Raw genomic sequence first — 53,036 nt, 5'->3', positions numbered from 1 at the left:
AAACATTTTCTTTCTATATATAACTTCATAATAATTTGAATTCGATTCCCCATTGTTTCCGTCCCTACCCTAAAGGGCCATGATTTGAATAAATTTAAATCATCAATACATGAGGATGCTTAAATGTCAATATGACTAAACATAGCTTTTCTGTTCTTGGGGTTTTTTCCTTTATTTTTCTATGTAAAACTTTGTTCCACCATTGTGGCCCCACTCTACCCTTGGGGGTTATGATTTGAGCAAATTTAATTCTACACTACCCGAAAATGCTTCCATATAAGTACTAGTATTACTCATCATGGCTTTGCTATTCTTGGGAAGATTTTTTTTTATATATATTTTAATGTAAAACTTGGATCCCCCATTGTGGCCCACCCTATCCCTGGGGGTTATGATTTGAACAAACTAAAATCTACACTACCTGAGGATGATTCCACATAGATATCACTACTCATGGCTTTGAAGTCCTTGAGAAGACGATTTTAAAAGATTTCCCTATCTAGTCCTATGTAGAACTTTGATCAGCCATTTGACCCCCTCCCCAACCCTCAGGGGTCATGATTTGAACAAACTTGAATCTATACTACCTGAGGATGATTTCATTTAAGTTTCATCTTTCCTGGCCAAGTGGTTCTTGAGAAGAAGATTTTTAAAGATTTTCCCAATATATTCCTATGTAAAACTTTGATTGGCAATTGTGGCCCCAACCTACACCCAGGGATCATGATTTGAAAAAACTTGAATCCACATGAGGAAGCTTCCGCATGAGTTTCATCTTTCCTGGCCCACTGGTTCTTGAGAAGATTTTTAAAGATTTTCCCTACATACTCCTATGTAAACTCTGATCGGCCATTGTGGCCCCACCCTACCCCCGGGGTCATGATTTGAACAAACTTGAATCTACACTACATGAGGATGCTTCCACATGAGTTTATCTTTCCTGGCCCACTGGTTCGCGAGAAGTATATAAAACTTTGATTGGCCATTGTGGCCCCACCCTACCCAGGGGGTCATGATTTGAACAAACTTGAATCTACACTGCATGAGGATGCTTCTACATGAGTTTCATCTCTCCTGGCCCAGTGGTTCTTGAGAAAAAGATTTTTAAAGACTTTCTGTATATACTCCTATGTAAAACTTGGATCGGCCATTGTGGCCCCACCCTACCCCGGGGGTCATGATTTGTACAAATTTGAATGTACACTACATGAGGATGCTTCCACATGAGTTTCATCTCTCCTGGCCCAGTGGTTCTTGAGAAAAAGATTTTTAAAGATTTTCCCTGTATACTCCTATGTAAAACTTTGATTGGCCATTGTGGCCCCACCCTACCCCCGGGGTCATGATTTGAACAAACTTGAATGTACACTACATGAGGATGCTTCCACATGAGTTTCATCTCTCCTGGCCCAGTGGTTCTTGAGAAAAAGATTTTTAAAGATTTTCCCTGTATACTCCTATGTAAAACTTTGATTGGCCATTGTGGCCCCACCCTACCCCCGGGGTCATGATTTGAACAAACTTGAATCTACACTACATGAGGATGCTTCCACATGAGTTTCATCTCTCCTGGCCCAGTGGTTCTTGAGAAAAAGATTTTTAAAGACTTTCTATATATACTCCTATGTAAAACTTTGATCGGCCATTGTGGCCCCACCCTACCCCCGGGGGTCATGATTTGTACAAATTTGAATCTACACTGCATGAGGATGCTTCCACATGAGTTTCATTTTTCCTGGCCCAGTGGTTCTTGAGAAGAAGATTTTTGAAAAATACAATTAATTTTTCACTAATTCATAATTATCTCCCCTTGGAGAAGGGCTTGGCCCTTCATTTGAACAAACTGAAATACCCTTCACCGAAGGATACTTTGTGGCAAGTTTGGTTGAAATTGGCCCAGTGGTTCTTGAGAAGAAGATGAAAATGTGAAAAGTTTACGACGACGCCGACGACGACGACAGACGACGGACAAATTTTGATCAGAAAAGCTCACTTGAGCCTTCGGCTCAGGTGAGCTAAAACTTTCTTTGGCCATATATCTGCAAACCATTTTGAACCCAAAACTGCTGCAAAACTGTAGCCCTGAGGCATCATTTTGCAGATTTAGATGTTCTGAGGACATCAATTCTTTATTTAGGAAGACAGATTTTTCATGAAAATGAAAGCGTGTATGTATGCTATAAAGCAAAACAATTAAAGCAATATGAGCTGCATTTTTGAAAATTTCATTGATGGATACCTGAATAACTTCACCTCCTTATTAAAGACAAGACATGACATTCAGTAGAGGAATAGAAGAGGTCATTTATTTACTAAAATAAATGACAGAATAATCAAATCAAACAAGACATATCTATATGTACATACAAATAACTTTGTAGACAAAGCAAAACATAATATGACAAAATAACCAAACAAGTCATACGTTTAAGTTAACAACAAATACTGTAAAACGACAAAATTTGGCGCACACGTATTTTAGCGCAAACGCAAGTGGGAATGCATTGGCGCAAATAAATTTTAGCGCTTGCACTTGTCAGTAAAATATATATATACATGAGATACGCTTTTTTCAATTCACAACCGTATTTTACTTTATGGTTAGTCAAGCACGGAAAGACATTAATTATTATAATACTCCTGCATATCAGTAAACATTCGTTACCTTTACCGCGGTACGTGTTGCTATCACTGGACGTGGAACAATGTTAAAATTTATTCTATTTCAATTTTCAATTAAAAGAAATGGAGTATTTACTTATTTAAATCACATTAAAACAATGCAAGCATCAACAGAAAATTACTTAGATAAAACGGTATAATCCTAATCAGGTATTGTCTGCAAGCTCAATCGCCATGCTTGATTGCATTGTTTACCTCGAGGTGATAGATGATTGGCACGCCTAGAAACCAAACTTTGAAGGTGCTAATGATAATAATCGGGTAACAACTACCGGGGTGACAATAGTTTAATTAAAATATAATTTGATAGAATTTTCTGTCTTCCAGACATGTGCAGTGCTAGTGTGTATATGTAATAGGGTGATATTTTCTATATATTTATGATTAATAAATGATATCATAGGAATATTGTGTTTCTTGATTTTATTATTATTTCACTTGATCATCATCTACATTATTTACAACATCATCATCATTTTGTATATACAGCAAAACTCGGTTATAACGAAGTCACTGGGACCTGTGAAATATTACTTCGCTATATCCGTAATTCGTTATAACCGTATAAGAAATCTATTAAATCTCTATAGTTGGGGATCCAAGATGACTTCGCTATATCCGTAAATTCGCAATATCCGTGTTCGTACTAACCGAGTTTTGCTGTATTTCAATTGAAACACAATTGGATACACATTCCTGTATTGCCCTATTCTCCCTTGGTTCTTTTATTGTGCTATACATTGATCATTAGTTGACTTATTCAATTAATGCCTATGGCTATTTTACCTATGTGGTCATTTTCAGACATGTGATTCATTTCATGTGGTTTTAGGAGCCAATAGATTTACATTATGTAGGTTCCCGCTTTTGGTGAACTGCCTTTGTTCATTGCAAAGTTAGATTTCTTAGAGGGAAGTCCAATTAATTTGTCAGAGACTGTATCTATATGGAGTTTGCCATATTTAGTAATCTTGAATGACCAGATATACTGACTACTGACAGATAGTAAGTGCACTCTATATTTTATTATCTTAATTAATATCTTATTTAATATTTCTGTAAATTATTTAATTTATGCATTTTCTATCATTTATGAGTAAATTCAGTTGATTTGATTATAAAGTATCTTTCTCTTACTTTTATCATTTGATCTTGGTAATTTATAAATATCAGTTATCAATTTCATTGATGTGACCTGATTATTTATTTTGAAGTTATATAGTTGAATTATCATTTACAGTTGATATGTAATACACCAGACATATTCAGAGAACTATGTTGAGTTAGCCTTGTTCCATAAACAGGTGATTAATTAATAATCATATGTTTTTACTATAGATAAATGTGACATAAAATAGTTGCATTGGAATGTATATATTTATTCAGTAATATTGTACATGCATAATGTTCATTATCAGAATTAATGTTTTTATATTTTATGCAGTCAAGGGGATTAACTTGTAAAGTGATTTGAACTTTATGAAGATAGTGCAAGAGTTATCTTTCTTGTAATGAGCATATATTCCCTTGCAAGTTGATTATTGACTTTTATTTATTATTATTATTTATATTCGAGATGACCAAGGGCAGATTACTTATTTCCTTGGAGGTCGATAAAATTCGATCATTTATTTTTTTGCAAGTCGATGACAGACTCTTTATTTTCAATATTTTCGAGGACAGAATTTCAAAAATCTCCCAGCTCAAACTCTGAATCAAATGGACGTCCCCTAACAAACCTATCTAAATTAATGATGTTATAAATGGAAAACTCATCTTCAACTCTGTATGAGTATCCGGCATTGAATGGGAATCTGTCCCACATTCTTTCCTGATTTAAAAAAAATGAATCCTTTTTAGTGAGTCGCCCATGTGGCGCAGTGGTTAAAGCGTCTGCTCTAGAGTCGCGAAGTAGGAAGTTGATCCTTACTTCGCGGGTTCGAATCCCAAATGTGGAACGTGGAGACCGATCCTTCAGATGAGACCGTATAAACCGAGATTCCTTATCGCAGTAGGTGCTGACACGAAAAATATCCCTCCCTGCTTAATGGCCATGGGTGCCGAGTATAGGACAAAATTTGCAGCTCTCCACCGTCAAGTGGTGGCGTCTCCATATGAGTGACAAATTCCGAGAGAGACGTTAAACAATAAATCAATCGTGGGTACGTGATTGGATTTATTCATCTAATTATTTTTTTTGGCAGAAAGGCAGAAATAAAATGATTTCTAGGTTATTTTCAAGACACTGACTGAATAAATGCTGCATTCAAAAAAAAAAAAAAAAAAAAAAAAAAAAAAACAAAAAAAAAACAATTGCTACATTGAGTTGCTGGCCCTTTTTGCAAATGCATATAACACCGCTTCAAACTAAAAAAAAGTTGTCTGTTCATTCTTTTTCAATAATATTCTTTGTTACTGTATCACGTGGTATAAATTCTTAAAAGTCTTTGCAACATTTTTGTGACCTCTCTCTCTCTCTCTCTCTCTGGTGATTCTCCTTCTCTAGAAATAGATACATAATCAGTAAGAAAATATTTATCATCGATTTTTTAAATTCTATTAATATCTTTTAAGTACACGTTATCATAAAACATTAATATGTAAAGGTAAGAGTACTAGTTGCATACCTTTTTTCACATAGTGGTAATGCGTAATATTTACCTAGGTGACAGGTCTGTTGTGTGAATTTCTCACCAGTTATCCACACAAAAGTGAAAAATTCTGAAATGAAAAGAAAAAAATGGCAAGGAATCCTTTTGTTTGCAAGCACGAATTTTTATATTAAACATGTTTAAGGCACGATTCTTTCATTGCGCGGTCATGAGTTTTAAATTTGTGGCCACGATTTTTAATTTATGGTAACGTTTATACCAATTTGGTCGAACTAATTTTAACATGTATTTTTCGGCTTCGAATTTCTTTTTCTTTCCTCTTGTTTTTACTTCTTAGACAGGAATTTAATGGTTTCGATTATTACCTGTTTTTTCAAACTCTTGCACAAGAATTAGTTTAAAGAATACCTTAAACTGATTTCTGTACCCGCCACGGTACATATTCTGTATGAAGTGAAGAAATATAATCTCAACCACCTCTGAAGATTTTTGGAATTATAGGTCGGATTTACTGGGTTACAGTTCATGCAACATAGCCTCTTGTCTCTTATTGGTCAAGCGTTGCAACAGCAAGTGGATTCAGACGTTTCATAGCAATATAAAATAAATGTTTGCCCGAAGAATCAGAGCGCTGAGGTAGACTTAGGCCGCGATTGTTAGTGATTCCTACATTTGATTGAGTACAAACTAAGAAGAAAAGAGGGGCAGAGAAGACAAAGACGGTGGTTTTTGGTAATTTGAAATCGAAGGTAAGAATAAATCAATAGATAATTAATAATATATATAAATGTAGAGGACGAGGAAATATTAATTAACATTTATGGTTTTTTTCATAATTTTCTTTAAAGAGTTATGACATTTTTATTATAGGAAATTTTTAGATCACTTGAGAAAACTCATTGTGACCTATTGCTATCCGTTTTCGTCCGTCGTCGTTCGTTGTGTGTTAACATTTGAGCATTTTCAGCGTCTTCTTCGCAACCTTTCAACCACTTTAGGCATAAAGCATCTAGGTTGAAGGGGGAAAATTGTGAATTTCATGCTCCCAACCCCCTGGGGCCTGAGGGGTATGACCAAAACCACCAAAATCAATGCAATTTCATAAAATCTTCTTTACTCCTGGACATCAAGCAGTCAAACTGTATGATCGTCATAATCATTGAGTCCTCTACCAAAATTATGAAATTCATAGCCCCAGGGAAAGTTATGTTGAGGGGTGAGGGTTCTGGTGTTGGGGTGGGGCTTTCTATTGATTATACATTGAAGATACATAAATTCCTTGAAAATTTTCTTTGCTCCTAAGTATTATAGACAAACTAACTATGCACAAAGTTATGATGAGCAAGAGTGCCTTTTCCAAAATTGTGAAATTCATGGCCCCTGCGTCAATAGCTCTAGTGTTTGGTCGGGGCTCTATTGATTATATAGTGAAGATACATAAATTTTTTTAAAACCTTCTTTGCTCATGGACATTAAATAAACAAACTAAGAACATAGTTATGATGAGCAAGAATGTATCCTCCAAAATTGTGAATTTTATGGACCCTTGATCATGAGTTCTGGTGTTAAGGTGGGGTTCCATTGATAATACATTGAAAATGTATAAATTCTTTACAACTTTCTCTGCTCCTGGGTATTAAACAAATTACATGTAACTATGTACAATAACATAGTTATGATAAGCAACAGTGCCTCTTCCAAAATTATGAAATCCTTGGCCCCTTCATTAGTGGCTCTGGTGTTAGGGTGGGCTCTATTAAATATATGGAAAAAATACATAAAATTCTTTTAAAATCTTCTCTGCTCCTGGGTGTTAAATGAACAAACTAAGTACATTGTTATGATGAGCAAGAATGCCTCTTCCAAAATTTTAATTTTTGATTTTATAGCCCCTGTGTCAGGAGTTGTGGTATTAGGGTGGGTTCTATTGAATATACATTGAAAATGCATAAGTTCTTTGAAACTTTCTCTGCTCTCGGGTATGAAAAAAACTATGTACAAGTTATGATGATCAAGAGTGCCCCTTCCAAAATTGTGAAATTTTTGACTTCTGCATCAGTGGCTCTGGTATTAAGGTGGAGCTCTATTGACTATATACTGAAAATGCATTATTTCTTTGAAAATTGTCTTCTACGCTTCAGGTAATCGATGAATTGAAGTGCATGGTTATGATAAGCAAGATTGCCTTGATCTTTTTAAATTTTTGACGTAAGGGTCAGTGGTTCTGAAAGGGAGTTGTCGATTAAGAATGGTGAAAATGCATAATTTCTTTTAAAATTTATCTTTTCTACTCCTGCTTATAGAGTAAAGGAATAATTATTTTGAGTACTAAGGTGCTTATACAAAATTTTAAAACTTGTGGTCCCAGGGGTGTTTCTCATATTTTTATTAAAATTTCTGAATTCTTTGAAAATCTTAACCTTATTGCATAGTTATGATGATGAGGTTACCTCTTTCAAAGTAAATTTCATGACTCTGGGACATGGATTCTGGTGTTAGGATAGGACTGTGTTAAATCTGTAGTAAAAATGCATTATTTCTTTTTAAAAATCTTCTATGCTCCTGAATATATTGGGGGCAAACAGAGTAATTGTTTTAATAAGCAAGGGTATTTGCCAGAATTTTGAACATCTTATCAAGTGTTCATGTCCTGGCCAGGGCTCAGATAATTTGTATTCTACTGAGTGAAGTTATTCCCTTTTCCATTCACCTTTGATAATTGATCACTTTAAATAATGTATATGAAAGTTTTATAGAATAAGAAAATTATGCAACAACATTTTTATAACACAAAAAGTACTTTGATAGTTTTTAATATAGATAGACAGACTTGTAATAATAAATGAATTAAAATGAGACAAAAATAAACTTATCTTTTTGAATATTCTTGAAAGAAATTTAGGGTATTTTGTTTTTATCCTGATCAGTCATTTTTCCTTCATGAATTTCTCTTAAGTTTCAATCAGTTGCTGAAGCATGTGTTACATGTAAAATGTGTTTGTTGGTGTATTGAACAACAACAAGAATTCGACATTTTCATTTTTCACCATAGAGGTCATATTATAGGTAAAAGAGGTTTTATTTTTTGCTAAAAATAAATTTCTGGTTTCATGAACTCCTCTTACTCCCAGAGTTGAATCTCCCAGTGATTGTGTTCATTTTCTTGATTTGATTTCATATTATCATTTTTTTTTTATTTCTGAACTACTACTCTGCAATCACATAGATAAGAAAAGATAATTTTATTTTCCAATTTTGGGCCTAGAAGGTATAAAGGGTTTTTATAATGATAAGACTTAATGTTCTGAAAGAAAGGTTACATACACAAACATAACAGACTAACTACACACATGTAAACATGCATATGTCTGATATAATCCATACAAGTAATTGTAGAGGTATATATATCTAAATGTATTCAATACGCACGAGTATGTTCTGAGTATACGATCAATATTTATAAACCGAAGCAGGCCAATGACAGATAAGTTGATATTACAGGATTTTCAACTACATCGTTGATAGACAGCATTTCGTAAATTCTATGGTCGCTATAATGGCCTGCATGTAATAAGCAAAAACAACCTATCATTGGAAAGTATTTTGGCTGATTGTTTCATACCAATTATAGGCAAGCCTTTCTTATTTATTGATACGGAATACGGAATGTTAAATTTACTTGATAGCCATCACATGTAAACTCGATTAAGCACCCTATCCCACCAGTGGAATTTCCGGAAGTCCATGCTTTATAACTTGTTTACTGATTTATATCCTTTATACATGTTTTGATCATTTTTTGTTATTATCTTCTTTTCCACTGCAATTGTTTCATCGCCTCAATAGCATTAATTAAGGTTAGAATTATGGTGCTGATAAATAATTTCCTCCGTCCTCCAAGCATATTATATTAATATATATATATATATATATATATATATATATATATATATATATATATATATATATATATATATATATATATATATATATATTAGTTTTTGAACAAACAAATTGATTATACACAGAGTGTATTATATCCTTAATTGATCCATGCGTATAGAACAATAACTGTTTTCAACAATTGTTTGCAAATGAACAATTTTGATACAGATCCAGTTTGATACACATGATAAATGAAATATAATTGTTTTTCACTTGTGAATACATTGATTGGTACAAAAAGCTGCTCAGTCTTCTAATGAAATTTCTCACTGTTTTTATTGAATTAAGCACCTTATGTTTACACCTGTCCTCGTTTGTAGCAACAGCATTAATTAAGGTTAGAATTATGTGCCATAACTGCACCTGGGAACATTACCAATAATCATGGTACTGAAAATACTGAACCGAGGAGACATGTTATGTGGAAATAAATTAAAATTTGATTTCCTAAATTTGGGTCTAATTAATCATGTTAATTAAATTTTTTCTTTCAACAGATTGGATATCAATTAATAAATAAATAAATAAATAAATATATATATATATATATATATATATATATATATATATATATATATATATATATATATATATATATATATATATATATATATGAAGCATTTATTATATACAAAAAAGAGTGTGGCATGAAATAGAAAATTTTCGTCAAATAGACAATTTGTTCTAGGTGCTTAATTTCTAAAATAGAAATAAAAGTCCATTATTTTCTTAAACAGTCTCAGAACTTTTCAAATGTACCTTCATTCTCTCATATTGAAACGATTTTTATTAAGTTCTTCAAAGGTTGATAAAGTATTCTAATGTATGATATTTTACATAGAGCAAAAATTAAATTTTTTAATTTTCCACTTCAGACTTAATGCGTTCATTAATAATTTACCTTCAATATGGATACTATTTTAGATCTATATGGAGTCTCAAGGAGAGAGGGGGTTTAATAGATTCGATAAAACCATCCAAAAAGTTCTCAGTTATTATTTAATTTGGCGTGTCTTATTTGTTTTCTTATATAGTTTTTCATTAATTGGCAACTACTGATCCCAAAACTTCCATGTTAAAATCTTCAACTATAACATTCATTTCATTTTTAAGTCTATTTCGAGAATTGTCAGTCACATTGAGATGCCAATTAATACCAGTGGTTTGTCTGCAATTCAGCATTTAGGGTTATCGAGCTAGGGGGGTCTTTTTTCATGCAAGCACCTATTGCGCCAAAGGAGATCTGTAAGGGAGAAAAAAGAGAGTTTAAATTTATTTATATTTTTTCCTTTAAGTAATCTTTGATTTGTTTTCGTCTTCCAGAATTTTTAGCACCAAAGAAGAAAAAAATGATTTGCAGCAACGTCACGCAACTAAATTTCACGGATGCGCACGGCTGTATTGACTCAACAAATGAGACACTTCATGGAATTTCTCTCACCAACGCCCTGCTTCTGACAATTGTAATATTGGATCTGTTTATCAACATTGTTTTTCTTATTGTACAAAGTAATCATAACATTACTTCGTCATACACAGCACTGATACGGTATCTAACAGTATCGAGTATTTTCCAGTGCATCTTTGATCTTTCCTATTATGGTTTGCATTATTTTGGCCTTGTTCCAACTATCAAGCAGTCCATGGATACCACAATGCTGCAATATGATAATTTACAAAAAACGGTTTACTGTTTTGAAATATACATTAGGGCAGTTATATGGAGCAATATATTACTGATGGCCATTGAACGGTTTTGTGCTATATTTTTTCCTTTGAAGGTAAAGTTATGGTTTTCAATGTGGCGACTGAAGGTATATTGTTTCATTCTTTACGCACTCGGCTTGTATCCATTTTGCATATTTTTCTCAAACTATCCCGTATTAACACTTCAAATGAACATAATTACCAAGTGTTTACGAAGTTTGTTCTTCATAGTAATTTTAGCATTTGATATTGCTATGATAGTAAAGTTAACTAAGGTGAGCAGGAAACGAGAAAATTTTGCCAACTCCATTTCGACACCCACCGTCAAAATTACCAGAATCGTCATATTTACAACCTTTTTACATATCTTTTGTGTGGTAATCATACATACTGGACAATTCTTTTCGATGAGTCTTGACAAAGTAGATTTTCGTATGTTAGGAAATACAATATTTACATTTTATTGTGCTTGCTTTTTCATAGTTTTGGAAAAACGATATAGGGAAAGCTTTGCTGCATTATTGTGTGCCTCATGCAGTGAACAGAGAGGGACTGGTTTCAAGGACAGAAGTCGAAGCGAGTCCTCGCGAAGAACCTTTACAGGAGCTATTTCAAATTTGTAGAGTAATTTCAACTTCACTGCTCATGGTTTCAAGCAAAAAGAATTCTATGACATTTTTCGAATTTGATTTATTGATTTATTACTAGTTTACCGTCACGTTTGAGAATGTTTCACTTACAAAGAGACGTCATCAAAATCTGGTATAAAGATAACATACTCATGGCTAATATATTGGGCAATAATGGTTCATTTTCACACCGAAACCGATCGTGAAATAATTTTGTAGGTCTTATGCAAAAGATCCGTGACTTTCATTTCTAGTTTGGGTGCTTTGCAAAGGAACGGTCACTACGTAGGCTTACGGGTTAAGATTTTACGCGGTGCGGCATTTACTATGTAACAGTACCAAACACTCAGCTAGATCAGTTCTGAAATCTAGCGTAAATTATTTCTTTCAAGACTGATTTTCTCATTACATGTTGTATTTTGGTATTAAATAGTTTAATTTTTGTTATACTTTTTATGTCGTATTTTAAATTGATAAGTTATTTTCATTTTCTAAAAAATAATTTCTTTTTTTTAAGGTTATTTATTAAATACATGTAAATTGCCTTTGAACATTTTTATTATTAATGTCATATATACTATCATTTGTACATACTGCACTTTATTAGCAGTACCTTTAAATGCGGAATTACGCATCCCTGGATATTTTGCAGAAAAGCAGAGTCAAATCGCCGAAAATGAAACTGCGAAATGAAATATTTACCCGATTTGTATCACTCTACTTTGTTAATGAGAGATAATTTCCTAAAATCACAGCTGGATATTCTTATTAAACTAACGACCCTCAAACAATTATATTCACGTCCGTTTTGTTGGTTAATTTATTATTCATCCTAAGAGTTTATATTCAGCAGTGTTGTTTTCGTCATTACACTCAACATTATTATCTGTGTATATGTACTTATATATAACTGTTGTTGTTTGTCGTATGTAATAAAATTGTATACATTATTTGGTGTTTCTTGTTTGTCATTTAATGAAATATAAAGTAAATCAAATACAGTTGAGCCTCGTTTATCCGGACGCTTTGGTTCCTAGTCAATTTGTCCGGATATGTGAATCGTCCTGATACCTGAATTACCAGTTAAACAAGACAAAATAACGTTAAAAAATTCTGTTCCGATGAAAACTCGTCCGGATACTGAAGCATCCGAATATCTGGCGTCCGGATATCTGAAGGTCCCCGGTAAACTAGTCTACTAATTATGTACCAGGGAGATGATCCTTAATTTTGAAACAGATTTCTAAATTTTACCACAGAAAGGGACATGGAAACAGTTTTAACTGATTTTTAAAATGTTTACAATTCCTTTCTAATGTATCATCTAATGATCAGCAAAAATTTGAACATCATTTGTTGATTAACAAACGAGATACAGAACTTAAATATCTTCATAATGAATGAATGAAAGAAAGGCCATCTTTTTGTATACATAATGTCTCGTAAAATCTTATAAAGTATGTTACCGGCCCCTGTGATGTAAACAAGGCTCATGCCATGCATTTGTTTACATATAGAGAATAGCATATTTATAACAAAATGAAATTCACCAAATCACTAGAAACTGTCTAATCGTATTTAGAATTAACTTCTTTATTGAAAATATCGTCTACGAACGAATATATTTTGGTATATCAACTATATATTATATAAACAAAAACATATGACAGGAACCTTGTTTACATGACAAAGGTTTGGAGCTCTAAATCTGTCTTGTATCTTGACAACTTACATTCAAATTTTTGATGATTATTAGAAATACCTTACTTAAATATTTATAAAAATGGAAAAATAAATGTGAAAATTTTAAGCAGAAATTGTGTTCATGTCCCTTTAAATATATATACATTCATACATCCGTATTACTTCGTAAGTTGACTTGATATATCACATTTTAACTTGAAATGAAAGAAACAACATACGTAGTTTGTCTCATTTGTTTCATTTTAAGATGTATTGTAACTATGAACTAAATTGCATGTTAAATTAAAACAGATGACGTAAGCTTTTGCATTGTTAATCTTCCGTATTTATGCATGTACAGTATTGTTCCACTATCGTCTTCTTTACGACTTCAATTTTAATGGAACATACTTTCATTGAGATCACCTTTTTAAACACTGAGGCTGCTAATAGTATAACTTTAAAAACCCTTTCTGAGGTCAGAATTATGTAGTCTTCATACTGATCTGGGGCCCGTTTTACTAAAGGACTTACGACTTAAGACCAAATATAATTCTTCATATAACTTTTTAATGAACATTATATCGAAAATTATTATTTATCTTTTTAAAAGGAATGTAGTAATATATTTTACACAAACAATTTCAAAGAGAAACAAATAATTTTGCAAAATTTTAAAATAATCTAAGTTTTTGGTCTTAGTTGTAAGTTCTTTTGTAAAACGGGCCCCTGAGTTATGTGGCAATTTATATGACATAAACGTTATTTCTAGTAAAAGACACGAATAAACCTTGAAGGCGGAATGTGCGCTTGTGTGTGAATTATTCTAGTAAACGAGCAAACAAATCCACCGATTTTATGCTATTAATCAAGTTTTATACACTCTAGAGAATTAGAACAAGAAAACATTGATGTAACCATCAATTGTCGCCCAGGAAATAAATAAAGTAAACAATGTAAATGAGTCTTGATCATCAAACCGCTTCGATATGTGTGAAAAAAGCATGCGTCTAAATGATGGAGCCGATAGTCGAGAATATTTTGAAAACTTATATCGAATAAATGTTGGCTGCATAAAATATAAATTGACACCAGGTACATGCTTCATCTATTTTCAAAAAATGTATTTCACTTTAAGAATATAAACACGAACTGTGAAGAGTACGTTTTAAGGCGAAAAGTAAAATTCGATGTTCTAAAAAAGGGACCTGTCGTTTTTTGGATAGTAAATGATAAGCAACTTTATATATCAAATATGAAAAACATATACGGTATATTTTTACAGATTCATTTTATTGAAGTAAATATATTGTGTATCTCGTAATTCATAAAGGGAAAAAACTTTCTGATTAACAATATTTTTAATGTTTAGAAAACATTTAATTCTGAATAACTTCTCCCACCTCAATCCCCACATACCAACACTTTAACTTCGTATCACAATAACAGTGACTTAAAATTGCCGACTAGGCATTAAGCAATTAAAATAAATCAATCATGAACAACAGGGATTTACTTGTAGAAGCACTGGCAGTTTTGGTACGTAACCATTTTTGCAATTTCAGATCATTCATACTATAAATAATACTTTTTGCTCTAAATGTCACAGCCTGGAGGTTTAAGGTTTTATTTTCTGAAATATTTAAACCATATCAGATAATTTAGATTATTGGTGGTTGGTGACTGAATCCTTGAAGTGTTTAAAAACTAGTTTTAAAGAAGAACCTCCAGTGAGACAGAGATGATTTTAACATTCTTCAATTCCATCCAGTTCCTGTCATATTAAAGACATGAGTACTGGATAAATACCACATCTTTGTGTTAATCCATGTTATTTGCAGTAAATAAGTATTGATTTGGGGAGAAATTAGCTCGTAAACCTTTACTTATATTATAACTGCATAAACTTAATGGTTTGATAAAAAGTAAAGAAAACTATTTCAAAACGACAACACATAGCATATAATCCCTAAAGAAAAGATGTAAATGAATTGTCTTTCTTTGTCTTTCTAAAAAAAAATATAGGAAACCCTACTTTTCACTTTCAGGTTCCAGTCATTTATTAACACATCCTCCCCTAGAAAACTGTTCGGAGTCAACAAACTATATTGATGACCAAAAAAAAACAAAACAATTTTGCTTTATTACAAGGGGAAATACACCCAGATTACTTTATTCATTTTTGTCCAATAAAGAAAAGTAAAAAAAAAACACCTTCGCTTCTCAGTTTATAAAAAAGCGTAAACTGCCCCGCTTCATCAGTACAAAATATCGTATAACATAAGTTGAAATAAGCTTCATTCCTTATAATTCAGTATAGACACTGAGACAATTTTTTCTCCAGAAAAAGGCTTCAAATTAAGCATATTTTAAAAGTAACACAAGCGGAGTAATTTACGTTTTTGACGTAACTCATTGTGACGTAGGCAAGTTATGTTATACTAAAAGGATTAAATCTTTTACCCAATCAAATGACGCGTTACAGCCAAAAAATGAATTATTACAAATTGAATATAATTTTTGTTTCATTTCTAAGGAGGTGCAGTGATTATAGTGTCTGCTATAGAGTCGCAAATTAAGGAGTAAGCATAAATCTTACGTCGTGGGTTTGATCCCACTGTGGGACACGGAGACTGGTCCTTCGGATGGGATCGTATGACCCCTCCCTGCTTAATGGCCCCGAGTGCAAAATATAAGACAAAATTTGCAGCTCTCTACCGGCACATTGTGGCGTCTCCATAAGAGTGAAATTTTTTCGAGAGGAACGTTAAACAACATAAAAACAAACTAACATATCTACGGGCCCATCATTTTCTCTGCACAACATTAATTGGAGCTCATTAGTGAGTTTTGGATATATGAAGACCCTGAAACATCAACCACCATTTGGGTGCTTTGGCAAAAACAAATTGTTCATTGTTGATATTTCTTTTTATGTAATGCATGTTGTTCAAATATTATTAAGATCCAAATATATCTACAGCTTTCTTCCTGAATAAAATATAACAATACAAGATTTGTGTAAATTGTCATTTATTGAAAATGAGAATGAGTATTAAAAATACAATAAATGGGGAGATCCAAAAACCTTATACAGATATCGTTTACATAACAAAGTAAAATTTTATGATGATCTTCTTTGTTACATGTCAAATTAATGTACGAAATAACAGAACAAATTGTAAAACATATATATATGTATATATATTACAAGCAAAAAGTTCGTGTTCAAAAATAAAACAGAAGTCAACAAAAATCAAACAAAGTTTTCAAAAACGATTTCTTTATTTGAGCTCAGTTGTGCAAATATTTCCATTTCTAATTTTTTTTCTGTGATAACTCTTTGAAAGTTAAGGGGAGTTTATTTCTTGATAATTCTCCTGGAATGTAAATAAGGCAGGTCGATAGATCAGGAGCTAAGGAGGATTAATATGCATGCAAATCTCGTGCGCATCTGTCTCTGCAGATGTGTCTGACGCTAAGGAGGCCAAATATGCATGTAAATTTCGTGCGGCTGCCTTTGTGTTTGACGTCAGTGGATAGAAATATTGAAATTGGCATGGGAGTCCTCGTGTAATTTAAGTCGATAAGTCTACATTTTTAAAGTCTAAATCTACAATTTTATTTCACTATAAAATGGAAATATAACGAATCACTGTCTAGTTAGTATAGTATGCCAGGGACATCAGCGATAGCGGGAAACATGGGATAACTTATCCTATGTTTCCCACTATTGTTGATGCCCTGACATGCTACATTAACTAGACAGTGATTCCTTAAATAAATTCATATGTACTTTAATTGACTGAAATTAAGGATAGGTGAGTAACCATAATTCATGCATCTGGCTTACCGTAAATCAGTTAATGATATTTAATGATTCAATTTTATCAATTTCATACAATAAATTTAACATGTCGCTATAGAAAATTGAATAACCGGATGTTGATTTCCTAACCGATATTTCTTATCAAAGAATTTTCCAAACAAAGAGTAAACTTTTAAGGATGTGACTGAATGTACTCTAGTTTTTATTTTTCTAATATTATCAGTCTAAGTGTAAAAAATACTTTGATAAGTTTTACGTGTTTGAAAATTGTCGATCGTCAAAACACCAGGAAATGTAAGAATACATATTATTCCCGCTATTTCCGGCGATAATGGTAATTGTACTGATGAAGCCTTAAGATGCAATTGTGCAAACTGGTGCACTTTTTATTAACCATGCCACAGTTTCTTTGACTATTGATGTCAAAATCATAATCAGTGTCAGTCTCAGAATTCTCACCTACATTTCGTTGTCATGTCAGATTTTAATCTCTTCTTGTTTCAGAAGCAGAAAAAATCTGATGCCGAAGAACACTTTCTTTCCTTCTTTCTGTCGTCAACTGATATCGGTCATTTCTGCAAATTATAGCGAAAAATTAATGAATATAGCAATATCTCATTCAACTGTACCCCATTTTCCTTTCAACCCTATTTTCCAATAAAAAAAATCAAACAAATCAGAATTTCAGCAGGGTAGTCAATTTTAACAGTACACTGCGAAACCAAAGAATAATCTAATTTAAACAAAATAACAACTACCGACCTATATTCATATCACTCACACTGTGCTGAGTAGAGTTTTAAATTGAAAGAAACTTCTTAAATAACATAATCATAGGGTTCAGTAATTGAAGAATGCCAAATGATCTCCGTGTCGTTAAGTTTAGTAAATCGGGTTTGGTATTTTTGACTTGCTGTAAATTACACCATCGGCAAACATTCCCCTTCCTGGAACGAAGCCTAATAATAATGACATTATAATTTAAAACAATTCGGGTTATTCTTTTTGTAGCAAGATAAGTTTCTATACCACTTTGTATAGCAAACGAATGTAAAACACTAGGATTCTTTTTTTACTGAAACCAAGACGTTTCCTTCAAGTTGTTTAAATACACATTGCTTGCTCACCGTTTTATATAAATATCTAGAATGAACAGTGGTAGAAGTGAAAAATTTTTAATTCAAAGTTCCAATCAAAACTTTATGTTTCCGAAGATTTACTCTAAATGAAAACCGATCCTCATTATCTTTTTTGCATCTCTCTTTCGCTTCATGCGTGAAATATATTTTGATTCTTACTCAATTATCAGGTGTTCCTGTGTTCAAATTTATAAAGTTTCAGCTCATCGACGATCAATCTACCCTCATCTATATAAATTAAATATTTCTCCAGGAGATACTCTCTTTTTTTTCATATGCACTTAAGCTTAACAAATACTAGAAACATGCAAATGAAAACAATGAAATTACTAGTAACGTCTATGACAACCATTGACCGTACTATAAAAAAGTAATTTTGAAACCGACATTTGTCACTGGGCTCCAATTACCATTGAGGCCGTTTGCTGTTTTCTTGTATTACATAATTAAACTCAGCAAAGCCATATCGTGCTTACTTCACTTTATATATTTATACAAATCATCAGGCACAAAATGAATTAAAAAAACTATTTTGCAATTCCCAAAAGAAAATTCTACAAGGAGAATTGAAAACCGCACAAACATTTATAGTTAGGAAAAGCTATAAAAGTTAGAATTGGGAATAAGATTTCCCGATTGTGATTAATTTCAATGAGATAAGATATTCACCTGAATCCAAAAAATAATTCTTTGCAAAGTGAATATTCCTAATGAAACATATCATACAAGGAAAAAAAGATACGTTTGTGAAAAACTGATGCCCCCTTATGAAAGTTTATGGATTGAGGTTCAATATTTTCAAATGCAAATCAAACTCCAAGGTCAAGAAATTAAGTAATGTTTTACCCAAAGAAAAAAAAGTTCCAGTGAACATACCTATATAAAAGGAAAACCAAATTATTAATCATTCAAAAATTATGGTCAATTTTTTTTGTATTGTTTTATGGACTTTTGATCTTGAATACTGTTTGTTATCTCCATATATTTCATTTCAAAAGAAAGTGAAATTCCAATGTCATTGCTAAAGGATCAAAATAAATGGTTCACAGAGAAAGGCCTTGTTAAATGAAATTGTGTAATGTGGAAATCTTAGCATTTACTGTTCAAAAATTATGGGCAAGGTTAAAGTTTACAAATAAGAAAAAATCCAAAATCCAAAATCAAAGTTGGGGGATCCAAAAGGAAAGACGTGCCACAGGGGGAAAAGTGAAAAAGATTAAACTTAAGTCCTACATGTATGTATCATAATTTAAAAAAAAAATGATTAATTTATGAAGGACTGAGTACGTCAAACTGGTTTATAATAAATTGATTACTTATATCGTCAGCGATCCGAGAAGAGAGAATACAAGTTGATCATTGTATGGTTAAATATTTGGTGATAAAGAACAGTATTCAAGCTCAGAAATCAATTCAACAACAAAATTTGGAGCAGAGCAAATACAGACCTTCGAAACATCAGAGATGGGATAAGGTGTCATGGAGGAGTATAGCATCCTCTGTCAACCGGTAACATCTGCAGTGCGTTCATTGTCATGATCGGGAAATAACGGGAAAATCTATCGTCAATTCAGTATGTTTATAATGGCTTAACAATTAGCATGGAAAACGCCAGGCAGTTTTTGACTTAATGGTGAACTGTATTTACTGAAAAGGTCATTTTATAGAACGTAGAACTTACGAAATTATAACTTTAATCGAGACTGCTGATATTCTTGTTTCAGCAACTTGTTTCACCTCGTTGTAGAAATTGTTCGTATGTAGAACATGCTCTTGCGTATCGAATCAACCGAGAGATATAAACCCCGTATGCAGGAGAAGAAGTCAACTGCAATATGGGTTTGGAGAAAAACGTTATTGAGTTTCTCTATTTGTTCTTATTGAGAGACATCTATATAATGTTAAAATTCTTGTCATACAAATTCCGCTTCAAATTTAAAGATTCAACACAGCTAAGGCCATAACTGTATCATGGCGCATTTCATATTAGGCCACTATTTATAAACTGCATTGACGACGGATTTTTCATTTATTTGCCGATGATGACAAGGAACACACGTCGGCAGGAGATGATCACTTTCCATGGCATCTGATCCCAACTCTGATTTTTGGAGGACCGTGTTTTCTCTTCTTTGGATATATATTGTTTATTGGACTTTTGAACTTTAATACTGTCCATTATCTCCTTACATTTCATTTAAAGAAACAAAATATTTCATGATAGTAAAGTGTGCATGTTATTCATTGTATTGATGTTTGGATTAAGGCATTGCAATTTTTACCCACTGTTAGAAACAGAAAAAAAACTGAGCCAATATATATGAAAGTTGCAAAATAAATTAATCAAGATCTGTATCATTCTAAGTCTAAACAAGCAAAATATTTTCCCTGTAGGGTGCAATGATTAGCAAAATACCGTTCCTGCTGTTAGGAGAAGAAAAAAGTCGCCATTGTATTAAGAAGATATTACAAGATTCGTTTATTCCATTAGCAAACTCCGATGGAGTTCCGGTTTATGTGGGGGTTCAGACAAATTATTATTATCGACATTAAGTATTCAATCTATGTAAACTTCTTACCAGAACAGTAGGTGAATATTAGATCTGAGTTTTGTACTCTTAAAGGGCACCTTATAAAGTCAATGTTTTCTTCAGAGAACTATTCTATATATATTGGTTATTTCTTTGCCCCCGTAATCTTACCAATAAGGAGATATATAGCTTTTGCCCTGTCCATCTATTTCTCTGTTAATGTTTTTTGCGATTTTTTTAATTTAGCAATTAATATGCTGCCTAGGCTGAGATAACTAAACACATTTTATACTCTTCAGTTTCATATGACCTGTATATTTACATGTACATGTATATATCTATCGTGTTCGAGAAGCCGTGGTTCGTTTTTTGTTTGCCTCGACGCTTCGTCAAAACCTAAACATAGGTATCAACTGTTTCTTTGCCAATGAGAAGAATGCCACAGGTCGTTCGATTAAGACCAAGATCTCCTGTCATGTAAGACGGTGACAATAAGAAAAACTAATTTCTTAATGACACTGGTGCCAAGTTGAGATTTGAAGCCCTTTAGGTTTTGATGACGTTTCTGTACGAATGAAACATTCATATTGATGCAAAATAGCATACAAGCGATCAATTTATGTACCTGTATCTATATTCTTAAAAACATATATCTCTTCTTCATGTACACAAGCCCAAAAAATTAAATCAATAATAACAAAAACCTCACAAAACCAATGTTAGTTAATTTTGTATCATTAAAATTATTAATACTGTACGTCTGTAGTAGAAAAAAACCATCAAAACTAAAACAATACAGGTTTCTTGTTGAGTTGTTAGGGCAGAAATTGATAAAAAAAAACATTATGACTTTTACTTAAAAGGAAGTTGTATGTTTCTGTCTATTTAAAAAATAAAAATGATGCTAGTGTGGAGGGGAACAGATTAAAAGTAGATTTAATACGAGGGGGAAATACATTAATGTGGTGTTATGGTGTCAACGAACAAACAACGATAGTCAAGGCTTAATGTGGTTTCAAGCAAGTGTAGGGTAAAAACATCATATAATCCAGACATCGTTTGTTCATCAATCTCTACAAATCAGAAAAGAATTGATCCGCCATCCAGCTGTTTCCCCCACAAGAGAAAGGGATTATTTACATCAAGATCGTAAGGAAACAGGCGCTCTAAAACGGTCCAAATAATGTCACGGAGTTTGTAACGGTGCAAAAAAATGAAGCGAGTAGACAAAGTAATTGTGGAGATGCCGCGACGTTTTGTGCTTTCAGTTAGATTGTGAAAGGTTAACGACGAATGTAAAAGCTACTGGAAATTGTACTAAGTGTGGAATTATAAATAACAATTTATCAGCTACCTCTTCGGGAGAGTGAATTTAAAGGAATTATACAACATCAATAATAAATCTCGGTACGTTTAAATCTTTTTACTTAAGATATTGTTCCATTTGTATTTATATAGGACATTTGAGAGATGGATATTTTGAAATTGCTTAAAATGCCAGCATGATGGTGCCTATATATCAGTTGCATTGATAAAGTACTTTCATGAGTTTAGGACCTGCTACTGTGAAACCATTATTTAATCGGTCACCTGGCCTACCTCAAAGCGGAAACCTGTGTTGTTTTATTAATTAAATTAAGTGCAAAGCTGAGAGAGAAAAATATCAAAATTGGGAATTTAATAAAGAAGCTCAGATCTCATCAAGATACGAATTAGCTTAATAAATAAGGATGCATCTTTTAATTAAAGCATAATAATGCACGAGCTAGAAATGTTAACATCTCTCTCTCTCTCTCTCTCTCTCTCTCTTTAACATTATTGTCTGAATTAATAGAAAACAAGTATGATAAAAAATTGCAATTTTTCTGTAAATGTTGCACGATTTCGCGACTCTCTCTTTCTCTATCTCTTTCTCTCTTCAAATATGTCATATCAAACGTTGAATATTATTATAGTTACTCTGATTTCGATGCATTTGCGTCCGATAATGGTTTCAAAAATTCATGCATTGAATTATCTTTTTGTTATGTTGTACGGTAACAATATGATCAATTAATTGATGAAACAAGTGTCGAGACAACAGTCTTGTTCACAATATTTAGCAAATTTTAATTTGATTCAATGACTTTTCAGGAAACTCATTTATAATCATTTATCGAATGTTGACAAACGTTTTTCATACATACATTTAAGTACTAAATTTCACAGTGAATTGTCAACGGATGTGCCTGTTTGCTTTATCAAGACAAGGGACACACGACAGTATTGAAGAGTTGACAAGGAATCTCCACTCATTCAGGGCACCTGATCCCACCTTTCATTAGTTTAGAAATCCCTGTTTGCTCTGCCCCTATTATGCATTGATTTGATGGATGTTTGAGCTTAATTCTAATTTGTTATCTTCACATTCCTTCCATTGAATTATATACATTATTAATTAAAAAGATAAATATTTCAAAAATGCATGTGTCTGATTGCACAATTATATCCTATTTGAATTCTTTTTTATGAATGCATACACACGATTAAAGATATGTGATGCGAATATAATATAGTGAAATACTAGTACCTCATTATAATATTGTGCCTCGTAATAATGTTTAGCGGTATACCTTGTAAATTTCATAAACAGACGAAAACAAAATCTCTATGAAAAATTCACTCAGAGTTAATCATCAGTGATCTTATCCGTATCTTGTTATCTACGTCAATCTATTAAAAGAACGAATATCTGCACTTCCTTTTTAAAGTGCAAAAATGTCAAATGTGATAGAATGAGAAAAAATACAGACTTATTGCATATCTCAAAAGAAAATGAAATAAAAAAAACTGTAAGTCATATCTGTAATTAGACACTTGGAAAAACTCATCCAAAGGTCGCGCACGCATATTATGTCTATTCATACATGAAATGTATGTTTTTGATGTTTCAGAGACTGACCAACTTAAATACAGTCAACAAGATTTAAGAAATGTATTTCAGTAACGTATATAGATAATGAACAATATTTAGAATCAAAGGTCGATTGGTATAATACAAAATGGGAAAAGAGCTTAAAGTGACTTAGTTAATTAAAAAAAATCACAGAAGGGATAAGTATTTACAGAAAAGTAAACACCGCTATTATTGGTTATTCCCTTACGTGCTTATTGACATAATCGAGCAAGCGTAAAGTCGAACGTATTATATGGAGATAACAAAGAGTATTTGAGCTTAAAAGTCCAATAATCAAAACAAATTTCGGAGCAGAGCAAACGCAGTCCTCGAAAACATTGGAGGTGGGGTAAAGTACCATTAATGAGTGAGCATACCCGCCGTGTGTTCACTTACACGATCGGTAAATAACGGGCATGTCCGTCGATAATTAAATGTGAAAATAATGGTCTTGCAGTTTGTATGAAAAACGTAATTCAAAATGCGATTTATTGAACCATTATGTTTGTTGAGAAGGTTATAATATCAACTATAAATCTTGCGAAATGATAACTGTTGCTATTCTTGTTTTTTTAAAACTTATTTTATCAATAGTTTTCGTCGTTTTAAAACTATTCACATAGGTGTAGTTATAATTGTTTCGTAAATTATTTTCTCATAGATTCTGGTTGGATGTGAATATATTCACTAGGTAAACTGAATAAATATGATTGAAAATATTACAGAGCGGGTATTCAGATTACATTAATTTTTTTACTTTATTTCACATTTTGATATTTGTAACGTTTCATTTTAGAATGTGTTCAAATCGAAAAAGCTAACTCTACTGAAGCAACAGGAAAAAACAAAAGTGACAACAAACTGTAATGGACTACAAATTAAAGTCAACATCAAATAAACGTAGAAAACATCAGATCTATCTTGAAGCAACAATTTGAATCCGAAAACAGCAAAGTCTACACCAACTTGTAGCTGGAACGAGCGGACAGAATAAATTTTCACTGGAAATGAAAGACGCAACAAGATATGGTAACTAAAAGGGATATGAGGTAAAAAGAATGAAATGGTAGCTCAACATGACTGACTTCGCCAAATTAAGATTTTCACCCAAAGCGTCTTAGCCGGTTTGGAAGAACTACAGAATATGTTGTGCAGGCAATTTTAGTCAGGGAGCTGTCGTGGCTTATAAATCCAAGTTCTACTCACTAGTTAAACAAAAGGGCAATAATACAGCATGTGAGTTATAGCGGTTCGATTTTTTGAAAACTGAAATATATTTGGCACAATGCTTGAACTAAAGTTAACAATTCTATATATATGAAGCCTTGATGTTTAAAAACGGACTTCTTAGAAAAAACGTTTGACGGAAATCGTGTGAATAATTGTAAGGAGACAGGGAAACTTAGCATTAAGAGCACTTATACAAACCAGTATTGGATTTTATGTGAACTCAATATCTGAGGATTGAAATACAATTTTATCAGACTGAAATACGACGAGAATGGAGAAGAAAAATGTTTTATTTGAGAATGAATTCTTTAAACAAATTCATGCAATATCGGCCCAAGTTTGCTATGAGGATGTGATATCGAAACCAGCCCCCTCTGATGGTAAGTGTCCTCTTTGATATTTATCTTAGTGTATCATAGTATGAGTATAAATTGAGATGAATATTCTGTTGTATTAAACGACAGAGTATCGTGGTAATACACTTTGAACACGCATAGACATGATTTATAAAACATTGCTTGTATTTATAGTTGTATTTTTTAGCAGTGTATGATGTACTATTTTGAAACGCTACAAAAAGATTTGACTTTTAAAAAGTTGCTTTTCTTAACATTTTATGAAAACAATATCATAAATTGAGTAAATATTGATAGACATAAAAAGGTAATGAAAGATATTATGAGTTTGAAGTGATGAGCATTTAAAAGGTGCACTACAGGATTTCTGAAAAAAAAATTATACTTGAAACAAAAATGGGATCTCATAATCAATACTGCATTATAAACCTATCAAATAATACTTACCATAAGAAAATATTCAACAGTGATATACTGCCCAAAATTAGCCTCAAAAGGAATATTAGGTAACAGGTGTGCTAGAGATTGTTTTGCAAAATTTATGCTTGAAAGTAACAAGTTCTTAAAATCGTTTCTGTATTATCAACCGATCAACAAACACTAACCATAAGGAAATAAACAGAGGTATTGTGAAAGACCTTGAATTTAAAAATTAGGCGTAAAAAGGAATTTTAGTCTGTGAGACTAACATTACAGGTGAACTAGAGGTTTTTTGGCAAAATGTATGCATGAGAACTTTTATAATCGTTATTTTTGTTATTGTAGTATCAACTGATCTAAGAACTCTAACCATAAGAAAATATTTATAAGAAATATCGTGAAAGACCTCGAATTCCCAAACTGGGTATAAAAAAGAGAAAATTCGTTTGAGAGATAGAAATGAGAATTCTTTAAGCTGCCTGCAAGCTGCCTGCATTGTAGACAGAACTAAATAAGAAATCGACAATTATATCATCACTTCCCCAGAGTTAGTCGAAGATCAGTATGGATTGACTTCTGACCATCAGATGCAATTAATCAATGACATTTACTTACGTACCAGTGATAAACATATTACAGAAAAAAAAACCGAATGTTATTCAGGAATTTGGCACTAATGAACTTTATTTTATTCTGATTAGTTACACATGCATTGGTTAAACCCCATCATGGTCGTACTTTTGAGAGTAATTTGTCATGCCTTTAGTAATGAAATTTTATTCATTTGATGTCTTTGAACTTTCTGGCTGAAGAAAATCTATGATTTTGGCCTTGTGTGTAAACAAACAGATCAATATCGGAAGTTTACACGACATTCAATATATTTACCATGATAGATTTAATCTATTGTAAAATCACATATTTTCTTGTGACCTTATCCACGTTTGTTGAAAAAAAATCTTTGTTAATTTGTGAAGACGATTTCGTGGTGGAGAATTTTAAGTAATTATGAATATCAAATTTTCTTTTCGTGGTGGTCATATAAATTCTTGGGTCTCTCAATGTATCGAAAACAACGAAAATTTAAGCTCCTCGAAAGTTAGTGATTTCACGGTATTCTTTTGATTTTTAATGATTTAACAAAACATAATTGGCCCTACCTAGTATTTCGATTTATTAAAGAGAAAATGGATCCTTCATCCTAACTTCAATATAATTGCTAATATTTGGGGTTTCATTCATCGATAAAATTTTCTTTTTATTTATTTGGCATCGTCCTTTATGACATCGATCAAGTCGATAGTATTCATTTGTCATTTGTTTAGTTTTAACTCTAGCCATGTATTTTCTTTTCCTTACGTTGTAACACATCTGGAAGGGTTTTTTGAATAACTGATCCAATTAGAATGGTATTCTCCTTTTATAAAAAAAGATACTTATATACGAAAGAATGTTCTTTCTTGTTCACCGATAACGCTATTATTTAAGATTTTCTTAATCGTCCGAATCCAGCTTTAATGATTCAAAAAGAAGAGATTTGCAAACAAGTTGGCCAAAATTCCAATGTATATTCTTTTATACAAGATATTTTGTTCTTACACTGTGTTGCGGATTGAAAATTTATCTAGATTGCTTAATTTCTAAAAAAAAAAGTTCAGGTTTGTAATAAACATTGTATGTAAAATTGTAAAATACAATTTGTAGCTATGATATTTTTTTATGGTTTAATTAGTAAGATGAATCTTGAAGTCGTTAGACACTGTTAAAACCTTTGATTAGTTGAAATATTCTTAATGTAGCAGAATTATCATTTAAAAAATATATATAATCATTAATTATTCAAAAGAAAGCAAAAAAAAAAAAAAAACAACGTTTCAGCCAACACATCATTACAATGTAATTGATAAATTACTTAAAATAATCGCATTTCAAATTTAAGATTACGAAGCTTACATGTAGTGAATGAGATTGCTCTCTTGTCATACCGGGGAAGTCTTTTGGAAAGTAACGACTGCTTTGTATAAAAGCTGACGTCTCTTGAGCCATCTATCATAATTAAGTGTTTCTGTCAAAGTGCTGTAACTTTTCATCTGTTATAATTTCTAGCTAATCCTTTCTTTGATAGCAGCTGGCGTTTTCTTTATCTGAAAAATAAAATCAAAAGAAGCAAACGCCACAAGCAATTTTTTATGCCGATCTTTAAGAATAGGCAATAAAAGATTGAAACTTAAAGATATTTTAATTTTTTGACATAAAACTGCTAGCTTTTTAATACTTACTTTTTGTTTTAAAAAGGACATATTTTCTAGACAAAATTAAGGCCTTTTCAAATTAATACATATTGTGACAAAGTTTTGATACTGACAAACACTTCTTTACGTTATTATTAATTGAAAAAAATAAATGATGAGACGACCAAAGCCTTCTCATCGCAGCAATACACATTTTAATAATTAAACAACATTAGTAATATATAACCATTACTAGCTGCTAGTATATGGATATCAGCGGAAACGAATCAGGGGAAGAGTAGTTTGAATGATTGTATATTTTTTTACGTTCCGTTCGAGACGTTTTTGCTCATGTCACCTTGTACCGGCAAAGGACTTCAAACCGTCATTCAGTGAGGGATTTTAATTTGATGCCAACGCCTACCGTGAGTTTGGGTCTCGGATTTAAAGGTCTCTTCAAAAGGAGCCAATTGGGGAAAGTTAAACATGTAAAAACTAAAAAGATGTGTATATATAACTTGAATATAACCAAACACTTATAATCACCTAGGGTAGAATTATAAACTTTGTCAGGGAAATCATCTGGCGTAAGTCTCTGCACCCAGCTTACCTTAACGCTCAATCTATTGTCTTATTGTGAACTATATTTCCGTGTAATTGCTTACAACATTAAAGAATAAGGCTCATAACCTCCATTCGGCCAGATGGAGTCTTCATGCTGGGTTAAATTTTGATGTAATTACCCTTCTATCTATATACTACAGCCATTCACTTGCTGCACACTGTTTTTCAATTAAATCAAGAGATGCCTTGGTCTTGAATGTATTATCTTTCATAACTCGGTCAGGAGTTTGAAATAAACACAATTTTAAAAAAAATGATTTTTTTTTGTTTGCTGAGTAAATTTTTCTAATGTCTTATTATTTTTTTCCAAATCTCACCAACTGTATAGTAGAGATAGCAAACTAACGAAAAGATGATAATTATTTTTTGAATAAAAAACGTCACTTTTAGCAGTCTTAACATATTAAAGAGTTTTAGAACAAGATATATAAAATTCCAAGCTAGTTATGTGTAAACAAATTGATGTAGGTTAGATATGTAAGCAAAATTGCAGTTGTTCAGTAAAATCTGGATTTCTCGAATTTCACGTTTTGTGTACGACATTCCATCAGGCGAGATGATTAAATCTGGAAATCTTGTAATCTCTGTAATGTTTTATAAGATCCATTTGCCAATGAAATAGTTTCACGAATACTTGGCGTAAATGCATGTAATTGTTTTTAAATACTCTCTGTATTTATTGAAACGGTTAGGAAAAATTGATTCAAGAACATCTCACTTTCTCCCACTCTCTTTAAATGAAAAAAAGAAAGCTGCATATTTCATCGAAAAATTCTAAAAAGAAATTTCAATTATAAAAATGTAATGCATATAGCTTGCACATTTTTTATTTGATATCAATGAAACCTTTTTTTCTTTGTAAGAAAAGTAATCAGGCTAAAATTAATGTTATAAAGAATAAATAAAATACCCCTTTTATGACTGTGTAATATACACATCAGGCTTGAGAACCTAACTGGAAAATATAAGATCTTCTTCCATTATATAATATTAATGTCATTTCTTTAAAATTCAAACTTTAAGATCAACCGCTTACTCCACGAAATAATAATTTGAGTGCTTTTCAACTAAAAAACTAAAAATGGAAAAAAAATAATACAAAACCAAAACGCTAACTTATTTTGACTCTGCCACTTTTACTACAAAATATTTTTTTGTAAAAAAGAAGTGCTTATACTTATGTATCACTTTCTAATAATAATTTGTTTTTATCTTTTATAGGTAAATTATATTGTTCTCCAAAACATGACGATTTTCTGGGATGCTGGAACTATACAGAAGCTGGCACCAAGGCCTCATTGCCTTGTCCTGAAATCCCGGGATTTCATAAATCACGTAAGTTAATCCGCACTTGATCCACACTTAATCCGCAGACTCATTAGATTCCTCTATTTTAATTTTCGAAAAGATAAGGTATGTTAATAAAAATAGAAACATTGTCATAAATTCTTGACTTGAGTTAAAAAAAAAACAAAAACAACCCATATCTTTAGCCAAAAAATTTGCTGGTTAAAAACATGAACATGGATATTTTAAATTATTATCCAATATTTAAAAAAACTAGTAAAACAGTTAAAGCAGACACATTTATTATAAAATGACGCTTACTACGAAGTGATTTGCGTTCTTCCTGTCTTCAAAATATATTGTAGACTGAACGGAGGTAACAAGTAACGCTTAACATGAAGCAAAATTGTCCTTTTATAAGTCTGTTTCACTGTAGTTCTTTTGTCTATTTTAATAACCAAAGCTTTTTGATTTGCATTAAAAGATTTGTCAACAATACAATGTAAAGTGTTCGATTTGTCGCTACACTTGACTCTGACATTTGACAATGATAGGAAATATGATATCAGGTAATATTTGATATCAATCATCACTTACGTTTATTCTAAAAATGTATAAAGTTTCCTGTTTTATTTTTGCACCCCCTTTAAAGATGTTGTAGATGAAACAATAGAATATTATGAAGCGATACTATAAAGATTTTCTTATGCAAGTACATTTGCCCTCAATTGTCCTCTTTCATGATCAGTGCAATTATATTTAGAATATCAAATGTCGCTGTAAGTTGAAGCAAAGCAAATATTCTGCAAACAAGATACACTATTTTAAAGAAAACATTTGTTCATATATACAAATAATCCGTAGTCAAAGTCATGTTAAAGGACTGAATCTGCACAAATAGAAGAACTGTAGCAAGCAACATTTTACATTATACATGTTCAATCGTCTTTGATGTCTTTGTAATCCTACAAAGGTCATTAATATGATACGTAATTTTTTTTTTAATTTGAAAATGTTTATCTTTTTCTTTTACCATTCCGACTTATCACAGTTATCCGTTCATGGATAATATATATATATGAAATTTAATATAAAATCGCGTGTAAATTTGGAATTAATATCTGGATGATGACATGCTATATGAACCTTATGCGTGCGTAAGACAGATGATTTAATCTCTTATATTGGATAATTGGTCAATTCATTCACAGCGTTGTAAACAAGAAATAAAATGTGAATAGAAACATTCATTTGAGGAAGCTAACATGCCTTTCTAATCATCCATCCGAAAATCTTGATCTAATCGCAAAACTCTCTCCGCTCTCTTACACGCCACGTTCCGGAAAGAAGAAAACTTTTGTTTCTCATGAATATGGTCTATTAGCTGAAACAGTTTTTCTCTCATACTTTGTGTTATGAAATTATGAGAAATGCCCACTTTATAAAAACTATCAAATATAAACTGATAACTGTTTGCTATCTTCCTCTTTCATATATCTACAATGTGATTGGTAATCAAGAAAAATTATCTTCGGAAAGTATATATTTATTGAGTATTTATCAGATATGAAACGTATTATCACTCTTTTATCACTTTTGAAAACTGCCAAATAACAAAGGAAAGGAACAATAAAGATATATTACTTTAACAACACGCAATATTGTGATCAAATCGGTCAATCTGAAAGCAAAATGTTGAGTGCACAAGTATTGCACTTCAAATAAAATGTCTAAGGGACGATTTATTTTTTTTCTTTCAAAAATTCATTCTTGTACAATTTTTTCTCTAGAGATCAAGATGTTCGAATTGAATGAAATTTAGGATATTGGTTGGGGGATTTATAATAATAGAAAGCATTGTTCGAAGTTTGTTTAGTATGTGATTTAAAAAAAAAATCATATCAGTTTTATGTGTTTCAGCCAAACAATCATTAAAATATTATTTTCAAATGCTAAAAAATAAGATTAACAATTTCAGAAAAGGTCTATTTTGACTGCACTGAGAATGGAACATGGTACGTAAATCCTCATACAGGCAGAGAATATGCCGATTATTCCAGGTGTAGAAACTACCAAAATGCCGTCAAGGTACATTTATTACTATATCAAATTCCATTTAATATTAACATTTAAATTCCCTTTCTGTATTACGAATTCTGATAATAATGCATTATTTCAAACTCTAATCGGAGGTATACGTGTAAAATTTTTGTAAAATATCGATCTTATTCAAAATTTCTTCTATAATAACATTGTGTTCATCGAATGGTTTTTCAGAGTTAAATTTTACAAAACCAATTGCCCAATTTTATGAAGTTTACTTAAGAAATAAGGTATCATTTTTTTGAGTTTTATTAGGATGTAAAACGGGTTGGTCACGTGATCAAATCCCATAAAGCCCGAAGGGCTTTAAGGAAGATTTGATCATGTGCCAACCCGTTTTACACCCCAATAAAACTCAAAAAATGACACCTTATTACTTATATTTACATTTGTGACTTATTCATACTTTAAATTTGCCTGATTGTAACTTTTAACGTGTGAAATGCATTATTTTTCAAACCCAACGGCATTTATGTAATCCACTGAACGCGCGTCGACCCTTTATGACGTCACTGAGAAATTACGTCGAACGTTTATCCATACGAACATCTATGACCTCTTGACCCCGTACCTGTATTTATACAGTTATAAAAACGCTTGCTTTCAGTAGTGTTATATAAAGGAAAACATTTGCAAATGTAAATATATAAAAATGGCATTTTTAAATCCTTTACAGGAGCTGGAGGATGACGTCATTCATATTTACGTCACGATAGCTTTGTTTTGTCTCTCTTTTGTCCTAATCTCGGTCTCTCTTATCATATTTTTCAAATTCAGGTAAGTTTTGTCATATTTCCGTCTCTTTACAATGTCATAGGTATAAGCGTCGCAAGTAAAAATATTGGTCAATGTAAGTCTAAACAAGTTATATGTAAGGATTCTTGGACAAACATGTTGAAAAATAATCGAGAAAATCATTCTTTAATGCAATAGGTAACTACAAAATAAAGAAGATTTACTTCTCTGATTCTTATCGTTTATGATTTACTCTTTGCTTTCTTCTGTATAAAAATAGAAAATGTTCTTCTATACCAAGATGAACGTAGGCCTACAAACAGTCTGGATTGAGTGCAGTATAAAAATTTCCGCGTTTTTTTTGTTGTTGCCTTATTTGCATATTACTATTCTTTGTAGACAACTCAGGTGTGACAGAATCACCATACATAAGAACTTGTTTATTTCCTACCTGATAACAGATCTATTTTACCTGGTGTATCTTTCTGTTATCAATTTCTCGGAGGATGTCGTCCTGCACAATCCTGTAAGTCACATCACTACTGTTGTTCAGTGACACTTTTTTTCTGCAAATTGTTCATTAGATTGTTTGTATGTTGTTTTACCTCCCATTCGAGAATGTTTCACTCGTATATTCACGTAACCATTTACCGGTGAATGGCTTCATATTTTGACCTTTCCTCGGCACGCAGGGCCATTGAGCAGTGAGGCATCTTTATCGTGCCAATGTTTGACGGGGCTTCAGTTGTTTAGGTCTCATGCGAAGAATCCACAACGTTCACCTCAAAGTGTTGAATGCATGGCGTAGGAAGAGCAATGCTACCTTTAGTCGCGGGCGAGATTCGAGATTGTTTATACTGGAAGAGAAAAAAAAAAACATACTTAAGAACATTGATATGTGAATGTTTTAAATGTTAAATAAAACATAAAACCTTTTCTTTCTTTTAGGGTTGGTGTCAAGCCCTCCATGTTGTCACACAATATGCAATCGTCTGTAACTTTGCCTGGATGTTCTGTGAGGGACTATATCTTCATACCGTGATGATGAGCGCATTCACTTCCGGCAAATCTGTTATTATTGCGTGTCTAGTGATTGGATGGGGTAGGAATACAAAGATAATGACAAAATGTTACAAAAGATATAATTTTGTTAGTTGTTAAGGATTTAACTTTCTGGTAAATTTAAACCTGACAAAAACCATATGCATAGCATAAAAACATAATATAAAGTCACAGTTCGTATATTCCATGACCAACCTCTTTTTTATAAATGCTATGAAAAATTCACCTTTTCTTTGCTTTTATTTCTCAGGTGTCCCGGTTCCTTTAACAATTATTTATGCAGCTATCAGGACCTCCCTGAACGACAACACAATAGCGTATGTATCTGTAACTAAAATGAACATGGTAATACCTTATAACTAATGACAACACAATAGCGTACGTATTTCTAACTAAAATTAACATGGTAATACCATAAAACATAGTAAAACCTTAAAACGGTATGAATGCACATCTTAAAAAGATGAGAATCAAAGATTTGCAATTGTGCATACTTCTTAATATTGAAACAAAATTAACTAAAACGGGAAAATAATTTTGAAAATAAGCTATTGAGAGATAAGAACAAATGTAGTTAATTTAAATCTTCTCAAAAATTAATATAGAATCGTAAAATTAATTATTTAGATAAAAGACTATGGACACTTTTCCATAGAAATTCTTATTTATACTTGCTAGTAATTAATAAATTACTTTTGTTTTTTCTAGATGTTGGAGTGGTGAAAGTAGCTTTCTGTGGATCATATATGCCCCGGTTGTACTCTCCATGTCGGTAATAATTTTTTTTTCAAATACTATTTTTTCCGGATGAGTAGCGTGTTTAGTTGTTTAGTTACTTGTAGGTTTTGTTAGGTTTCTGATAGGAAAATCAAATCTACTTTTCATCTTATAAATTGAAAATGTTAATTAATATTTAGAAAAGGTTGAATTTTATCGAAGTTAAATAAGATATAACTTATATAAGAATGAATGTTTACTATTATAACACAATTTAAACATACATTTTTACTATTTTAATATCATGCTCGTTCAAATTGAACAATAAACATATATAAACATATAACATACAATTTACCCTTAATTCTCTAATTCTCTAATCGATGTATTTCAGATCAACGTGATTTTTGTTGTGAATATAATGCGTTTACTTATAACAAAGCTAAGGCAGATACCGGAAGCTGCTCAGACAAGGTATGTGCTGATGAAATTTTTGAATATATGTATATTATTCTTCACAATATTGAAATTTTTTCAAGGAACGAAGATTTATCTCCCTTTTTGAAAATACAGTGTATATTAAACATTATACGAAATTCAGATGCTAATAAAAAATAAAAAAATGATAGAATAAAAAAGGTAATGTTTCTTAGCATGGTTCATGCGTTCCTTATCTAAAAGCAAAAAAAAAAAAAAATGAATTATTTATTCTATTATTTTGATATTTTTTAAAGAGAAAGATTGTGATCATTTGAATAAAAATGAACCCATATCGTTCGACCGTTTTCAAAAATATTTTTTTCAAAAATCTGCTCTAATTCTTATGATTTCGTTGACGTAATTTTTGTCGAAGGGGAGAAAAAAGATGACGGATGACCGGTAAAACCAAATCATATACAAAGAATGTACATAATGAAAACAAGGCCCCCTTTAAACTTTGCGGAATTTCTAATCTAGAATAAAAGACCATCATTTAATAATTAACTCTGATAAATAAGAAGGGAAGTTCTACGTATATCTGTTACAATGGAGTCTCAACTAAATTTTGATTTGTCTCAACTATTTTTTTATGCAAATATCACTGTTTAAAGCTTTGTTTATAAATGACTCGTGCCTCACCTTACAAAAACCTATGCTGAAGCACACATTTGAATTGACAAAATTTTGCTTTTCAAAGTTGAGCAAAATAAAGTTAAATTGGTAAAAGTAAAATACTGCAATTCCAGATGCAGATGTTTTTATTAGAATTATTTTTCCATTTTACATCTCCTTACCTGCATTGTTGCAATGCTACTAAATTTGTGCAACTTTATCCGAATGCAGATAAATTTAATTTACATTTCCCAATTCCCCAATGCAGGATTACCAATACTATGCAGTATGAATGCAGGCTCTGTCAGGTATTGTGCATTATAATGTCTATCAATGTCACGTCAGTCAATGCAGGCATTGGCTGACTGCACAGTCAGTCAATGCAGGCATTGGCCGACCTTGCATCAGTCAGTCAATGCAGGCATTGGCCGACTGCACAGTCAGTCAATACAGGCATGGGCCGACTGCACATCAGTCAGTCAATGCAGGCATTGGCCAAGTGCACATCAGTAATTCAATGCAGGCATTGGCTGACCGTACATCAGTTGGTCAATGCAGGCATTGACCTTACATCAGTCAGTCAATGCAGGCATTGACCTTACATCAGTCAGTCAATGCAGGCATTGGCCGACTGCGCAATCAGTCAATGCAGGCATTGGCCGACTACACATCAGTCAATCAATGCAGGCATTGGCCGACTGCACAGTTAGTCAATGCAGGCATTGGCCGAGTGCACATCAGTCAGTCAATGCAGGCATTGGCCAACCTTACATTAGTCAGTCAATGCAGGCATTGGCTGACTGCACATCAGTCATTCAATGCAGGCATTGGCCGACTGCGTAGTCAGTCAATGCCTGCATTGGCCGACTGCACATCAGTCAGTCAATACAGGCATTGGCCGACTGCACATTAGTCAGTCAATGCAGGCATAGGCGACTGCACATTAGTCAGTCAATGCAGGCATTGGCCGATTGCACATCAGTCAGTCAATGCAGGCATTGGCCGACTGCACAGTCAGTCAATGCAGGCATTGGCTGACTCCATAATCAGTCAATACACCTCATTCTTCTTCACAGTAGATTTTAAATCCCCAGGCTTGGCTGACTTTGACAAACTGTTCTATAAAAAATGGCTGTTTGATTGTTAATAATTATCATGTCAAGAATATGTATACAATGATAAATAATATCATTTTAATTTGAAATTGATAAATATAAAATAATAGGAGGCCAGATAATTTTAAAATCATAAAGCGTCGTAATGGACATAAGAAAAGTTAACGTGCATGAGGTGAAAGTCTTTTTAGCTCACCTGAGCCGAAGGCTCAAGTGAGCTTTTCTGATCACATTTTGTCCGTCGTCCGTCCGTCCGTCCGTCTGTCCGTCTGTCCGTCTGTCTGTCTGTCCGTCTGTAAACTTTTCACATTTTCCACTTCTTCTCAAGAACCACTGGGCCAATTTTGACCAAACTTGGTACAAAGCATCCTTGGGTAAAGGGGAATTTAAATTGTTAAAATGAAGGGACATATCCCCTCGCAAGGGGAGATAATCAAGAAAAGACAAAAATAGGGTGGGGTCATTAAAAAATCTTCTTCTCAAGAACCACTGGGCCAGTAAAGCTGAAACTTATGTGGAAGCATCCTGGTATAGTGTAGATTCTATTGTTCAAATCATGACCCCCGGGGGAAGGGCGGGGCCACAATGGGGAATCAAAGTTTTATATAGAAATATATAGGAAAAATCTTTGAAAATCTTCTTCTCAAGAACCACTGGGCATGAAACTTATGTGGAAGCATCCTGGTATAGTGTAGATTCTAAATTGTTCAAATCATGACCCCCGGGGGAAGGGCGGGGCCACAATGGGGAATCAAAGTTTTACATAGAAATATATAGGAAAAATCTTTGAAAATCTTCTTCTCAAGAACCACTGGGCCAGAAAAGCTGAAACTTATGTGGAAGCATCCTGATATAGTGTAGATTTTAAATTGTTCAAATAATGACACCTTGGGGCCACAATGGGGTATCAAAGTTTTATATAGAAATATATAGGAAAAATCTTTGAAAATCTTCTTCTCAAGAACCACTGGGCCAGAAAAGCTTTATATGGAAGCATGGTATAGTGTAGATTCTAAATTGTTCAAATCAAAAGGGCTGGGGAATTTTTACATAGAAATATATAAAAAATCTTTGAAAATCTTCTTCTCAAGAACTGTTTATGATCCTGTTAATAATTGTTCAAATCATGACCCCCAGGGGAAGGGGGGGAGGGGGCACAATGGGGTATCAAAGTTTTATATAGAAATATATAGGAAAAATCTTTGAAAATCTTCTTCTCAAGAACCACTGGGCCAGAAAAGCTGAAACTTATGTGGAAGCATCCTGATATAGTGTAGATTTTAAATTGTTCAAATCATGACCCCCGGGGGAAGGGCAGGGCCACAATGGGGAATCAAAGTTTTATATAGAAATATATATTAGGAAAAATCTTTGAAAATCTTCTTCTCACCACTGGGCCAGAAAAGCTGAAACTAATTCTGATAAATAATATCATAAATATATAGGAAAAATCTTAATTTGAAATTGATAAATATAAAATAATCATGGAGGCCCATTATAGGGAATAAAGTTTTACATAGAAATATATAAAAAATCATAAAGCGCTCATATGTAATGGACATAAGAAAAGTCTAAATTATGATCAGTGGGGTAATGTGGGGATGCATGATAACAAAGGTGAAAGTTGGTCAAAGCTTCTTTTTTTTTTTTTTTTTTTTTACAAAAGTGTTATTCATTTTATAAATTCCAAAGAAGCCAGCATAAAAATGATTTTGGCTGTTAATTGACAACAAAGTACTAATTGTTCTAATTAATTGATTAAAATTTTCACTGCGGGGAATTTGGTGAATTTCCAACATGACTGAAACTGATGTAACAAAACAAATTCACTTGATATATGCACATGCATGTATAATGGTATAAATATTTTCCTAAAGTATATGAATAGTAGGAAATAAAGTGGCACATTTAGTCGTGCATATATGTTATTCATTTAATTTCATATATTATAAAGCGTTTTCTTGATCCTCTATCTTTTTCTTTTCCTTTGGTCTATATTGTAGTTTTTAACCCGTGTATACCTGAAAAAGAAATGCATGCAGTATTAAAGTAAACTTCTTTTTAAAATAATCGCGAATTACCGTTTATTTTTACATTTACTTTCCAAATTTTTTTTTCAAATATTTCATTTAATTAACTCTGTTTATGATTAGAATAGTTCACAAATAGTTTAAACTTATTTCTTCAAATGAAAAGACTTTGTAAGAATATGATGGCAATATATTCTGTAAGGCAGATTAACTATGCATTCCCAAGCCTTCACAAGACTAAATAATTTATTTTCCGGATAACCAGAGGCATATTACTTTTAAATTCCTGCCACTGGACATATTATCTTTATTCAATTTTTTTTTAGCACAACTACTTTTTTTAAAAAAAAATCTCCAGACCCCCCCCCCTCCTTCTTTTCAGAATTGAATGAATATTCTATCCCTGTCATTCAAACAAATACAAACAAACCAAAAAAAAAGAAAAAAAGAAACATAATCTTACCAGAGTTTTCTTTTTTTTCGATTTTTTCAGTATTCACTTTCATCTGTATATAGGACTGGTTTGTAATGCACTACATGTAATGGACGAGTTTACATGTACATCATTCCTTACAAGGAAAGGGTTTTAAAACTGAAATAAATAATTATTATCCTCAAATTTTTTTAATATTGTGAAGGAAAAATAGATTGAAATTACTCTGATTGTAGATATTTATTTTAATTCGTCATAAATTAAAATTTCTTGCGATGCACCATCTTTTGAACGCCTCTGTATTTAAAAGTGAAAGTAGCTATTATTAAGACCGAGTATTAATCATGAATAAAAAAAAATTCGGCCGTCTAAATGTAAGTTTTATGTTATTTGTAAGTAAACACTTTTATCTATAACTGGTTTATGAACAGACGTACAAACTACTTACCACAAAGAACGATATACAGTCTGTAGGCCTGACGTTACACTCAATCATCGGCCCCTCTGCTGTAGGATGGTCAGCTATTACCAGTATTTCGATGCCTGGATTGGTAAAACGTAACATGTGCACGTGTATAATCATTCAGCATAAACACACAACATTTGGTAACTGGAAATACGTCCTTTTTATCGTTGAATTTTAAAAAGATCATCTTAACCCCTTGGCTTATTAACGTTTCGCGGATTTTAGTTTCTGTAATATTGTGACGTCATATAAGTACGTAGTGCATCACCCAACAGTTAGGCCTGTTTGAAGACTGATCATTCACACAGCAAAATAATATGTTGGCGATTAAAAAAGTATGGAGTTTTTATTATGCAGTGGAAAAACACCAGTTGTGATCTTCTTGAAGCAAAGCTTCGTCCAGTGTATCTTTATCCTATAGTATGCGTTTTCAAGACGGGAAGTTCCAGCTGCAGATTTAAGACACATTGAAGGTTTGTACAAAGTAGCCTACCATGCTTTTATTTAAATTATGCAACTATATTGTGTTTATTTGGCAAATGTTTCAATTATTATTCAAAATAACTTGCCTTTTTTAATTTCCAACTTGCCCAAATAATATATTTAATATAATAATGTAAAAAAAAAAAAAAAAAAAAAGGAAAATGCTTTTAACTATTTTTAAGATTATTTCTGGGATTCGGGATTTTCCAGTTTTGATGTACAGCTTCTTTCTAAAGTAAATCGTACTTTTTCGACTTCTAGCGTAGAAAAAAAAGAAATATAGTCGTAGAAATGTTTGCAAATTATGGCGTGTGTTTAGAAATCTTTATGGTTGTACCCCTTAATTATTTGGTCTGATAAGTTTTTTTACTCCATGCCCCACTCTCACCAAAGAGTTTGGTTCGGCCGTTGTGATTTTTTTTCCATAAAAATAATGCATGCAGTGGCAAAAGTTACAAAGTTCATGTTTGTTTTGTCTAGGGATTTTTAAATACATGTCTTATTTTTTTCTTAACAGTGTTGAGTGACACTCAGATGGAATCTACAGCAACATTAGACTACAGTCTGTGATGATATCCGATTCTATGAGACCTGAGTCTGTTTGTTAAAATGGTGGCCAACGACCATATCATAAGGTTTTATATTCAATATTGTGCCTCACTACTTGTATTTGATTATTGAGTGATGATTACATGAATACATAAAATTAAAAATCTGCGAAAGAAGCATTTTTATTAATATTTAGAGCGTATAACATTAATTATTATGTTGGAACAAGACGATGTGTAATTATTTGGTGAAACAATGCCGAAAATTATATACAAATTTACACGAATTCAAACAATGTTGTGTAACTAACTCCGATTCTATTTTCAGGCGAAGTACTGAGAACTGCACAGACTAAATGGATTACTTTAGGAATCAAGAAGACAACATTTTGACAATGCATAAAAGATTCTACGCAAATAATTTTTATCAAACTGTCCTTGAAAATACATCGTTTTTATTTAATTTTACTTTTCTGCAAATTCTTCTCCATAATTAAAATAAACGTTAAAATTGATCATTCATCGGCATTACTTGATTTATAGAAGTCTGCTGTAAAAAACCAGTTTTGATAAATACAATATGTACATTTATAACTATATTTTTTACAAGGAAGATTTTATTTGCATTAGCCGTATGAATTAAAGCTATTCCAATGCCTGCAGTCCCTATACATGTTTATACAGTGGAATGTACAACGCCTGCATTGCATCAGTCTTTTGAGTCTATCATTGACTGCATTAGAACTTATGTGCATGCAGTCGGCCAATGCCTGCATTGACTGAGTGATGAGCAGTCGGCCAATGCCTGCATTGACTGACTGCGCAGTCGGCCAATGCCTGCATTGGCTGACTGATGTGAAGTAGGCCAATGCCTGCATTGACAGACTGATGTGCAGTCGGCCAATGCCTGCATTGGCTGACTGATGTGAAGTAGGCCAATGCCTGCATTGACAGACTGATGTGCAGTCGGCCAATGCCTGCATTGACTGACTGCGCAGTCGGCCAATGCCTGCATTGACAGACTGATGCGCAGTCGGCCAATGCCTGCATTGACTGACTGATGAGCAGTAGGCCAATGCCTGCATTGACAATGCCTGCATTGACTGACTGATGTGCAGTCGGCCAATGCCTGCATTGACTGACTGCGCAGTTGGCCAATGCCTGCATTGACTGACTGATGTAAAGTCGGCCAATGCCTGCATTGACTGACTGATGTGCATTGACTGACTGATGTGCAGGCATTGGCTAGCTCTCTAAAGAGCCAATGCAGACATTGACGGACTCTCTTGAGAGCGTGAGAGAGTCAGCCAATGCCTGCATTGGCCTTGAGAGCCTTGAAATGCCCGAGTGACCATAGATAGAAAGAGAGAGGGAAAAGGATAAAGAAAGAGCGATTCACATTGCCTGCATTGGCCCTTTTTATAGTTGTGCAGCCTGCATTCGCCCTTTTGATAGTTGTGCTACCTGCATTGGCCAACAATAAACACATTGCCGTAAGAAATTGCGATGAAATTCTGGCATTGACTGAAGAATAATAGCCACCACTGCATTGCAAGTTTATTCACTTTCCTAGGTTTAAAATACATTTTCTATTCCTTTAACGCCAAATTGCATTAGTCAATTACATTTAGAACAAATTCGATTGCATATGTGATTAAGATAAAACACAAATCAGAATATGCTAAAATTTGCATGAAATTGAATGGACATCATGTCATTGTTCCTGTTGTTACTTGTATCATATGAATTTGGAAATAAGTGAATAAAACCATACCATTTGTTTCGGACTAATTTTGTAATCATAAACAACTTCTTTTATAAATCTATTAAATTATATTTACTTTGGTAATAGAAGTCAAAATGTCTTTCCAAATTGCCCATATCATCGAACTTAAATTAAAAAAAAATAAATTAGACAGATAAAAATTAGTTGAGACCCCATTTTACGTAAGATTTTTATGTTCGAAAAAAGGAAACTGAACTTTAAAATTTCTTATACCATCGCAAAAACTTATACGTTATACAAATTTTCCAACGCAAATCGACGGATGCTTTTGCAATTCTTTAGGATTTTAATCAATGTTAAAATGTTAAAATCTTAATTAGACAGCATTTTATATCTCATTCCAAGTATGGAAATTTAATGACTTCATGAAAGGCAATATAAAGAAGAATCTGGGTATTTTGAAGGTTTCAATTGGAAAATCAATGAATACAAATATATGATGACAAGGGTTCGAAGAAAATAGACTTACGTCACTGTAAAAGATCTATAGTTTCATTATTATGGTTGTTCCAAATGCAACTTACAGTAGTCATTCATCGCCTTTCATAGCAAAATATTAAAATCCTAGATAAGGCGACGACCGCTTTTAATACAAAATTAATGATATTAAACGAAAATGATAAGGTTAATTAGGGATACAAACCTATAACTTACATGTTATATTCTTTGTATTGCTATAGAAATTAAAAATGTCAAGAATGAACGCAACTAACCTCGTGAAACTTAGATAAATTTTTCTTGCGCAGTTTATAGACGTTGTAAGTATAAACTAATGATAAGAAATATCTAAAATACAAAGTTAGACTCTATATTCAGAACCGTTTAGGATGCACTGAGTATTAAAATGCAAACCTCACTCAAGAAAAAATAAGTAAATATAGTCAATTAATGTTATAGAATTCAATTTGTTTCGGTTAAAAAATACTAGTTTATGTGTGAATTAAAAATATATTAAAACATATTACACATTAATTTAAAAACAGAAAAATGACATTTTCTTGGAAATCAGGAATTGTTAATGTATTGGCCTTTGATATTGTTTCTGAATCGGACAGGATAAAATGATGTAATCACGGAACAGAATGAAATACATTAAGATAAAAATTAGCTTCTGGGGACTTGCTTATTTATTTGTGCATACATTTTGCCTTCATAGGAAAGCAGTACGTGCTACGGCCATCTTGATTCCTTTGTTGGGATTACAATTTCTAGTTTTTATCAAGCGTCCAGAGGACAAAGAATCGACATTGTATGTTATATACCAGTATGGATTGGCTATATTCGTTCCATTGCAGGTAAATATATATTGAATTAATTGATATATAAAATTAAGCAATAGAAAGGAAACAAATCAAAGAATTCATGCAAACAAAAAGTGAGCCACATGCATGATTTTTGCATAACTTCGTAGTATTTTCTCTCCTTTAGTAGAAGTAAAACTTGTTTCGGAATAAAATACATTTAAGAACATCTCCCTCAACAGTCTTGAAATTTTTACACTACCATTTTAACTAAAGTTTATTTATACATGTAATTGAAGTGGGGAAGTGGAATTAATAAGAAAACAATGAAAGAGAATGTAAGAAGAAAGTCTCTAAATCCTCTTCCAATTAATTGTATGTCAAAGTATATTAGTGAATACTGTTTGTTATCTCCATATGTTTCATTTTAACATGGTTCAGAATAATTTGTTACTGAAAAATTAAGGTTTGATATGCAGGGCACAATAAACTCCACGATGCTGCGTAATATCGCCTCGAATCTACTTATAAATTATAAAATATTTTTTTTGAGGAAATTAACCAAACATTGTCTTTGAAATTGTACTTTTCTCCTTTCCAGGGTGCGTTCGTATCCATAATGTACTGTTTCTGCAACGGAGAGGTGCGTAAGTTAAAGAACTCGTATCAGCTCTCGACCATTAGTACATTTCGAATGAGCCGATTATTATCAAAGCGCGCAGGTGAATAAAGTGTTTATTCACACACACGTGATGTCTTTCTTAGTGAAGCTTCTATTTCACATTGATTCACTAACACGTCCTTGTCAAGCGTTTTTGTCACACTGACCCATTAACTCACGGACATGCTTATCATTGTTTTATCAATAAAGTTTTTATACTGTGACACTACGTCTTCCCGCACTAATTAAAGTTGTGTGTTTGTCCAATTATCTAATCACTTTTGATGTTATGCTACACGTTATTGGTATTATAATGAAGTTGGATATCTCACTAGCCTAAGATTTTTGTTTTTATATAAAAAAGTTAATCTTCTTATAAAAAGAATTGAAATGTAAACTATTCTACATGTAAATTACCGGAAGCATAATGACAATTTTAAATTTTTATCTAAACCAGATACATGTATATATATGAAATTGGAGTTTTTTTTGTCTTCTTACGTTTCTTGGTGTTAGTCTAAGCATGCATTTAATAATGTAAAAATTAAGATGAAGTTTTGATTTTTTTCATAAACTTTCAACTATGTCATTTTAGAAAGTTGTCAATAAAATGAGTTTTCTTTTCTAGGTTCATTCACTACTAAAACGAAAATGGAATCAACATAATATGACGATACCAGGCAGACAAAAGCGTTCACAGTCAAACATGTTGTCGAATACAACCTATACAATTGTTGATCACATGTCTCAATATCAGACTTCCGTGACGTAAAACAACAGATGACGTCATGATTAACTTCCAAATATATATTTGTTGACCAATGCCTCGAACTGGGAATCTTTAAACAAGTGAAATGTTTGAAAAAAAAAAAAAACTTTGAATGCATTGATTTTCAAGATGATATTTATGCCCACTTTGTAAATATGTTTTAAGGTTATTTTTTGCGTAAAATGTAAATTCAAATAAATAAAGAATTAAACGTTGATGTGTCCTTCCAAATCTATAATAATTAGTCCTTTACTATTTTTTACCATACTGTTATCCAGTTTTAGTGTCTGTTTATTTGTTTGTCTTTTGTTTAGCTTCCCCTATATAATATTTCACTCATATGGAGAAGCCTTCACTTGACGGAGGTAGAGTACTATTAATTGTTTAAATTTATTTAAAGTTTCAGAATTCCAGAAAATCTCTGTATGCTTCTTTTTGACTTACAAGAACTTGATACGTACTTTAATTTAGTGTAACAGACAAGAATGAAAACAAAATAAGAGATAGAAGAACTCGTTTCAAACAGATTAGGAAAGACCCTAAACGAATTATACCAGCTTATTTCCGTAAATGTAGGTTTGTTACCGGAAGAAAGAATTCTAAATTCATAACCCCAAGTAATAATTATGTAAACAGCTGTGTTTAATCAAAATATAACCATTTGTGTAGATAATATTCAAAACGGCAGCTATATTATATTTGATTAGTGATAAATCCATTTATTTTCTTTAGACAGGCCACAGTCAGATAGAGAGGGAGTATTAAAATATATATGTCTCCCTTAATTTCCGGTCATGATTTTTTAGTTTTAGTTGGTAGATAAAGGTCCGTATAGCTGCAAGAAAAATGCATTTAAATGAATGTTTATTTCATCAATGTTACACTTCTTATGTTATCATAAAATGCATGGTTGTTATTCATCCACGATTCAAAATAATATTATCTTTAATCATGCCTATAAAAAATAAACAACATATTCAACGTCTTTTGAAATTTTCCATTCTTATGATTTAACCAATATAAGGGCAAATTTTCCAATTTAGTATTGTCAGATGTACAATATCAATATAACAAAATACTAACTGTTTAAGTGGAACATTTTGTATTTTATTCAGATTGTTAAGAACAACACACTCTTTCAGAGCAAATCAAAAGCTTATTAAGGATGAACTTGTATATACTTATTGTCAATCGTCAAAAGCAATTAAGATATGAATGTTTTTGATACTGTAAGGTATTCGTATGAATGGTAAATTACTTGTTACCTAAGAAACAATAAAAGTGAAATTGGTCAGACCACATATTATTGCTTTTCTTTTTTATTAAATAATTTTGCTTGATTGTTTGTTTGTTTTTGTTTTGTTTTTTTTTTTTTTTGTTGTTGTTGTTTTGTTTTCTACTTCATTTTCCTTTCAAAGAATTTCACTGATATGGAGATGTCTTCAATTGCTGGAGGAGAACTGCAAATACTGACATTTAGCTCAGCATTCAAGACAAATGAGCAGTGACTGACCCCTTTTCGTACCAGCACCTACCGCAACACTTGACCTCGAATTAAATGGTCTCATCCGAAAGACAGGTCTCCGCGTCCAGCAATTGAATGCAATCAAGTTTCGTAAGAAATAAACTTAAAAAAAATTAAACTCGGACTGGAATTTTTGATCCAAAGGATTTCTTTCGCACTAACAACTTGACTCACAATCCTTGGGAAATATCGTCTCCTTGCAAACCACGTTCGCTTAGAAATAAAATGATAGGAATTAGCTATTTTCGTCGGCAAAATTAGCACTTTTCAAACATTGTTTCTGAAATGCAATAAAGTATGCAATAAAGTATGCAAATACAGCAACATTAAGAAGAAAAAAAACTTCAAAGGGTATTTAGCTAAAATGTTTCCTGTTATATGAGGCGAAAACGAACAGTATTCGAGCTCAAAAGGCCATTAAACATACAAAATAGGAGCGGAACAGCCACGGATCCCAAAACATCGGAGGTGGGATTAAGTGCCATGAAGGAGAGAGCATCCCCTGCCAACCGGTCACACACACCGTGTGCTCCTTGTTATGATCGGTAAATAATGAAAAAAACCGTTATCCTAAATATTTTATTACTCAATAACTAAACAGTCCTCAATAAAACTATTTTATAGTGTTTATTGACACTACAGATTCTGGGTCATTTATACATTCTGAATGTTTTACTGGCTACATTTGTTAACGGTTAATTACCAATGAAATAATAGGACTAAGAGAAGAGCTCAAAAGTACATTTGAACATTAAAAACTTGGATCGTATGAAACACAGACCTCTACAACGACAGTACTTGATACAGTTGAGGATACGCCTTTTCTGCTGTATGTCTTATGTAATGATCAGGCAAACGAAAATGGCTCAAGACAAGTCAGTGTGAAAATAATGGCCTAACAGGTGTATAAAAAAGGCCACGGTATATTACATTTGGTTAAATGGTCAATGTGTCGACCATATAATGTATTGAAATTTATGCAATACTATGATTATCGAAATATCGTAACAGATGGGCAGGATTCGATGTACTCTATCAACTGAACGAAAGGTACATCCTTTCAAATTTCTCTATTTCTAATTTTCAAATTATATCCAAAATTCAATTCGACTATACGGAAGTATGTAAGAAGACGAAAGTAATTGCTAAAGAACAAAATTAAACCAGAGTTTTATACCCTGATAAGATAACGGAAGACGTAGTTTCTGTGATGAAAAGATTTATATATTTCTTTAATACAAACAACCAACATGCACTTCCGCCTTTCATTACTAAGAACGAACATTTTATCGACATTAACTACCCTGTTTACAAGTTCCCGTTAAGCAGCAGTATAGAAATTTCTCTTTTTTTCCTCCTGGAGGAATGAAGAGTAATTTACTCATATGTTTTCTTAATACAAAATCGGTTGACTATTGATTATAGAAAGTACAGAAAGAAATGTGGTTCAACAACATCTATAAATCCCAAGCAAGAATGCATACAAGACATGCATTCCCTTGTTAATCATGCAGACAAAGTGAAAGTGCAGACGGATCAAATGAAATCGGCATCCAAATCAGATAAAATATCACGTAATTTTGAAATCATCCTGCAAAATTATCAATAAGAAGCATAACAGCATAGCAGCATGTGGATTTTTACGAGCTGCCAAACTGTCTTGATCTTTGTCAAGTTTTAACAGACATGTGTAATGTTAGATTACCAAATTTTTCAAAAAAGCTTTTTTTTTTTTACACATTGTTGTCGGTGTATGCTTGTAAAATATTGAGATAACGAATTGTGACCAACCTCAATTATAAACAGAGAAAAACGGTGCCCTGGAAACTCATATTAATTCTAAAGTTCATTTCCAGGAGGAGAAAGAATTCCATGTACTGGCTACGCTCGCTTTGAGCCCTATATAATGATGAACAATGAGGAATATTTCAAAGACATTTTTTTTTCAAAAAAAGGAGACGGCTTAGATAGGCTTTGCCTGCTTCCCAATCTCATTCACTTTTATTTATGTAATCCTAGTGATCTGGCTAGGTTACCGCAATAGTTGAAATATAACAAAACAATGTATATTGGGTGAGAATTGTCATTTATTAAATGACAATAAGTATATAACACAAATAAAGTTAAGGGGAGATTCAAATTCTAGATCAGTGAAAATACGCTATCTTTTATCACGTGATTTTTTGCTTAAATCAATGGTCTAACAAATGGTATCAAATATATCAAACAATTTTCGACCAAGGGATAGGTTGTGTTTACCAACAAGTTGTTTATAACGGCTACAGAATGTCCGCAAAGATATTTATCATGATGATGTATCCTAGCTTATAGATTACGCTGACATTGTTTACAAAGAATTTTGTCATTGAGTCGGACTAAAACATGAACTTTTGTTATCTTGACACATGTTGCCGGATTAACATGTGATCAGCTTTTGACATTTCAAATCAAAATCAATTTTTCCTTCCGCCTTCAAGGTGAAAGAAGTGTCACATAATTAAGTGTTACAAACGTATTTTTCAGCAATACCGACTGTGATATCTATATTAAAGTGTTTTTTTTCTTCCTAAAAAGGCATTTCTATTTTGCTTTGCTTAGATGAGTAGTGAGTTAATTTTTTTATTTTTAGAAAAAATACATTGACAATATCTGAAAAAAATGTGGCCGAAAAAATATCATCCGGATATTTGACTTTAAAAGCGAAATATATATATTGACTATTCCACCAATAAATAAATGATATCCTTTTCTAAAATAAAAAAAAAAAAAAAAAAAAGATTCAGTCCCAATTTCATAATTTTTTTCTTTTCAATGGCAAATGAAATATGTTTTATGTCGATTCAAAATAGACCATAACGCATTTTGTCATGAAATAGGACATTTTGCGTTTCTTTTTTTTCAAACATATGGTTAAAGAGTTCTTGCTAAATGAGTTGTCATGAGCAATTTGATGAATATCTTTGTGTGCTCAACTCTGTTCTAATACACCTCTATGATTACTTTGTTGCAAAATTAGAAACTTCATACTTTATCTCGTCGATCTGTTTCAAGATGGCTCGTTTTTCATTTGTACGTCCTAATTTTAAAATGACCATGTTTTTACTTCGCATTATCGTTGGAGTTCGATAGGTTGAGCTTCGATAGCTCCATCATGACGGGACCAATGCAAGAAAACATTACTGCTTAACTATTCAGAGTTTTATTAATACCAATTGTAAGGACTTTTTACATGTACATACACCAAATTTATCTACGGAATGTTCCGTCTTCTTCACAATATAATTATAGAGTTTGTAGCGGATTCGTCCGAACAACAGGGGATGCTCACTCCACCTAGATCACTGATCTAACCTTAATTTTCCATTGGTCGATGATTATTCCCTGTTAATATACTTGTATTATTTGATGTTTTATGCGAACGATCAATTTCTATTATCCTCATCCTTTTTCATTAGGTCCTTCAAAATTACCTTGACGGAATTCTGGCTTTCCTGATATTTGGTTCATCTGCAACTATTTGTTAGTGTAATTTACAATTTTGAATTGTCATGTGATCTGAAAAAAAAACACAACGATTCCTTAATCGGCATTTTCTTTTTAAAAAAAAAGAAATTATTTTAACAAAAAAATCAATTAAATTAAAACAAATATAAGTTCAACAAGTGCACATATTCATCTGATTGAACATATTCACATATTTTCATTAGTGAACGTGGAATTTCCCGGTCACTCTCGTAAAACAGAGAATAACTAACGGTCGCTCTTCCACCTGTTCCCATATTAATTTAGTTCTCGAAAGACGAGGCAAGATATTGGCCGTGATGATTCTGTCGACGAAATTGATGAGAGTAGATTTCTCCTCGTTAACAGTGATTGCTCGGGAGATTGAGTACTGATGCGGTATGAACTTATATTGTTCATGCGCTCTGTCTTAAGTGCGGATGGTTGAGGTAGCATTAGCTATCAATTACAGATATCGCTTAACGATGTTTGCGATAAACAGAGAGGTAAATTGCAATGCATATTCCATCTAATAAATTATTTAGAGAAAGTCAACATTCTTATTTGTTTTAAGGTTTATTATCAATTTAAATATATTTCCAGAATATTAAGGTATTCTTGTCATTATGTGATCCGTTGTCAATTTACTCGTATCGTTAAAATCATCTAGAAGACAGGTTATTGACAGGTTGATTAAGAATTATCCGATCATAATGTAGGACATTTAGGAGATATCGTTTAAAAAACTGCAATGTTGCAACCACTATTGAAATAACGACCACTATTGAAATAATTATATAAATAGTGGTTGAGAGTGTATTTCAATAGCAAACATAGTTAGTAACCACTATTGAAATACAACCACTATTGAAAAAAATATATCAATAGTGGTTGAGAGTGCATTTAAATATCAAACATAGGTAATAACCATTATCATACTTCTGTTAAAATGTTTCCTATATAAAGTTCAGAAGGTAAAATAACTATCCTTTATAGTCTACGCATAGCAAAACTATACCCCGGGGTATAGTTTTTGCTATCCACCCTCGGAAAATTTTCATGCAATTGTTGCCGCCAATTTTGATTTCCATCGATAAATTTTAAACTGATGATGTCATAATGATTTCAGTAGCATTGTGACGTCATCAGGATTTCAGATTATTCTTGCAGAATTATCTTTCTCCAAAGAAATTCAAACATTAGAAATTAGATTATACATCAGTATAATAGAACGATTATCCACTGGTTGTGAGTGGTATAGCTCTTTTATCAAACCCTTGACAGGAACTATTCCCCTCGGGCAAGCCCTTGGGGAATACTTCTCTGTCGCGGGTTTGATAAAAGAGCTATCCCACTCACAACCAGTGGATAAGTGTATACTACTGAAATACGACTACTATTGAAATAATTATTTCAATAGTGGGTGAGATTTATTTCAATAACAAACATAGGTTGCAACCACTATTGAAATAATTTTCACTTTTGAAATTGAGATTTCAATATGGATAAAATTATTGATTTCAATAGTGCTTTGAACAATGAATCCAATATACATTGAAATAATTATTTCAAAAGATGCTGACGCAGTGAAACTGTTCTTTCAATACTGGTAGTATTTCAATATTGATTGAAACCTATGGTTATTATATAGAAATGAACTCTCACCCACTATTGAAAAAATTATTTCAATAGTGGTCGTATTTCAATAGTGGTTACTAACTATATCTGATATTGAAATGCACTCTCACCCACTATTGATATAATTATTTCAATAGTGGTCATATTTCAATAGTGGTTACTAAGTATGCTTGCTATTGAAATGCACTCTCAACCACTATTGATATAATTATTTCAATAGTGGTCGTATTTCAATAGTGGTTCCTAACTATGTTTGCTATTGAAATGCACTCTCAACCACTATTGATATAATTATTTCAATAGCGGTCGTTATTTCAATAGTGGTTGCAACACTGCAATTCATATGACTGTATCTTTCATATAGGAATTGGCATTTCAATAATTAACTTCTTTATGCGAGTGATTCGATCATGTAACATCTTCCATTGATATATATTTTAAGCTTGAAGTTATCTGCTTCTTGTCTTTCATCTAATCAATGGAAAACGTTCTATATTTATAGAATTTAACATTTTCGATGATGTATATTGGTTAAATGAGTAATGCACTATTTAAGCAGGTTAATATGTAATTTTTAGCAATAATTTTTTTACTTGTTAACCTCACGGAAAACAAAGGCAGATGTCTGATTTTTAAAAAAAAAATTTTTTGCTTTAAATAACTGTAAACGTCATTTTTTCTTGGGATTTTTATGCTATCTTTGTCATAAAATTTTTTTTCGCGGAAATATATCATTTTTTACGCTCTCTGGTCTGCTTACATGCAATAACATTGTTAGCAAATACAATTAAAGTAATATTTAAATTAAATGATAAATGACATTATTAAAAGTTTTTGCTAAGCCAATATATACACACTCAATTGTCGACGGAGTTCTCCGTTATTTCCCGATCATGACTACGAGCACACGGTGGATTTGACCGGTCGACAGTGGACGCTCACTCCTCCATGGGACCTTATCCCACCTCTGATGTTTAGAGGTCCGTGTTTGCTCTGCTCCTGCTTTGTATTGTTTAATGGACTTTTGATCTCTAATACTGCCTGTTACACTATTATATCCATATATTTAATGAAGAAAAGACTGTTTCCTTTTTAAAAATATTTCGCCTCCATCCGTTCTATCCAATGTCCTTATAAACAAGTTTAATGTTCTATCAGTTAGAGAACGAGTAAAATATAATGGAATTGTCTTCTTCCAAAGCTTTCTAATTTTTGACATAAAACACATGAATTATCAGGCGCAATAATAAATTGCATTTCCGACTATTTTCTTACTGAAATCTCTTTTCAA

At 32.3% G+C, this 53,036-nt stretch overlaps 1 protein-coding gene and 1 long non-coding RNA gene across 5 annotated transcripts; both read left to right on the top strand.

Moving 5' to 3' along the window:
* Positions 1–21,736: 21,736 nt before the first annotated feature.
* On the top strand, positions 21,737–45,296 carry LOC134250973 (calcitonin gene-related peptide type 1 receptor-like). Of its 2 annotated transcripts, none has more exons than XM_062733338.1 (13): positions 21,737–22,164; positions 24,489–25,302; positions 29,775–29,888; positions 31,819–31,928; positions 32,620–32,720; positions 33,078–33,204; positions 33,627–33,780; positions 33,991–34,057; positions 34,449–34,512; positions 34,852–34,931; positions 43,567–43,705; positions 44,253–44,294; positions 44,941–45,296. In XM_062733338.1, exons 2-13 carry the CDS (start codon positions 25,194–25,196, stop codon positions 45,082–45,084), a joined length of 1,251 nt encoding a protein of 416 aa, XP_062589322.1. In that variant the 5' UTR covers positions 21,737–22,164; positions 24,489–25,193; the 3' UTR covers positions 45,085–45,296. The 2 variants fall into 2 exon arrangements, with proteins under 2 accessions (XP_062589322.1, XP_062589323.1); XM_062733339.1 differs by having other exon boundaries at positions 44,253–44,373.
* Positions 39,457–41,139, top strand: LOC134250974 (uncharacterized). 3 transcript variants are annotated; one of them, XR_009988636.1, is made up of 4 exons: positions 39,460–39,501; positions 39,951–40,066; positions 40,594–40,711; positions 40,953–41,139. It is a non-coding gene; the product is annotated as an uncharacterized LOC134250974 (long non-coding RNA). The 3 variants fall into 3 exon arrangements; XR_009988637.1 differs by lacking the exon at positions 39,951–40,066 and having other exon boundaries at positions 39,457–39,501; XR_009988635.1 differs by lacking the exon at positions 39,460–39,501 and having other exon boundaries at positions 39,597–40,066.
* Positions 45,297–53,036: the final 7,740 nt, after the last annotated feature.

The sequence above is a fragment of the Saccostrea cucullata genome, unplaced genomic scaffold, assembly GCF_032062105.1.
Source record: "Saccostrea cucullata isolate Sc308-1 unplaced genomic scaffold, CSIRO_AGI_Scuc_v1 ctg391, whole genome shotgun sequence".
Classification (NCBI taxonomy): domain Eukaryota; kingdom Metazoa; phylum Mollusca; class Bivalvia; order Ostreida; family Ostreidae; genus Saccostrea; species Saccostrea cuccullata.
The sequence above is the reverse complement of the archived record's forward strand: the minus strand, read 5'-3'. Positions and strand labels throughout refer to the sequence as shown.

Coding starts and splice junctions, on each gene's coding strand:
- LOC134250973 (XM_062733338.1), top strand. CDS start 25,194: ATGGAGAAGAAAAATGTTTTATTTGAGAATGAATTCTTTAAACAAATT. Junction 33,781..33,990: donor GTGTCTAGTGATTGGATGGG/GTAGGAATACAA, acceptor TTTATTTCTCAG/GTGTCCCGGTTCCTTTAACA. Junction 43,706..44,252: donor CTATATTCGTTCCATTGCAG/GTAAATATATAT, acceptor TCTCCTTTCCAG/GGTGCGTTCGTATCCATAAT.